The 71,122-nt window shown below is 44.4% G+C and overlaps 2 protein-coding genes across 9 annotated transcripts; one reads left to right on the plus strand and one right to left on the minus strand.

Moving 5' to 3' along the window:
• Positions 1–1,164: 1,164 nt before the first annotated feature.
• Positions 1,165–18,692, plus strand: LOC128574992 (cytochrome P450 4B1). Of its 6 annotated transcripts, none has more exons than XM_053576167.1 (13): positions 1,165–1,276; positions 10,428–10,569; positions 10,731–10,775; positions 11,416–11,506; positions 11,978–12,105; positions 12,914–13,038; positions 13,348–13,499; positions 13,641–13,747; positions 14,495–14,685; positions 16,717–16,850; positions 17,631–17,728; positions 17,796–17,878; positions 18,265–18,692. In XM_053576167.1, the coding sequence occupies exons 2-13, from the start codon at positions 10,531–10,533 to the stop codon at positions 18,443–18,445; spliced, it is 1,374 nt and encodes a 457-aa protein (XP_053432142.1). In that variant the 5' UTR covers positions 1,165–1,276; positions 10,428–10,530; the 3' UTR covers positions 18,446–18,692. The 6 variants fall into 6 exon arrangements, with proteins under 6 accessions (XP_053432142.1, XP_053432140.1, XP_053432137.1 ...); XM_053576166.1 differs by lacking the exon at positions 1,165–1,276 and adding an exon at positions 1,569–1,708; XM_053576165.1 differs by lacking the exon at positions 11,416–11,506 and having other exon boundaries at positions 1,171–1,276.
• Positions 18,693–22,502: 3,810 nt separating this feature from the next.
• Positions 22,503–50,213, minus strand: LOC128574991 (cytochrome P450 4A11). Of its 3 annotated transcripts, XM_053576160.1 has the most exons (13): positions 49,986–50,114; positions 32,098–32,206; positions 30,827–30,968; positions 30,152–30,196; positions 29,547–29,674; positions 28,497–28,621; positions 27,980–28,134; positions 27,413–27,519; positions 27,137–27,327; positions 26,905–27,038; positions 25,929–25,993; positions 25,754–25,830; positions 22,503–23,460 (listed from the first exon to the last, which is right to left on the minus strand). In XM_053576160.1, the coding sequence occupies exons 2-13, from the start codon at positions 32,179–32,181 to the stop codon at positions 23,271–23,273; spliced, it is 1,443 nt and encodes a 480-aa protein (XP_053432135.1). In that variant the 5' UTR covers positions 32,182–32,206; positions 49,986–50,114; the 3' UTR covers positions 22,503–23,270. The 3 variants fall into 3 exon arrangements, with proteins under 3 accessions (XP_053432135.1, XP_053432134.1, XP_053432136.1); XM_053576159.1 differs by lacking the exon at positions 32,098–32,206 and having other exon boundaries at positions 49,986–50,213; XM_053576161.1 differs by lacking the exons at positions 32,098–32,206; positions 49,986–50,114 and adding an exon at positions 49,702–49,726.
• Positions 50,214–71,122: the final 20,909 nt, after the last annotated feature.

Consider the following 71,122-nt stretch of genomic DNA (forward strand, 5'->3'; position numbering starts at 1 on the left):
GTCACTGCACACACACAAAGGGAGTGATGTTCTTGGAAGCCATCCCTGATCACTCTTGTTTCTGAAGACTCCTTCAGTGGCTCCCTGCAGCCTAGAAGACAACATTCAGTCTCCTTACCTTTCTGTTTAAAGCTCCATGTTAACCCTGCTCTTGACACTTCATTTTCTTGACATGTTCCTCTCCTTTGTATTTCCTGCTTCATGATATCTCAGATATCTGCTTCTCCTCCAAACTATGCTGCTCACTTTCACCATACCAAAATCATGCTTGCTCCCATCTTATGGGAGCTTTGCCCAGGCTAATCCCACTTAGAGCTCCTTTATGAACTCTTCACTACTTCCCAGGATATGCCTACTGCTCCAAATATACCAGGTTAATCACACTTGTTCCTTTCCAAGTTAATTCCATTCCGTTTGTCCCAGGCTTACCCCCTAAGTATGTTTCAGCCCAATTTAGCCAAGCCTTTCCCATTTTTTCCTGGGCATTCCCTAGTATATCATATGGAATATATCATGGTTTCAAACAAGAGAAAATCCAACCCAAATTAAATTTAAATAATAAAGATTTAATTACATGTTGGCTTATGTAATTAAAAGAAACCAAAGCTAATTCAAGCTTCAGGTGAAGCTTGATCCAGGAATTCAAATTATGTGACTGGCATTCAGTTTCTGTCTTTATATTTTTCAGTTCCATTCCTTTCATATTGAGTACATTCTTATTCGCTTCTACCCACACTATTGGCGCTTGAGATTACATGCTTCCAGGGACAAATCCAATATTGAAAAGAGTCTGTCTCCAGATAGCTTGAGTTACTGGAAATTGAGTTTCATTAGCCTTGATTGGCTGACTGTGGTCACATGCCTATCCTTGAACCAATTAGTTGCTGTGAGCAATACGAATCTAGACTACCTTCAGTAAATACGGACCCATACTGCAGTTGGGGGTGCGATCAATGCTAATGCACTCCAAAATGAGAAAATTCACGATACTGGGTGGAAGTGGGAAGCAAGGAATGGACACTGGAGAGTCATTCACCCAACGTCCACTCTCCCCACTCAACAAATTCTAAGATATCCCTATTTACTTCCTAGGCAAATCTTACATGGTCTTTGCCAGCAGCCCCTGCTTCTCCATCAGATGGGGGTTTGTTCAGGCTCTTTTTTTCCAGACACTCCCTTTATCACATGGCCAGGCTGCTTGTATAAGAAGACAGCTGTCACTACGCTAATGATTACACCAAGAATTGCCATCTGTTTGCTCCTCAGAGGAACCAAGGTGGGATGCCCATTGTCTGCTTTCTTTGAAGCCTCACACTAGGTTTCCTTTCAGCTGAGTTTTGGGAGAAGGCAGGTGGTCTTTCTTTTCTGCTGTCTGTGACTTTGGGGATTGCGGTCTCATGCCACTCAGTTCAGCCTGGGCTGTTCCTGGCTTTGGGGTGTGGCTTGGGACTGGAGCTGGCAGGGTGCCTGGATCCATAGTTTAAAGGCACCCAGGAGCAGCTGGAGGCAGGTCAGAGCCTGAGTGATTGCAACTCTAGCCATGGTGTCTAGCTTCCTCACCCGCCTGGGTCTGTGGGCTTCTGGACTGATCTTGGTCTTAAGCTTCCTCAAGCTCATCAGCCTGCTGCTGCGGAGACAGAGGTTGGCCAGGGCTATGGACAACTTCCCAGGGCCCCCCACCCACTGGCTGTTCGGGCATGCCCTCGAGGTATGTGGGGGAGTGGGGAGAAGAAAGAAATAGCCTCCCTTTCTTCAGAGAATCAGGCCTAGTCCCCCAGGGGCCATGGGGGGCTGTGGGAGGACACCTCAACTTGAGCGGGGGATAACATGCTGGGAGCCATGGTTCCAACTCAATTTTGTCCCTGGGATTCTTCTTCAGTCCTGTCTTTCAAGCTGGCTTCAGAAAGTGGGGGGAGAGGGGGCACTTCAAAGTTGGGGCCTAAGAAGGCCACAGACTCCATCTCATAATTCTGAGGCCCAAAATTCAGACGAGGCTCTGCTAAAGACTCAGCAACAGCACAGGGGAAAAATTAAAGCCTCTGGATATTCCAATAGAATGAGGCAATCATGTTTAGAGCTTAATCAGGGTCCTCTTTGTGCAGTGTAAAGATTTTCTTTTTTTTTTTTTTTTTATTGTTGGGGATTCATTGAGGGTACAATAAGCCACAGTGTAAAGATTTTCATTTCCAAGGGTAGAGATGAGTTCTGTCTCATAGGAGGTCTTGTAGACTCCAAGTCCTGGAGCCTTGCATATCTGTAGGTGGCTCTCAGTTCACCTTCCTGTTATCTTACAGTGGTAGGGACCACCTCGACATCCACTGTCAGGAGCACCGTTTGTTTCCCTGGGCAGGGAATTGTAATCAACTGGGAAAAGCAGATTCCTGGGCTTCCAGCCCCTGGAGATTCTAATTTGTTGGATTGGAACTTTGAGTGTAACTTTAAAAACCTCTGCAAGGGATGGGTAGTACCTGTAGCTCAAGTGGCTAAGGCACTAGCCACATACACCACAGCTGGTGGGTTCGAATCTGGCCCAGGCCTGCCAAACAATGACAACTACAACTAAAAAAAAAAAATAGCCAGGCATTGTGGTAGGCGCCTGTAGTCCCAGCTACTTGGGAGGCTGAGGCAAGAGAATCACTTAAGCCCAGGAGCTTGAGGTTGCTGTGAGCTGTGATGCCACAGTACTCTACCCAGGGTGATAGCTTGAGGCTCTGTCTCAAAAAAAGAAAGAAAGAAAAACAAATGAAAACCACTTGGGCAGTGCTTGTGGCTCAGTGAGTAGGGCGCCAGCCCCATATACTGAGTGTGGCGGGTTGAAACTTGGCCCTGGCCAAACTGCAACAAAAAAATAGCCAGGCGTTCTAGTGGATGCCTGTAGTCCCAGCTACTCAGGAGGCTGAGGCAAGAGAATCACCTAAGCCCAGGAGTTGGAGGTTGCTGTGAGCTGTGATGCCACAGCACTGTACCGAGGGCAATAAGTGAGACTGTCACTAAAAAAATAAAATAAAATAAAATAAAATAAAATAAAATAAAAACCTCTCCAAGTGTTTTGATTTGCAGTCAGGTTGGGGATCCCAGGTTTGGGGTGCCAGAGATTAAGGCTCAAAGAGAGGCTTAGTTCCTTCTCCTACCTGCAGAATCTACCTTCTTGGTTCTCAGCCTGGGGTGTTGCCTGTCTTCCTTGATTGACACTAGAAATGAGCTTGACCACTAAGTTTATTCTTGTCCCTACAGAGGAACCTCTGGGTAACTCTCATATATCCTGAATATATCCAGGAAAAAAAGGGTGGGTTAGGGAGATGAATCCGACCCAGTCACAGGATCTCAAGAAATTTACTGTCTGGAGGGAAAACAGACACCACAGACACTGCTCTAATCGGCATCTGCCTCAGCGCCATTCTTGAACTTTCAGCACTTGAGTCCCATTGGGTTATTACCATCTGTCTACTTGTGCATCTTCCTTGTGGCTCCTGGAGATCTGGTCTGCTTCATCCTTGTCTCCTCAGAGTCCACCACAAAGCCTGGCACAGGGTAGGCAAAACCAAATGAACCAGAACTAAATGTTGGAGAGTAGAGAGTGATGGAGAAAAGTGGCAGGGACCAAGAGGGTCTGGAAGGGGCTTTGCTCAGTACGGAAGGAGGGTCATGGGAAGGTTGAGGTCTAATGGGGTAGATGAGGGATTTAGGGAGAACTTCATCCCATTCCTCTCATGCCCTCTCCACTTCTATCCGCCTAGGTAAAAGTTGGGTTTTCCCTGGGCCATGGACTTTTTTAGGGTGGGAACCTTGTGCCTTCACCTCCATGTCAGAGCTGGCTGCCTTTTCCCCTGGCTGCCTCCACTCCCACTTTGACAGTGTGCAAAAGGCCTAGAACACATCTGAGCTCTGGCTTCTTTGCTCCTAAACAACTATCTGAAGGGTCTACTTTGTCTTGCTTACCACTGAAAGCACCATTGAAAGCCTAGCATACAGTGGGCACTCAATGCCCATGTGTCGAATGTGTGAATGAATCACTGGGGGACCCAATTCTGGGCAAGACACCACCCAAACAGGCTGAGGACTAATAACTGCATCTCCTGGACTCTTGTGTATCTCTTGGGCCCCTGCCCTTCCTATCTTCTTAGGGGTTTGGATGTTTTCCTACATTCTGACTCCCATTAGGTCATTCTGGGATGGAGTTCATCTTTTGATGCTAAAAATGGGAGAGATGTTGGGGGCAGAGCACAGGTGTTGGAATCTGAAGTGAGGGACATGATGCTAGTTAAATGACTTTGGGTCAGACCCATTATCACTTCCTACCCAATATACAGTGGCCATCCTGATCTCACCCAAAGTCCCTTGGCTCCTTCTGGTGAGCCAGAGGCTCTTTCTGTATTTGGTGTGTTCACACATGTTCACATGCACATGTGTAATCATACATTTGTCTCTGAAAGGAGGGACAGAGGATAGAGCATGGGGGGAAGTCACTTCTCTGCTCCTTGGCACATCAGACCCCTCTGTCAAGGCTCACCATGTCTCTCTGCTCAACCCTGTAGTTGAATCCTCAAGGAGTTTGTGTAAATTGAGCCCCCTTTTCCTGCTGACTTTTATGTTTGTTTAGAGACCTGTCATTCTCACTTTTAGTTGGTTCTCATTGGCAGGTGCTCCTGACTCTTGAACTTTATCTAAAAACTTGTGGCTTGAGTCATGTATACACAGAGCCCTGACAATCTTGTGTGTGTGTGTGGGGGGGGGGAGGGGTGGTGCCCACATGGGGAGATGATTGAGACAAGGGCACCCAAAGGCTGCATCCTGAAGGAGGGCCACCAGGGGGGGTCTAGCCCCCAACTCCCAAACCCTGAGGACTTCCCTGGGCAGTGGGAGCCTATGTGGCCCCAAAGAGCAGAATAGGGACCCATGGGGAAGGCTACAGGTAGTGGCTTCAGTTTGGTGACTAAGAAGTCTTTCAAAAAGCAGTAAGTTTTCTGTCATTAGAGCCATTTGAGCTCTGGGGCAGGGATTATCACAAAGTGAAGCGCTGGGCCAGGCAGCCTGGATCCGGGATTCTGAGATTGACAGGACCTGCCTCAAAGGAACCCCAGCATACCAGGGAAGAGGAAATCCTGTTCTTTCCCTCTCTAGATATTTTTTTTTCTAAACTCCCATCCCCATTTTGTGAGCAGATGTTTTGTTCTTAAATAGCCCCTGGGAGCTGCAGCTACTGCAAACTGGCCAAGTGGGTAGCTTGTTTCTTGGGCACTGGTCAGCTGAGCTTCAGGTCAACCAGCTGGTGGCTTGAGCAGGCTGAGTAACAGGAAGGACAACAGACAGAGCAGCTGCCAGGATCCCCAGCCTGCCCTAACTTACATGAGACCCTTCCCTTTGGTCTTTGGGATGCACTGTTCCCACCTATAAAGAGAGGTTATGGTGCAACTATTTGATGTTGAAGTCCCTTTCTCATCTGCTCTTTGGAGCAAAGCTTACTCAGATTCTTGGGGAACAGAGATGAGAGTAGTGACTGGGGCCTGCTCTCCCCATTTCCTCCTATGGTTTATTTCTGGTGAGGTCAACAAAGAGTGAAAATGTGAGGATAGTGGGAAGAGCTGCCAACCTGGAGCCAGGGAATTATCTCCATGCCCTTCTATTTCCCTGCTTTCTTCCTTCTTCTGGAGAAAAACAAGCTAGCCCAGACCTCCCAGCCCTGTAGATGTCCCAACTTGGGGCATCTGAGGATTAGTCTGAGGCATCGAGTTGTGTAACCCAGAGGAGCTGGCCAAATTACACAACTCCAGAGCGGGGATGCCCCAGCTTTCTTGAGTGACTGCAGCTGCAGTGGTGGGACCAGGGGCCATCCTAGAGCTCACTAGGTTCCTGGGACAATCAAGCTAGGTACAGGGAGGCAGTGGCAAGCTGGCTGGGTCAAGGTCAACATGAGGTCAGGGTCCCCTCATGTTGGGGGTAATAAGGAGAGGCTAATAAGGACAGGAGTGGGGCTCAGATGAACAAGGGCTCCTTCCAAACCTGAGATCCTGTTGAGTCTGAATTTCTGGTGGCTTAAGCCTTTCCCTGCCCTGTCCACCTGTCCTCCTTCCTGACCTGGGAGGGATGGAGAAAAGAGGAATGACCTGGTAATCAGAAAACCAGCAAGGAAAACCCAGGAAGGCAAATGGGAAAATAAGAGAGACAGAGGGAGAAAGGAACACTACCAGCATATCACCCAGGAAGGAAGCAGGGACACCAGAAGATTCCCTCTAACCCGGAGTGGGTAGAGGAAATTTTTATAACTTTGTGCCTTTTGTGACATTGTGCGCTTAAGGGTTGTGAAAACTGTGCCTTGAGTTGAACTCAGGATTCAGAGGCAGGGAAGGAAGGGATCTATGGGAGGATCATACCCAACTCCACAGAGGGCCTCGGAGGAAGGAACCCCAGACTAGGCACAGATGGGTCCCTGGAAACCAAAGTAGGCCTGATCCCATGGGTCCTTGGGAATAGTGGCTTCAGTCAGGCCAGGCTTCTGGGGGGTACTTCAGGGGGATGTTTGTGCCCTTCTTTAGGGCTGCTCCCTGGATGACAACACGGGTTACTTGAATAGGTAGGGATCATGGGGGGTGGGGGGAGGGTAAGCAGGGCCAGCACATGCACAGACCTCAACATGAATGGTCTTCTCTAGGCTGCAGCACACAATTTATGCAACTGAACACAGCAGGCCTGACAGTTCAATGTGCAGAAGAGAGTGTGAGTTAGAGCACTACAAGCACTGTGCACATCAGTTCACATAAACTAGCCTCAGTTTTCTCATCTGTAGAACAGGAATAATTATCCGTTCTACCCTAGGAACATGGAACAGCCTCTGAATTCACTCAGGTATACCTGCACATAGTAGACCCTCATTACATCCCTTCTGTTTTCTATGTTGAAAAGTAGAATGTGGAGCCGAGTAGTGAATTTGAATATTAGCCGAAGCAGGCATGCCTGGGCCAGCTGGGAAGAACAAATAGAAATCTGCAATGCTATTTACCAGGCAGAAGGTGCTGGCAGCGGCTCTTCTACATCTTCCCAAAATTGAGTAACACTTTTGGCTGGTTTCTCATGACTGACCATCTGTGGCCACTTTTTAGATTAGTCAGATACTGTATATGTTTTCTCTCCTACTTTCTGGTCTTCCTTTCTTCAGCTCATTTTTATTTTTTATTTTATTTATTTAATTAATTTATTTATTTGTTGAGACAGAGTCTCACTTTGTTGCTCTCGGTAGAGTGTTGTGGTGTCACAGCTCACAGCAACCTCAAACTCTTGAGAACAAGTGATTCTCTTGGCTCAGCCTCCCAAGTAGCTGGGACTACAGGCACCCGCCACAATGCCTGGCTATTTTTAGAGATGGAGTCTCGCTTTTGCTGGTCTTGAACCTGTGAGCTCAGGGCAATCCACCTGCCTTGGCCTCCCAGAGTGCTAGGGTTATAGGCGTGAGCCCTTCAGCTCATTTTTAAACGTCATTCATTCAATTCATACTTCATTGAATACGCAGTGTGTTCCCAAGGGCCCATGCTGAGCTCTGCAGGATGTGGTCTGGGCACCCAGGAAACTTGCAGCCTAGAGGTGGGGTCAGGGTCCTAGTTGTGAGTCCAATCCCAGTGCTGTGGGCTTCAATTTCTTCATCTGTGAAGAATTATGACCGCTTATTTTTTTTTTTTTTTTTTTTGGCCGGGGCTGGGCTTGAACCCGCCACCTCCGGCATATGGGACGGGCGCCCTACCCGTTGAGCCACAGGTGCCGCCCAATGACCGCTTATTTTATAGAATTTTTGGAGGGTTAAATGGCAAGTGTGGGGATAGCATGTTTATCTCGGTGTCTGATACATGTTAAATTCTCAATGAATGTCATCAATACCAATATAATTAATTTTAAAAAATCCCAGGTATGTTTTAATACAGAGTGAAATGTGGAGAAGGCACTAACAGTGCTAGAGAAGCCCTGAGGAGGCAAAGATTTCAGTCACTGAGGGATTAGAGATGTTTCTGGAGAAGGGCTTTCAAACTGGATGTGGAGGAGCAGACAGGATCCCTACAGGTGTTCTTGAGCAGAATATGTGCGAGGAGGAAGGCATGGTGTAAGCAAAGGCGTGGACGTGCTGCAGACCGCAGGAGGCTGTCTTAGTTCTAAACATTTGGACTCACAAGACAGCACAGGCACAGTGAGCGTCCATCTGCTCTGAGGGTGTGGGCAGGAACCACAGCTTGTCAGCCAGGCAGTGCCAGGCATTCCCTGTGACATCCACACAGCCATCAGTGACCTGTCTTCTCCTCAGTGGAGGGCCAGGTGCAGGAAGATGAGATCCACATGGCAGGGTGTGACTCTACCCCATCTTGGAATCTTCGTGGCCCACAGAATCTCCGCGTCCACTAATGGACTCCTGCAAGGGCCATGCACATTACAAGAGTAACCACACTCAAGAAACGCAAAGCATAGTGTTCCCGTCAGGTGTTTATTGTTCATTTGTAGCTCTTCCCAGTCTTTTTGTCAGTTACCAACCAGGGGTCATGTTTGTGGCAGCCATGTTGCCTAGCAACACAGTTGACATCCTATAGTTATCAGGTTTCCAGGAGAACAGGGTTGGAGAATATAACCCAAGGTCAGGTTCCCATATGATGGGGAAAATGTTTGGCCACCCCTTACTCATGGGTGGGAGTATCCTGGGGTATGATCGGAGCATGTTCTCTAGTGACACTGGGAGACATTTGGGAGTGGAATGTAGCAGGAGGTGCAGTGAGGAGACACGGAAGAAGGTGAATTAGGCAAAGGTGGGCTTGAAGGGGAGGGAACTGCTTGCCTGAGAGCTTACCTTGGCCAGGATCCAGTGCTAGGTCCTTCACACATTATCTCAGTTAAGGGCACAGCTAATGGGTGCGCACCCCCCCACACACACATACACACACATATGACCTGAGTGATTTCATTAATGTCAAAGCAACCCTACAAGATAGGCATTATTATGCCCACTTTACAGATGAGAAGAATAAGATTTAGAGTTAAGGAACTTAAGTGCCCAAGTTCACACAGCTGGAAAATAGGGGAAGGGGCGATCAAGATTCAAACCTAGGTCTGTTAGGCTTCAAAGTTGTGGGCCATGGGGTCAGCTTTTCTTGGTTCACATCTCAGCTCCATTTCCAAGCTCCGTGGTCCCTGGCAAGCAACCCAGTCTCTCTATGCCTTAGGCAGCTCTTCCCTAAAGTGGGACTTACAGAACTGTCCTGAGGATTCTATCAGGCCCAGATGTAAGGCGCTTAGAACAAGGCTGGCACACAGCATGTACTTAATAAAGATTAGCTGTTAGTAGTATATTTCCTCACAAACTCCAGAGCTCAGACACTATTCTGAGGCCTATGGCAGGTGTTAACAGATGTTAAGTGTATTTTCGAGACACTCCCTCCAAGTGGGGAGAAATGGATTAATACTACACAGCAGTTAAAAACATTGAATGACAGCTAAATGCACTAGCTTGGAAAGGAGGACCAGATACGATAAATGAAAAGGGCTGGTTTTGCAAAAGTATTTATAGTAAGCATAATTTCACTTACGTAAAACACCTCTGGGTAAGAAGATGTGGCTAGATAAGCCCCCCGAAGAGCACGCACCGCCCTTCATATAATCTCTCCAAGCTCATCTCAGGTGACTGTCCCACCTCGGGGCAGCCGGCTCCGGAAGACACCATGATTTCTCCCGTTCCAGAGCCTTTGCTTTTACTGTTCCCTCCACCTGGAATGCTCCTCCTTTACTGCTTCATGTGGCCAGATCTTAAATGTCATTTCCCACAGGAAGCCTTCCCAGATCACCCTATCTAAGCAGTTCTCCCTGTCAGTGTCTCTCATAGCACTGTATTTATTTCCCTCTCAGCTCTCACTACCATCTGTGATTGTTGCATTTAATTGTCTGCTTGTCTAGTATCTGTCTTCCCCATAGAATGAAAGGGCAGGACACATACGTCCCTTCCCCTGAGATGTCTAGAACAGAGCCCTGCACGTGTAAGTCCTCAATAAAAATGTGTGGAATGACACAGCCCGTGTGGAATTGAGGTGATTTCTCTATTGCACAACAAACAGGCATTATCTTTATAATGATAATGCTTTAATGTTGAGAGGAAAGTGCTTTCTGCTTGCAGTGAAGACAGAGAGTGGGTGGCAGGTGCCAGACGCAAGCAGGTTGGAGAGTTTGGGATTGTTGAGCTAACCTAAGTGTGAGAAGAGCATGTCTGGGACTTAGAGCAGCCTTGACATGGCTGTGGGGCTAGAGGGGGCTCTGAGCCCAGAGACGCTTAGGAGAGGGGGTACAGAGGGGAAAGGGGTGCTCCCAGGACCTGCCTGGGCAGCCTTCTGCCTTCCCCTCCAACGTACTTGGGGTCTGGCAGGTGCCCTGGGTTCCTGAGTGGCCCTGGCCTTCTGTCATCATTTCAGATCCAGCAGACAGGGAGCCTGGACAAAGTGGTGTCCTGGGCCCACCAGTTCCCCTATGCCCACCCACTCTGGTTGGGACAGTTCATTGGCTTCCTGAACATCTATGAGCCAGAATATGCCAAAGCTGTGTACAGCCGTGGAGGTGAGGTGCTCTTGGGGAAGCAGAGGGTTCAGGGTGTGATATGGGGAGGAGGCCTGGGCCTGAGTCCTAAGTCTGTGCAGCTGCGATCTTCTCCCTACGGATCATTAAGCCCCCTCTGGGAACCCCCTGTCTCTGACCTGATCCGTCTCCTTCTCCTGCAGACCCTAAGGCCTCGGATGTGTATGACTTCTTCCTCCAGTGGATTGGTGAGTGAGCACCTGTCTGCAGACCTGGGTGCTGGGTGATCAGGGTCCTGCCCGGCCCCACTCAGCCAGTAATCCCAGGTTTCCTAGCCCCCAGGTGCTCATTTTAAACCTGGATGCTCAGTAGGCAGACAGAGGAGGAACGGGCAACCCCATGGCTGTTCAGGATAGGGGCCTGTCTTCTTCCCTAGACAGGCAGGGCAAGGGCTCTGGGGGATATGTGAGTGTAAGAACGATGTCCTAGAGGAAGATGGCACTAGAGTTCATCCTACAAGAGATTTTTATAGGGGGTGCTGTCCAGGGAAAGGGCCAGAGGAAAGGTGCATGGCAGAACCACAGCTGGTCACTAGTAGCTGTGAAGCTGTCTGGGTGGCTGCAAAGCAGAGCCTGGTTGGGAGATGAAGCTAGATAGAAAGGACCACTGTCTTTGGTTTCCAGGATGAGGAGACAGTTTGATGATGAGGCTAGGTGGGAGCCAATGAGTATTCTGGAGCCAAGGCCCTATGAATCTCCATAGCCTTCCTTTACTTATGATCCTGGGATCTGAGAAGGGGTAGGGCTAAGAGGAAGCAAACATTCCCAAGCCTGTTTACCTACCCAGTACCATAGGGAAGTCCTCTTGTGATTCTAACTCTCTCTTCAGTCATCAAAAGAAGAGTACAATGAAAAGACAGATGGAAAAGGCATAGGAAACAAGAGCAGTTTTGAAGATAGAAATGCTTTCCCATCACTGGGTATGTGTTGCGGGGCAGGAAGGTAGGGTCCCTCTAGAGGCCATGAAGTGAAAACGTGGCAGATTGTTTCCCAGGTCCTGAAGCTGCCGGCCACAGTCTCAGCAGCTGAGAGTGGAGGCCCAGCAGCCTTCTCTCCTGCACAGCTGTCCCCAGAGAGATGTATCGCCTTTGACTGCTATTTGACTCAATGTCATCTGACATGAACTCCTGGAGTCCAGACTTTGTGGGGGTAGCTGAGAGGCAGAAACTGAGTCATCCTGTCCTAAGGAAGGTGCTAATTCAGCCAAGAGCTGCTGCCATCTCTGTGTCCTGAGGGGTGGGGGCAATACTGTGTTTATTAGCAGCCCACCCATGGAGGGTTCCAGGCTCTGGGGCAGGAGTTGGGGGTGGAACATGCTCAGTTCCAGGCTGCCAGGGGAAGGGAAGTATTTCCTGGACTGGTCAGCCCTCCCTCTCTTGTCCCTTCCCCAGGGAAAGGCCTGCTGCTTCTTGAGGGGCCCAAGTGGTTCCAGCACCGCAAGCTACTCACACCTGGCTTCCATTATGATGTGCTGAAGCCCTACGTGGCTGTGTTTGCTGAGTCGGCCAGCGCCATGCTGGTGAGCCCCCTCTGCCAGGCTCTTGGAAGCTGTGAGCCGCCTGGCCAGCCCCTTTCCACCCTTATTTTGCCCTGCAGGGAGGCGGGTGGTATTCCCAGCAGGGAGAATTGCTGAGGCCCTGAGGCCCGGTTCTGCCTGCAATAGCAGCCCAAAGCTCTGCTCTCCTGACACCTGCCTTGTGCCACGGCTGACTAGGTGCTGCTACTGTGAGTGTCTGGGCAGCCCTGGTCCTTGTCTCCACCAGGACACCAAGCCCTCTGTCTTAGTAGACCAAAGGGCTCTGTGAGGCCTAAAAAGGCTCCTACTGCTGCACTTTTTAAGACTGCCTATATCTGAAAGTATCACAAAAGTCCCTTTCCCATCTAAAAAGTCTCTCTGGCTGATTCTCTTCCTTCTACCACTACCTAAAATAATGTTGTTACAGCCCATCTGTAAGAAAGATGGCAGAGGTCAGGCCTAGATTCTCAGGGCTGGTCTTTCCCCTTGCAGCAAACTCTTCCTCAGAACTACCCTGATTCACACAAAGCTGTGCTGGGGAGCAACCCTCCTCTTGGCCCTCCTGTCCCCCGTAGGCTGCCCTGGCTGGGAGAAAGCATCTGTGTGCTGTGGAGGACTCTTGCCTCTGCCCTCTGAGCCCAAAACTCAGAGGCTGCCAAGCTCCTACTCACGTGATCTGTACATTCTAGCAGGATGGAGAGCAGGGAGGGTTGGGGAGGGTGGAAGTGTGCAGAGGCGGGATTGGTCGTGAAGGATAGGTGGAATATCTAGCTCAGCTGCCCCCACATTGTCTTCTATCTCTGGACCCCAGGACAAGTGGGAAGAAAAGGCTCGTAAAGAGAAGAGTTTTGACATCTTCTGTGATGTGGGCCACATGGCGCTGGACACGCTCATGAAGTGCACCTTTGGCAAAGGGGACAAAGGCCTGGGCCAAAGGTCAGGGGTCCCCTAGGGGCTCTGTGCACTCTTTCCCCAAAGTCAGTTTCAGCTTAGAGGGGAGAGTGATCAGGGGTCCTGGGCCCAAGTCTGAGAGGAGATAGGATCCTGCCCTAGGGCACCCCAGCTCTGGGGGAGGCGGGTTTTGCCTGTGGCGGGGAGACTCATTGGGCTTTAGTGAGGAGACTTCTGAGCAAGGAGAGGCAGGGCAGAAGCTCTGTGGTTGGCACTGGATTCCTGGAGCTTCCCTGGACTCAGCTCCTGGGCCAGCGTCAGAACTGTCCCTCCCTCTGACCCTCTACTGCACAGGGACAGCAGCTACTACCTGGCAGTCAGTGACCTCACTCTGCTGATGCAGCAGCGCCTTGAATCCTTCCAGTACCATAATGACTTCATCTACTGGCTCACCCCGCACGGCCGCCGCTTCCTGCGGGCCTGCCAGGTGGCCCACGAGCACACAGGTGGGCCTTCCCCACGGGGCCCACCCAAGGAAGCCTGGGTTTCTCCTCCTGACCCCCCATGCTCCCTCCTATTGTGGTACCTTAGTTGCCCTTTGGGCAGAGGATGGTTCCATGCGGTGACACCTTATGCTCCTGGCCCAGACCAGGTTATCAGGGAGCGGAAGGCAGCTCTGCAGAATGAGAAAGAGCAGAGGAAGATCCAGAACCGGAAGCACCTGGACTTCCTGGACATCCTCCTGGGTGCTCAGGTAAGTCACCGTTGCCTATTCCACGCCCAAGGACAGGGCTCACTGGACAGCAGAGGGGTTTGTTAAGCATTTCCCCCTCTTTCCCCAGACAATCCAATCTGTTCCCTGTCTCATATCAGCCAAAGTCCAGGCAGGCAGGTGACAGGTGTATGTGGCTGGGCTGTGGCATTGGAAGAAGTGTGGTTGAGAGCCTGGGCCATATGGTAGTAGCCTGAAGATATTTCTAGACTTCTAAGATCACTGAGGTTCTTGGCACCACAGAATCTTGGAATCTTAGATTTCATTCATTCATTCATTTGCTCATTTGGTCCTTTACTTATTCACCCCAGAAACCCACTGGGCTCCTACACCGGCTCACTTCCTGTGCCAGGCATCAGAGGTGGGAAAGGTCTGGCCTCCAAGAGCTTACAGTTTGGCTAAGGAGACAGGAAGCGGATGTGGACAAAGATGTCTTCCTCTGCCAGGTGGCATTCTGTGTGCAAGTGAGCACAGCTAACAGTTGGGGCTGGATAAAGTTACAAGTCACTTGTCCGGAGGGATCAGGGAGTGCTTTGTGGAGTGGAGGCATCCAGACCAAGCTTATGAGAACCACTGGAATCCGGGGAAAAGTCCTAACCCCCAGTCTGAAAAAGAGTGCTCACTTCCTCCCTCAGAGCTTCATTTGAGTGAACTTCACTGAACTATTATTGCAATTTTCTTGGTACCCCAAATACCTTGAGCGCTCCTGTTATGCCTTCCCTAACCCAGGATGGAGATGGGATCAAGCTGTCAGACACAGACCTCCGGGCAGAAGTGGACACATTCATGTTTGCAGGCCATGACACCACCACCAGTGGCATCTCCTGGTTTCTCTACTGCATGGCACAATATCCAGAGCACCAGCATCTTTGCCGGGAGGAGATCCGCGAGATCCTAGGAGACCGGGACTCCTTCCAGTGGTGAGTGAGGCTCAGTGTGAGTCCAGTCTTTACTGCTGAGCCCTCAGGAAGGCTATGCCTATCTTGTCCTGGGCCATCCTAGAAACCAGGTGAGAGTGACAGCAGCTGTCTTGCTCCTTCCCCTGCTGTAGCTTCTTTTTGGTGGGGGGAGAGAGGGTGGTTGAGCACAGACATAACCCTGAGCCCATTTCACAATGGAACCTGTTCAGATGTGTCCCATAGAAAACGTTGTCAACACAAGGCTGATTTTCAATGTGTTGATTTTCTCCAATGGCAGAATCTGACTACTTTTCTGGGTTCCTGCCTAGAGCAAGGAAGGCTGGGAAAGAGAGGTAGAAATGGGGCACGAACAGAGCTGGGACAGCCAGAGGAGCCGGTCCCTTGCCACCTGTCTTTGGATGGCAGTACTCAGCTTCCAGATTCCTCCCGCTGGTAAAGGAGAAGAGACTGCTCCTAAACTCTATCACTTTAACACTGTTAATTGTTCTTCCCTGTTTCTTGGCTCAAGAACACAAAAACTTTTGACTCTGCTCTCTGTTTTCAGCATGGTCTCTGGAAATCTCTCTAAGGCTCCTCTCCACCTCTGCCTGAACACCCCTCTCCCTGATGCCTCCTGCCTGCTCAGGGCTTTGCTGAGTCAGACACCTAGTCTTTCTCTTTGACTCTTGAGCAACCCTGCACAAGGCTAGGTGCATGGTATGGTGCAGAAAATGTTCAGTTGGTGGAAGAACATTAGAGTCAGTTGAGGGAGACTACCTATAATTCTAGGGCTGAGACATGGAGGATGAAATCCTCATTAGCCATTTTTAGTTGGAACCTTCCCTGCAACGCCCGCACCCTGGGTATCCAGCCACATGCCAGATGCTATCAGGAGTGCAGGTGTGAAGAGGAAGAGGAACACAGTTGCTGCCAATGGGGAGTTTTTAGAGACAAACTCACATGCCCCAAAAGCCAGAGAAAATAAGGGAGCGGGAGGGATGGGGCTTGAATTGACTTTCTAAGGAAGGTTAAAATTCAGGCAGAGAGAGAAAGAGGGGGCTGGGCATTCTAGGTTGGGTAATAGTGGGAACACCATGTGAGGCAAGGAGTTAAAAGTTTTATTTTAGGGCCGGGTGCAGTGGCTCATGCCTGTAATCCTAGTACTCTGGAAGGCCGAGGTGAGTGAATTGCCTGAGCTCACAGGTTTGAGACCAACCTGAGCAACAGGGAGGCCCCATCTCTAAACATAGCTGGGCATTATGGTGACACCTACCAGTCCCAGCTACTTGGGAGGCTGAGGCAAGAGAATTGCTTGAGTGCAAGAGTTTGAGGTTGCTGTGACCTATGACATCACAGCACTCTACTGAGGCTGACAAAGTAAAACTCTGTCTCAAAAAAAAAATACAAAAAATAAAAATATATTTTTATTTTTATCTTCACTTCATTCCATCTAGAACATGAATCAACCTAGAGGACATTTATTTAATCAAACAGTAAAACACAAATGAAAAATCAGGGCCAAGGGGGAAAAGGAGCTGCAGCTTGGGGCTCTATAATAAAATATTACATAGCAGTGATAGTTGGACCTCACTTTTGGGTCTGAGCTTCCTGGTGGCCAAGAGGAAAAGACACCCCTGCACACACTCATTTTACCTAAGCTTGTCATTGTTTGTACATTAAACAATGCATGGACATTGGTTGGTTCATTCAACTAACGTGTTTCAGCTCCTGTCCACTTTCATTCCAGCTCCCTGGAGGACACCAAGGAAAGCCTAAAAAACCATCCCTTGTAGGCTTCTATGAAGGCCTGAGAGACACAGGAGTGACCTTATCTTGTCACATACATATCTAGGGTCCCATGCCTTTCTTCCTAACAGTAAATATGAGAAGGGGAAGAGGGAAGTGGAACCAGATCTCTGGATACTTGGACCCTTGTGCCCTCTGATTCCTGGGTGTATGGTGGTGAGAGGGGGAAGCTGGGGCTGGAGCCTGCCTTCTTCCAGGATCCCGTTGCTCCCCTTTCCAAGAATGTTCTGGTTGTGTTGCTGGCAGGGATGATCTGAGCAAGATGACTTATCTGACTATGTGCATCAAGGAGAGCTTCCGCCTCTACCCACCAGTGCCCCAGGTGTATCGCCAGCTCAGCAAGCCTGTCACCTTTGTGGATGGCCGATCTCTACCTGCAGGTGGGATGGGGTAGATTTGGGGGTAGAATTGGAGTCCTCTGGATACTCCTCTGTAATAGATTTGGGGATGGAACTGGATGCTCCTCTGATGCCCTCTGTGCCTTTAGCCCCATCTTTGCCCTGTTGAGGAAGAGCTCAGGCTTATGTTCAGAGTGTACAGGGTCCAAATCCTGACTGCATAAGGTATTGATAAATTCCTCTGCCTCTAAGTCTCCATTTCCTCTTCTGTAAAATGGTGGTAAGAAGGTTGTCATCAGGATTAAAAAGACAATATTTTGTCATGGCTGTCATGTACCACCATGCAGACTGTGCCCTGAACAACATCAGAGAATATCATGATTCTGTGCAGTGTGCAACCTGCACAACTGTATGTGGCAGCTTCAGAAAGTGCATTAACCCTATACTTGGCATATAGTAAGCACCTGATGAATGGTAGATAGCTATTACTATTGATAGTAGCATGTTATGAATAACTTCCTGAGAGTCAGTTGACTGAGAGCAGAATACTCTCTTTCTATCCTATCTCACGAGGGAATGAGTTCACTCCTCCCTTTTCCCATTCCACAAATATCTGTGTCAGGTGCTGTGCCTGGGGCTGGGATTATAGGAACTGGCATGATGATGATCAAAAGTACTTTTGATGAGTTCAGTAACTCCCCATCACTGAAGGCAGGGGCTAGTGCTCCATTCAGAGGGACCCAAGGGGATTCTGGCCTCATGTGGTGGTGGTGGGCCCGGCTGCCAGGACCACCTACTCACAGGCCTCTGCTCTGCCCACAGGCAGCCTGATCTCTCTGCACATCTATGCTCTTCATAGGAACAGCGCAGTGTGGCCCGACCCTGAGGTACCCCTTCCTTGGGTCCAGAGCTCAGACAGGGTAAGAGGCCATGAAGGTCACCCTCTATGAGACCTGGTGGGTATTTAAGAAAAGGCTGTCCCCTTAGGTCTTTGACCCCCTGCGCTTTTCTCCTGAGAATGCATCTGGACGCCACCCTTTTGCCTTCATGCCCTTCTCTGCCGGGCCCAGGTAGGGAGAGGGCCAGCATCCCCAGGACTAGGGAGCAGAGGGTGGAGGGCATCTTGGAAGGCATGATTGTGGGCTATTGGGTGTAAGTGGGACCCATACTGGACTTGTGGTAGTCCTAATGCAGGGTAGGCTCCAGGGACCCTCTTGCTGTCATATATTCCCATCCCTTGAAAGTAGGTAAACCCCTTTACCAGAATCTCCAGTGTGAATCTACTTGTTCTGGCTCTCACCATGCTCCCAAAGTCTGTTTCGTAAGCTTGGCCAATCAATTTATCAGCCAGTTATTCATCCAACATCAGTAACTGATTTTTGCTGGTCGATGAGAGCCTGGGTTTCATCACTCTGGGTACCCCATGTCTGATGCCTCTTTGTGCTGATCACTACAGGAACTGCATCGGCCAGCAGTTTGCCATGAATGAGATGAAGGTGGTCTCGGCTCTCTGCTTGCTCCGCTTTGAGTACTCTCTGGACCCCTCACGGCTGCCCATCAAGATGCCCCAGCTGATCCTGCGCTCCAAGAATGGTATCCACCTCCACCTGAAGTCACTGGGCACTGGCTCTAAGTAGCTCTGGTGAGAGTCAGGCCACAGATGGTCCAGGCTGTGACCTCTCCCTGGGCACCACCTTCCCTGGGCCAGATCTGGAGGAGTTGTGGCATTCTGCCTTCCAGAGACTTGTAGTTAAGAAGGGGAATAGGCACTTCCACGACTATCACCTGTGGGATGATGCCATGTAAACATATGGGTCTGTAAATGTTTGTTATTCATGTATTCTGGAGCTCATTCATTCACTCAATGAACATTTCATGAGTACCTACGTGCTTCAAGAAACTTCATTTAACTTTTATAATTGGCAGGCTCTCTAAAATGTAGCAGAAACTTAGATTCTAGCCTAGTGACTCATAGTGAATGCAATGGAAACTTTGCACTGGGTTGCGTGGTTATGACTTGGTACTACATGATAGAAAATGGCTTAGGGATTTGCCTCTTCACTGTGTGTGTGTGTGGATGTGTATGTATAATATAATAGAAAAGTTGCCTAAACCAACACTTCACAAAATAATGAGTAATCCTAAAACAAACTCCCTTATAACCACCAGTGAAGTCAAGGAGTATGTCACTGGTGTCCCTATCCCTCCTGAGATGGGTCTCTGTGGCACTCCTGCCATTGTTAGCATCTGTGTCTTCCAGTCACACAGTGCTCTGGATCTTTGGGGTTTGGCTGGGGAAGGCAGCAGTGGCATTAGAGGCAGGCTTTCTGGAAGAAAGAAAGTGCCCCTGAGTCAGTTTGAATCAGTCCTTGAGGCACAGGTGGGGAATGAGGCACAAAAGACTTCTGGGGAGGGCTTCAGGCACATGAGGACTTAGAGGTCTTTCCCTGGCAGTCCCTACCACAGCTGCTGAGGGCTGGGGCACATGTCTCTGGGTTTAGGGTCTAAGGGCATTAGTGGTCCCCAACCCAGGAACTAGACAGGTGAGAAAGGGCAGTGGAGACTGGACAGAAAGGGGAGAGGGGATAAGAAAGAGGAATTCCAGCCTTGGAATGTTGTGATATCTCACTGGTGCCCTGGGGATGTGCCATCTGGAGTTACATGCCTCCTGCCATTGATACTTCCCCTCTTGGAGGAAGGCGAGAGGCCACCTGCTCAGTCCTGCAAAACTGTGCCAAGACCCTGACCTCACTGTGAACCTGGGGCTGGGAGGCAGAGGTCCCAGCCTGGGTGCGCCTCTCAGCTGATAGTCCTGACCCTTATGCCACCAACTTCTGTCCTGGCACATGGACAGACTATTCTCTGCACCAATAAAGATAAGTTTCCAACAGCCATCACCTAGAAGCTGACCACAGAGGTCATATCCACCTCATGTCCCTGGGTGGCACCTGAGTCTAAAAAGCACACACTTCTCTTAACTCTTGAGACCTTAAGGAGACGTGGGAGGCCTAATGTGAGGAGGCTGCTATCCCACTTCAATATGAAGGGAAGAAAACTACAAGACTCTCATCTGGAAGGAATTTGAGCTGAGGCCTCTGACTCTGGGCTCTCTCTGTGTATTGTTAAGAAATGGAGCCGAGAGCTCTGGTGAGAGAAAGGGTAGGCTGGTGTCTGTTGGGGAGGGTGCTGGGGACTGGTGGGCACCAAAGATGGATTCCATGTCATCCTTCTGGCTCGCCACTCTCTGATGCCTTCTAGGATCCCAGGCATGTGTGCATGTGTGTGTGGGTAGAATGTGGAGTGTGCCATGGGTATATTCATTTTTTTAATTTTATTTTATTATTAAATCATAGCTGTGTACATTAATGCGATCATAGGGCACCATACACTGGTTTTATAGACCATTTGACGTATTTTCATCACACTGGTTAACATAGCCTTCCTGGCATTTTCTTAGTCATTGTGTTAAGACATTTATATTCTACATTTACTAAGTTTCACATGTACCCTTGTAAGATGCACTGAAGGTGTAATCCTACCAATCATGCTCCCTACGCCCATTCTCCCCCCTCCCCCTTCCCCATATGCCATGGGTATATTCAGATGTGGCTGTACATGAATGTCTCTGAGTAGGCATCACGGGGTGTGCACATGAATGGGCACTCAGCCTGTGAATGGGCAATCTTACCCATTGCCTAGAACAAAAGGGTCACTGTTCAGCCACCCATCCATACCCCATGGAATCTCATAGTTGCAGCGCTATGCGCTGCTGGCTTCCTAGGATTGTGAGCTCCCAAGTCCTGTGTAGATGAGCCAGCCCTTCTGCACTACCCAATGGTGGGAGAATTGCCCAATAGCATAGTAAGAACTACTCAGCTCATTCTCCTGGTACAAACCTCTGCCTCGGTAAAACACCAAGTGTCCAGCCTACTCCTTTCCTGCCCCTTCTCAGACCAGTTTGAGGTAGCCCAGTGACCTGGAAGGGATATCCTGGTCACAAACACCACCCAAGAAAGAGCCCTTCAGGGAAGCAGAATGAGCCATCACATCTGTCCATGGCACCTAGGGGCATAGGCTAAGAAAGGGAGAAAGGCTGGGAGGACGCCTGCATTCAGGTCTAGCAAAAGAAGAAAGATCTGGGATGAGAGAGGCTGGTGGAAGCAGGGACACCAGTCCAGGAAAGCTAGGGGAGTCAATAGGAACTGGGTGCTGGGACAGGGCCCAGAGGCAGAAGCAACAGTGCCTAGGCAGTCTCCAAGTATGGACAGGATTCATGATGCCCTTGCTCCCTCAGGGTAGCCAACCAGCGAGGCAAGAGTCCACTAGGACACTGTCTAGGGGAGGAGCTGCTTAGAGTCTGACACCCTCTGCCACTGGCTACATGCGTTTGTCCACCTGGGCTTCTCTAACCCATCTGTCCACTTTGTGATCCTCCTGAGAAAACTGCAGGTATCATGTGTGAGGCAGGCTGAGGGGTACCTGGTGATGTGGCTCTTTACTCATGTGTCATTGGTCCTATGAAGAGCTGGGGCCCCAAAGCCCTCACATGAAGCCAGGCATGTGACACTTTATGGCTCAGCTCAAGACTGCCCTACTATCATTGGGGTGTGGTTTGTCCCTGCCCAAACTCATTTCGAAATTTGACTCCCAAATTGGCAATGTTGGGAGGTAGGGCCTGGTGGGAAGTGTTTGGATCATAGGACCGAATCTCTCATGAATAGATTAATTCCCCCACCAGGAGTCAATGAGTTGTTACTTTAGCTACAATGCATTGGGTTCCCAAAAGAGTGGGAAAAGTTTTAGAAAAGTTTGGCACCTGTGGTCTCTTTCTCATTTATTTATTTATTTATTTATTTTTGAGACAGAGGCTCACTATGTCACCCTCTATAGAGTGCTGTAGTGTCACAGCTCACAGCAACCTCCAACTGTTGGGCTTAAGTGATTCTCTTGCCTCAACCTCCCAAGTAGCTGGGACTACAGGCGCCTGCCACAGTGCCCGGCTATCTTATTTTTGTTGTTGTAGTTGTCATTGTTGTTTAGCAGGCCTGGGCTGTATTCAAACCTGCCAACCCAAGTGTATGTGGCTGGACCCCTCACCACTGAGCTACGGGCACCGAGCCTGGTCTCTCTCTTGTTTTCCCTCTACCTGTGTAATCTCTGCACATGCCCAATCCTCTTCCACTTTCTATTATGAGTGGAAGCTGCAAGAGGTTCTGACCAGATGCAGCTGCCAAAACTTGGGGTTTATAGCTGACAGAATTATGAGATAAATAAACCCCTGTTTTATTACCATCTTCAGCCAAATTACCCATCTTCAGTTACAAAGTGAACTAAGACAAGTCTTCAGCTCAGTCCTGCTCTGACAATCTAGTGTGAGAAGAACTAACTTCTGAATAAAATGGAGGTCTGTTCTCTTCCCCAGCAGGTGTGAACATCTCCCTTAGCTCCTAGTTGGAATAGTCTTTGTCTAAACTCAGCGACCATGGGAAAGGGAAAGGTATGCAGCATTTAGGGCCACAGCGCAGAGGCTGTCTGGAGGGGGGGGTGGGCTGCGTCAGGCCCTGTTGGGGTCCTGCCACCCAAGGCCAGACAGCACCTCCCTTCTCCCTCCTCAGGAGAGACTTGTCTCCTCTGTCTCGCCACCCCTCTGTCTTCTCCCTGCATCTCTTTCCAAGGGAAGCCAGACACAACACGCAACCTTGTGAACTTTATTTCAGGAAGGAGGAAAGACAGAGGGGCTGTGTAAATGACAATCAAGTAGACAAGTACCATACAGGAGAGATTTAGATGGGCAGATTGGGTAACAATCAGTGTAAGGCTGAATAATGGCTCTCCAGATGCATGTGCTGTGATCCCTGGAAACTATGAAGTATCTCAATATCCTTGATGTAATCACTGGTCCTTATAAGAGAAAGCGTGTGATGACAGAAGGAGAGAAATTTGGGGATGCTACTAGATTTGAATATGGAGGAAGGATCCCAAAGCCAAAATTGCAATGCCTGATAAGGGAACAAGTAGAGAAGGGAAATCTCCCCTAGCGCTCTAGAGTGACCCTGCCAATAGCTTGGTGTTGCACCAGTCAAACCCTTTTCATATTTATGACCTCCAGAAGCATAAGTAATAAATTTCTATTATTTGAAGTCTGGAAGATTGTGCTAGTTGATTACAGCAGCAGTAGGAAGGGGAGATCAGCAGGCAGAAAGGAATAGGACAGGTACAGGGGCTCACAGGCAGGAGGGCAGAGTTAGGTGGACAGGCAGGCAGTGATGCAGGTGGGTAGGAGACAGGTGGACAGAGAAGTAGGGAGTCTGGAGAAGGTGACGGAGGTAAGGGCAGACAGACACAGGGACACGAGCAGGATAGAAGGAAGAAAGGGTAGGCGGCAGATAGAAAGCAGGATGTGGATAGACAGGCAGGGGCTAGAATCAGGGGACAGGAGAGCACGATGGCAGACGCGGGCCATCAGAGCCCATTCCCATAAGGGTTAGGGAGTTTCCTGAGATACAGGTTGATCCCATTCTTGGACTTCAACACAATTTGTGATATGGGGATGGGGACCTTGGTGGGATCAGGCAGCAGCTCAAAACGCAGCAAGGTCAGGGCCACAGCCACCTTCAGCTCATTCATGGCAAATTGTTTCCCAATGCAGTTCCTGGTTGGGGCAAGGACAGTGAAATGAGAAGTGGCCTCAGGCCCCCTTCTGTGCTGGGCGGGCACTGGCCCCAAGCTCCAGCTCTGAGCCAGGCACTCAGGGCCCTCCTGCAAGTAGCTCAACACCCCCCACCCCCACCCCTGCCCTTACAGGTCACTTACACCTCTACCCCAGCCTCAAGGCATACTCTCATATGGCCTTTACCAAGCCTACCAGTCTTCAGGACCAGATCCCTCGCCTACCTCTGCTCTGAGCAGGCAGGAGACCCTGTGCTAGGAGAGGGCCAGCACTGCAAGGCAGAGTATAATCACCTTAACCACTTAAAGAGTTAATCATTGGTTTGTTCACTTCCTCCACAGAGAGTTTCTGGTTCCCCAGTATGAGGCCATTTCAGGTTACTGTAGGGTGAGGGTGGGCCACAGTCTCAGGTGCTTACCACCTGGGAGGACACACAGGGACCCAGATCCTCAGAGAGGTCCTGGTTGTCCTCAGCTGCTGCTCCATCAGCCTCCCACTCTGTGGTCCAGGCTCCTGCCTCACCCTCATCCACTCAGTGTGCCACCACCTGTAGCCTTCTGATTCTACTTCAGAAATGTCCCCCTTTTCAACCCTGAGTCCTCCTTCCTGGCAGATTCTGGTCTCCCTGCTTCCCCTCCCTCCACACTGAAGGCAAAGCTCTACTCAGACCCTCCCCTGATCTTCTTCCCCAGAGTGGGGGGCAGTGTCCCAACGCCCCCACTGGCATCAAAGCCCTCTGTGACCTCGTCCCTCACCCACCTCCTACCTGTCCAGCCCCACTCCTAGCTCAGGTCATGTGGATGTCATTGAGAATGTCCTCCCTCCACCTCTGCTGCCTCATCCCCCAGGCTAACGCCAGTGACCAGCTGGTCTCACCCCTCTTCTGTCTATCCTCTCCCTTCCTTTGTCTAAAGCAGCTTTAGTGCTTTATTCAAGGGCAATCACAGGCCAGTGCCAAGGCAGTGCCAGGGGAATGGACTACTCAGCGAACCTCTTCATGACTGAATGAGAGAGTGAAGGAATGAATGAAGGCATGCGTCTGCCTGTAGTGTAGATACACAGTTCTGTATACCTCATTTTGGTCCTTGACTCTGAAATTTCCTATGCAGGGACAGTATGTTCTATCTGTGTTTTCCCAACATACTGCAGAGAATTTGACCCACGGTCATAGGCTTAATAGATACTTTCATATTTAAATGAAGTTAATTAACTTTAAAAATAATTGTGGAATGGCATACACTCTTCATGGAGAGTAAAATAATAGTTGGAGCTAGAAACTGCGCTCCCGTGTACTCGCCTGTCCTCTAGCGGCAGTGGCCTGATTTGCAGACTACTTTTAATAAAGGACTCATCCTGGGATCAACCAACGGTAGGAGCTTATTTCCCGGAGGAACTATTTTCTCAAAGTCTTTTGAGTGAACGTTGATTTGTCATTTGAAGAACTCACAGAATTATATATTCAGAAAAACCTTATTTCTACTAACTACATCATTTTTGGCTATTTGTGTTTCACAGGACGGTTCCTGCAAACTTTGCGGATTTTTGCGGCAGTTATTTGGGGTTTATCTGTCCAGTTCAACCACCATTTCAAGTATCTTTCAAATGTTACATATGAGGTATGCGTTAAATACTAAATAGTGGGGTTTCTCTCAATGACAGTGTAGTGTCTTCATCTTTTATGGTTTTTCCCCCACATTGTACAATGCACACTATGGGTCTGTGGTACAGACATTTCATTGCACACACAGAATTTGCCGAATGGGGTTGAGACGTAGATGTATAAACATTGTAATGCTGTCAGAAGTGTATTGGCCCAGACAGCCCCATGTGCCTTACACATTGCCATAAAAGTTTCTACAAAGGGCTGCATTAATTTCACTTATGTGGCTTGAATGGACTAGCAAGATGTAGCAATTCGGAACACATGGAGAGATCTCAATGATAAAACTCTACAGCAGACTGGTAAGTAATTAGAAAGGTATTGTGGTGATAGGAGAATGTGTGCAATTTCAGAGAGAAATTGCCCAATATTCCTGATAACCAAGAAAAACAAACACCTGGAGTTTACTGGGAAAAACCTAATCCTAGAAATTCAAATTTCTAAAATGAGGAAACCAGCAGAGTCCATTGATGTTTGGAACACCCACTGGCACAAGGGCAGCCATGGGCAAAAACAGAGGAGCAAAGTCCCTCCCAGGTACTGCCACCTTCCTTTTGTACACACCCCTCTGGTATGAGCCCTGAGACTGCCCCATGACCTCACAGGACGCCTCACCTTGATCCCCCTGAGAAAGGCAGGAAAGCATGGCTGTGTTGAGCAGAACCTGGTGCAAACCGGGAGGGGTCAAACACCTGCAGAGAGAGCACCAAGACCAGAGCAGGTAGGGGTCAAGGCCTGCTTCCCACCCACAAGGAGACAGGACACCATCCTTTTCCCAGGACCCTCATACCTCAGGGTTGGGCCACACATTTGGGTTGTGGTGAAGGCCATAAATGGAAAGTGAGACTATGATACCTGTGGGGCAAGTGTGAGACAGACAGAAGAGTGGTCATGATGATACCCATTGGTGGGCACCTGGTCCCTCAGCCAGCAGGGCCATGTGCATGCACAAAATGTCATGGTGCCTCAAGGCATCACTTTGAGCAGGATGGTCCTGTCCCTATGCAGGTGGGGTGGGCTTCCCTAAGCACATGAGCTGAGGTGGGGAGCAGAAAAACATGAATCCAGGAAGGAGGAGCAAGAAAGAATCAGAGGCTTACTGTTTGTACTGAGTCCTGGGACACCTCACATTTCTCATATGCACCCCTTGAGCTGTTGGGGAATATTCTTTAACTCACTCACAACCATCCTCCAACACTCACAACCACCCTCTAAGGAACACAATCTGTTATCCTTATTTCTCAGATGAGGGACCCGAGTCTGAGGCTGCATGTCTTGCCTAAGATCACACAGCTGGCATGTGGCAGAACTGGAGTGACCCATGGGGTCGAACCTTGATGGCCTCTGGGCACTGCAGGGCCCTCAACTGCTTTCTGCCCTCAACCTGAGGGCTTTTGAGCCACTGGACCTTTCTGACCCATGACACTGGATTCCTGATCTCCCTCATTTGCCTTGAATTAACAGGGAATGAAACACATCCCCCCACCTGGAACCTGCCTGGTTCTCTCCAGACCTCCAAATCTCAGGGAATAAAGTTGTCATCCCAATGACACACCTAGAGACTAACATGTATTTATCGAGCTTTTGTTGGGTTCAAGATCTGTGCCACATTAAGATCATAAAATCCGAATCCTAAATATAGCATGAGTATTAATTTAACTGATAAGGAAAGGGAGATGCAGAGAGGTTCAGAAGGGCCCATGGATTTGTGAGTCTCCATGTGTCCCTGTGGAGTCTTGGCTCAGTGAACACTGGGAAGTTCACACCTTTGGGCAAGGAGCGTCCATCATGGAAGGTGACAGGTTTGCTGAGCTCCCGGGCAATGCCGGGCACCGGTGGATAGAGTCTCAGTGCCTCCTTGATGCACATGGTGGTGTAGGGCATCTGGTCTAGGTGGGCCCTGAGGAGAAGCCCATCTTGAAGCCCAGGCAGCTGGGCAGACAGGGGCCTCCCCTCCCAGGAGGGCAGGGCTTCCCCATGAGGTAGGTGCTCACTCACCAAGTGATGGAAGCTCCATCCCCTAGGAGGCTCTGGATCTCCTCCCGGCACCTCTGCTGATGCTCAGGGTGAGTGGCCAGAGCATAGAGGATCCAGGAGATGCTGCTGGCTGTGGTGTCGTGGCCCTCAAACATGAATGTGTCCACTTCAGCACGGAGGTCCTTGTCTGTCAAGCTGCTGCCATTCTCCATCTGAGGAGGCGGCAGAGAGAGGGCACTATTGGTTTTCTGCTTTCTGCTGTGAGCCAAGCCTCAGGCATCTCCTACACACACTCACTTTGGCTAAGAGGAGGATGTCCAGGAAATCCAAATGCCTCTTTCTCTGGACTTTCTCCAGCTCCCCTTCCTCCTGCAGATGAGCCTTCCTCAGCTGGATCACTTGGTCTGTCCCAGAACAGTGGTTACTGGTAGAGCACACCAACCCCAAATACCTAGCTGTTCCATTGCCCCAGTCTGGGTGCCAGGTAGAGCTCGAGATGGGCTCAAACAAGTTTTGGCTTTTGAATAAGAGTGTACCATTTTAAGGGTGTGGGAGCAGGTGCATGTGTCAGGGAGGGGGCTGTAGCCACATGTGGTGCAGGTCAGTCCTCCCCCCAGAGGCACAACCCATGGAGCCCCTGCTTGAATGCTTCTGGGATGGAATCTTATTCACCCAGAACCACTGTGACGACACAGGGCTCTGCATAGCAGCTGGACCCCAACATCTCAGCTCCCTCTCCCTGCCCCAGGGAAGTCCCCAGCATGAGGGAGTCCTAGCTTCTTCAGGGACACCAGGGGCCTGGCTCTGCCTCCCCTTTCAGGGTGTGCTCCTATAGCTGCACCTGGAAGAGACAAGAGACAGAACCTGTGTGCTGATGAGCGAGCTGGCAGGCACGCTGGGCAGAGCGTCCAGCTGGAGTCAGGCTGTAGATGGTGTCATTCTGGTAAAAGACATTCCGTGTACGATGAAAATACAGGCTAGTCAGGTCCCCAACAGCCTGGATGTATGATTGGGAGTTCCTGAAGAGAGGAGGGAGAAGATACTGGACTGGGGGGAACCTCTTACCTCGAGGCACAGTGGGGTCTGGGGGAGAGGGCCTTAGACAGTGGGGACAGGCAGTACTGAGGCATGTATCTTTCTGACCCACAGCCCTGGGACCTCAGGGCTTTATACTCTGTAAGATGGCATGAGTAACCCATGTTGGCCTGTGGGAGCCAGCAGGGGCCTGGGGCTGAGTTGTGGTTTGGTCTGGTCTGCAATTAAAGCTTGTCAGGGGCTGAGACATGGTTACTGTGCAGGTGTCTCCTTGCTGCCCCACCTGCCTCTCAGGGACATCCATTCCAGTTGGTAAGGACCCTGCAACTGGAGGGTCATCACAGACCTGTCCAGCTGGATGCTGCCCTGGTGGCTGAAGGCACACTTCATGATGGTGTCCAGGGTCATCAATGAGATGTGTTCAAAGATCTCCAGAGGGGAGTCCTGGCTGCTGAGCTCTTCCCACTTGTTCTGTGATGAAAGGGAGTTTTGACCTTTCTTGATTCCTCCAGGAATGCAGTAACAGGTAATCCCAACTTCCCCTCTTTCCAGATACCCTGTTCAGAATCCATCGCTTTATAGAGCATATACACTATAGCCAAGTAAAAGTATAAATAAAAATGTTAGCATCTTATCACAAATTTTATTTCAATGTTAAGCCCACTCTGTCATAAGATATGAATTACATTTTGACTTTTTGGAACCTGTTATTACTTTGCTTGATGATAGATAGATAGATAGATCAGTAGAACCTTTCAGTGTCCTGAGGGCAGAGCTAGACTTGAGGGACAGTGAGGACACCAACATTTGGGAACGAATGATTCAAGGCAACAGAAACCTATGTGGCCAGTATGGGCTTTTAGTGCAGGGACATAAGGCAATTCCTTTTCATTCATCAACTGTTTGCTGGGCACAGCTGGTAAGAAATCGGAGTGCTAATGGGCCATGATAGCGTGGTAACCATGGCTCTGAGAATGCAGACCTGGTGTTCACTACATGGTGGCTCCAAATCCCCCGGAAACTCTGAGCCCCTGGCCAGAGCCTGGCTGAGTGGCACCCAGTATGCCCACTGTGCAAGTAAAGCTGCCATTGCCCAGGCCACCGAGGGTGGGTAGTCATGCTGTCCAGCGGGATTGGCCACTGCTCCAGTCCACTGTGCTGAAGATGTGAACATGGGGAGAGAGGGGCCTTGTATCCACCATGACCCTCTTTGCCTCACACCATGAGCAAAGTGTGGCTCCAGCCCATGCCTGGCACCTCCCATCCCGCCTACTTTAGGGGAAGCTGACTCTCACAGGAATGGCCTGAGAATGCTGTTCCATGTGTCTGTGCCTGCCGCCCATCAGCTGGCACAGGCACTTCAGTGGAAGTGGAAGGCAGACAGAGACGGACTCACCAGCATCACCTGGACAGAGTCTGCCATGACACCCACGTAGGGCTTCAGGATCTCATTGTGGAAGGCTGGGGTCAGCATGCGCCGGTGCTGGAACCATGTCTGCCCGTTCAACAGGAGCAAACCATACCCTGGGCCAGAGAGGAATGTGTGTATGTATGTGGGAGATGGGATCAGAGCAATGGCTGGGACAATTTGGGTGGGACAAAAGGTAGTTCCTGGGAGCAGAAACCCAGGGTAAAGGTAGGACAGGCCCAGTGCATTTTAGGAATGTGAATTTCCCAATTTGGCTGAGACATGGATGAGATCAGGACAGCCAGTACATAAAGGTTGAAAAGTGTTGGGGGAAGATGTGAACTCTGTGTCAGGCTGAGAATGTCTGGAGAGGACTGAGTGGTGAAGTGGAAAGGGCTGAGTCTCAGGAAGACCCACTCCAGTGTTAGGAAGGGCTGTGGGTCTTGTTGGAAGAAGAACAATGAGCCTTGATTAAGGGATTGAGTCACAAAAGTGGTAGCCTGACTCCTGTTACTTTCTACGAGCCAGAGAGATAGTTCTTGGCAAAGCTATCTGACGTGTTTGGACCCCAGTCTTAGTGTAGACATGCTTACCAATCCAGGGAGCCATGAATTTGTAGAAACCATGATCCTTTGGATCTGAAAGATGAGACAGGATATTAGTAGGAAACTGAGTGACCAAACACAAAAGCAGCTGTGGTTCAGACCATGGCTGCCATTGGTTTTTGATGTGTGTCATGTGGCAGTATGCCCATTTCCCTCCCATCTTTTGTGTCCATCCTGAAAGTCAGTGTGGATCCAGGAAGACAGACTCTGGGAGCCAGCAGCAGACACCCAGTGGGATGGTGAGTTGGCCAAAGGTGCGGGAAACATCCTCCATGGCAGAGTAGGACGGAGTCTTGGGTGTTTCTACATTGTGGTGGCTTCACCTCTCCTAACCCAGGACAACAGTAGAAGGTTTCAAACTCAAGTCTGTGTTGATGTGGAATTTGTGTTTCTGATTTAGAGCAATTTACACAACAGATCACCTCAGTTAGCTTAACAGAGCAAAAGTGAAAAGATTTTTCAAAATTGACTCCACCCACTTATTTTAAATAGTCGGTGCCCAGCAAATATATTTGGCTATAAGGTAGGTTGTGTTCTGGGTGGGTGGTTGATAGAAGGTTCAGATATTGATGTCTGAACTCCTACTTCTGCAATTTTACAAACCCAGGGGTGTGTACACAAGAGGGAAGAGCTGCTTCAGCTGTAATGCATGTTTCATCTCACCTGATCGCCCCAGAATCAGCTTCAAGTAGTCAGGGTCATAGATCTGGACACGGACATGGCTCCCCCATACCCAGTAAGGGCAGGCACTTGGGAACTTCTCTACCCATTTCAGAATCTGCTCCAGCTCCTTGCCCTTTTGGATCTGTCAAAGAAGGAAAGACAAATCAATGAAAACTTTTTTTTAATGTGGGTCTTTGCCCAGGGCGTAAATGGAAGGACAACCACAGGGACATAGTTCTTAGTGTACCAGTAGATGTTAGGAATTTGAAACTGTTTCTCATGATCTGGGCTTCTGGCTGTCTCTCTAGGCCATAACCTAAGCCAAACTGTCCATCTGTGGTTCTCACCCAATACCGCATGCAGAAACATCATTTCCATATAGCACAAAACCTTTAGACATCATGAGTACAACGTTTTCTATGGGCAACATGCACAGCCTGTATCACCCAGTAAACAGATTTTTAAAATACTTGATCAGAGAAATAAAATGGATTTCATTTAAAATTTTTAATTATTCATTAATTTTATATTACCATACTGGTTATTATATTTTTGGTATTATCCCAGCATACATGTATCTATCTGTTCAGATATAATAGTGTTTGGGATGCATATGGCTGGGTTAAAAAAAGAATAAATATAAAATTGTGTGTATATTAATATTCTACATTTTGGATATATGTGGATTTATAGAATAAAGTCTGGATATACATATATCAAACTAGTGTTGGTCTTTGATTTTGAGATTTGGTTTTTTAATTTGCATTTTCACCCATCAGTGAGTAGAGACTTTTGTGAGCTCCCAGTTGCCTACAGTTGTCTTTCAAAAGTCTTCAATGTGGGGTGGGGGGAGTGGGGAGGCAGAGGCAAGATCGCTGACTGAAGCCAGCTTTCCACAGAGGCTCCCATCCAGAAGGAGAGTTAAAGGACAGAAGTTTAACAAGTAACCTGGTGGATTAGAGCTGCACCAAGAGAGAAGGTTGAAGAATGCACATCAACCCTGCTGAGGCGAGCTGCAACCCCAAGGATACAAACAAAAGGTACAAAATCCATCACCAAGCAGACGGGAGTCCCCTCCCCCATGAGAATAGCTCGCAGTACTCCATAGAAACAAGCTAGTAGAGTTCAAAAGTCCTCCCATCCCATGAGAGAGACCCTCTAAAAACTGGACCTGCTTCCCCTACTTGGGTGCCATGGCCCTCTCCTGCCAGGTGTAAAACTGTATAAAACTGTATATATTCTCTACCTGCAATTCTGAACTCCCAGCTCACCTCACTCTCATTCTGAGGTCTGGAAGCCTGTCCCCTGGGAATCCAGATTCTTGGGTATTTTTTCGAGAGGTGTGGACAAGGCATGGACTGCTTCTGGTCAGTGCTGATTCTGCCACACAGGAGTGAGGAGAGGACGGTCAGCTGAGAGGGAACCATACAGGAGTGGCGGTGCCCCAAGACACAGAGCAGCAGCTGCAGTGGCAACAATACCCCCCGGATATTCCGGAGTCACACCCCCTGTCTCTCTGCACAACCAGAGGAGGCCGGGCATCTTCTCTGGTGGCAGTCACTGGCAGAACAGATCTGGGACAGAAACGCAGGCCCCATGAGTAAAGGGTTTGCCTGAGGCAGTACTGGCCTGGGCTGAGTGCGGGGACTACATAAGCTGAAAACAAGAGCTGCAGAGACCAGCTGAAAACAAGAGCTGCAGAGCTGCAGAGCCTGCAGATTCCCAGGGTGGGGCTGACCCAGAGGACTGTTTTACTGAGCCTATGATGCACCCGGCCCTCAGGGAATCATTAACTGAGACAAAGGAGAACAGGCAGAGGCTGGAATTGACAGCTAGCCATGCCACTCCATACAAACTGCAGCCGAGACATATAGCTGGGACAGAAACAAATTCTGTGAAGTTGCTCTATTCTGTCAGTAACATCAATCAGGGGCGGGGCTGGAACTGAGTGAACAGCCCCAGCCTCCATTAGGCACCCGAGGTTGTCAGGCCTCACCTCCCGCTGACGGATAGTGGCAGAGACCAGGAGACATAGATCTGGCTGAGGAGACATAGCTCTCCCTGTGATTCAGGCAGGCACGAACCCCTGGAGTATCTGCTCATTGGAGGCAACTGAGTCACAGCCCTGCAGGGCTATCAATGACTGGATGTCAGAGTGCAAGGTGGGGAAGGAGGCATCAACCTTCCCAGACTAATCTATTTGCTGAGTGGGTTCTCCTGACCTCACAGAGCATAAGAGTGAGTCATATTTGAGTTGTCAGCAGACTGCTGTGATCTAGTTGCCAGAGACCTTTTGAACTCTCCCACCTGACACAGGTGCTGACTGAGACAGTTGATTTGGACCTCTTGAACTGGGCCAATTGCCCAAGGACTATCCAAGTGGTACTCTGGGTGTGTGGTTGTGGGAAGGTTTGATTTTTCTTTTCCAATTGTTGCCTGTGGGAGGCGGGGTGACCTAATTGCTGGTATTTCTCCATAGCTGAGACTGCAACCCAGAGTAACTGATTCACTAGGATAGGACAGAGACCAGCTGAAAACAAGACAGAGCCACTTAGCCCCATCACACCAAGGAGGTCCCCAGTTTCTCAGGCCATAGCACTGTATGGGTCCTCGGCAAAGCTCCAGGGGAAAAGGTACAGACACCAGTCCCAGCTTTTGGACAAAGGGCTGGTTAATCACTACTCCTGGAGCCTCCAACCCAACTTCTCTTTATCTGCTCATCTAGTCAAACAGTGTAAAATAATCATGGGGCGGAATCAGCAGAAAAACTCTGGTAACATGAATAACCAGAGCAGATCAACCCCCCCTCCCGCAAGGAAAGATATGGCAGACACAACTGAAGATCCCATTCATAAACAGATGGCCGTGATGTCAGAAATCGTATTCAGAATTTGGATTGCAGACAAGATTAATAGAATGGAGGAAAAGTTGGAATTAAAAATTCCATGAGCAATTAAAAAGTTGTCTCAAGAATTTAACAAATTTTAAGACAAAAATCACCAAAGATTTTGACACATTGAGACAAGAATTTGCAGCCCTCAAAGATCTGAAAAACTACAGTGGAATCCTTCAGTCACAGAGTGGAGCAAGCAGAAGAAAGAATTTCTGACATTGAAGACAAAGCTTTTGAACGCTCCCAGACTCTCAAAGAGGAAGAGAAATGGACAGCAAAACTGAATAATTCTCTTAGACAGCTCTGGAATAATTTGAAGAAAGATAATATTTGCTTCATAGGAATTCCTGAAAGCAATGAAATGGCTTTGCAAGGCACAGAGGCTCTTCTCCATGAAATTACAAAAGAGAATTTTCCAGACATGCCAAGAGATTCTGAAATTCAGATAGCAGACAGTTTCAGAAACCCAGCATGACTCAACCCAAATAAAACATCCTCCAGGCACATCATAATTAACTTCATTAAAGTTAATATGAAGGAGAAAATTCTGAAAGCAGCTAGACGTAAGAAAATCATAACCTACAAAAGGAAGAATATTAGAATGACTGCAGATCTCTCTGCTGAAACCTTTCAAGCCAGAAGAGGGTGGTCATCTACTTTTAATCTCCTAAAACAAAATAACTTTCAACCCAGGATCCTGTATCCAGCTAAACAGTTTCATTTATGATGGAGAAATTAAATACTTTAATGACATTCACATGTTGAAGAAATTTGCCATAAATAAACCAGCTCTTTAGGATATTCTCAGACATATCCTCCATAGTGACCAGCACAATCCTCTACCACAAAAGTAAACTCACTCAGAAACTTTTTATCAAACTCCAACTTCCACAGTGACAAAAGGATTAAAAATGTCCACCGGACTTTCGAAAAACTTGATACCCAAAATTTTACCAGACTTATCAATATTCTCCATTAATGTGAATGGCTTAAATTGTCCTCCAAAGAGGCACAGGCTGGCTGTCTGGATACAAAAACTCAGGTCAGATATCTGCTGCATACAAGAATCTCATCTTACCTTAAAAGATAAATATAGACTCAGGGTGAAAGGATGGTCATCCATATTTCAGGCAAATAGAAATCAGAAAAAAGCAGGTGTTGCAATTCTATTTGCAGATACAATAGGCTTTAAACCAACAAAAGTAAGGAAGGATAAGATTTGTTAAGGGTAATACTCAATATGATGAGATTTCAATTATTAATATTTATGCACCTAACCAGAATGTGCCTCAATTTATAAAAGAAACTCTAACAGACATGAGCAACTTGATTTCCTCCAGCTCCATAATAGTCAGAGATTTTAACACTCTTTTGGCAGTGTTGGATGGATCCCCCAATAAGAAGCTAAGCAAATAAATTTTAGATTTAAACCTAACCATCTAACATTTGGATTTAACAGACATCTACAGAACATTTCATCCCAAGAAAACTGAATACACATACTTATCATCTGCCCACAGAACATACTCCAAAATCGATCACATCTTAGGTCACAAATCTAACCTCAGTAAATTTAAAGGAATAGAAATTATTCCTTGCATCTTCTTGGACCACCATGGGATAAAAGTTGAACTCAATAACAACAGGAATCTGCATACTCACAGAAAAACATTGAAGTTAAATAACCTTATGCTGAACGATAGCTAGGTCAGAGACGAGATTAAGAAGGAAATTACCCAACCTACCCAATGGGAAAAGATAGTTGCATATTTTGAATCAGACAAACACTTAATAACCAGGATCTATACAGAACTTCAATTAATTCACAAGAAAAAAAAAAAAAACAACAATCCCATACATCAATGGGAAGAGAGATGAATAGAATCTTCTCCAAAGATGACAGACGAATAGCCAGCAATCATATGAAAAAATGCTCATCATCCCTAATTATTGGAGAAATGCAGATTAAAACCACCTTGAGCTATCACCTAACCCCAGCGAGAATGGCCTATATCACAAAATCTCAAACTGCAGATGCTGGTGTGGTTGTGGAGAGAAAGGAACACTTTTACACTGCTGGTGGGACTGCAAACTAATACAAGCTTTTGGGAAGGAAGTATGGAGAAACCTCAAAGAACTCAACCTAGACCTCCCATTTGATCCTGCAATCCCTTTACTGGGCATCTATCCAAAAGGAAAAAACCCATTTTATTATAAAGACACCTGTACTAGGCTATTTATCGCAGCCCAATTTACAATTGCCAAAATGTGGAAACAACTAAATGTCCTTCAATCCAGGAATGGATCGGTAAGCTGTGGTACATGTATACGATGGAATATTATTGACCCATAAAAAATGGAGATTTTTCAGCATTTGTACTAACCTGGTTGGAGGTGGAACATATTATTCTTAGTGAAGCATCACAGGAGTGAAGTATGAATCCTATGTACTCAATCTTGATTTGAAGACAATTAATGACAATTAATGACATGGTGGGGCATGGGGAAAGGGGAGAGCAGATAGAGAAGGAGGGAAAGGCTGAGGGAGAGGAAAAGAAGAAAAAAAAAGAACAATAAAAGGAAAGAAAACAGTGACTAATTTTCATATAAATTGGTTTTAATTTTGACCAAAGTATATTACTTAAATATTAATTTTTAACTCAACATGTTAATATGTTGTTTAGGATATTGTATCCTCATTTATAAGTGACATGTATTTGTAATTTCTCCTTTATAATAATATATTTTCGGGTTCTGGTGATGGAGACAACTTGAGGTAAGGTTCAAATGATTTAGCTTCACAGGGATTCTCTTAAAGGAGGCTGCTGTGGTTGGAATCTGTCCCCACCAAGATTCATGTTGAAAGTGGTCCCCAGCAATAGCTTTGTGGAAGGTTTTGTGCAAATTGCACCACCCAGATCTGGAGCAAGATGGCAGCCGAGTAACAGCTTCCTTGCATCTGGGCACCGTGAGTCTGGGGATATAGGACTCCAGGCATCTCTGGCTGGTGGGATCTGCCTATCATCACCCCTGAGAGGATACAGGGAGTCAGCGAGAGACTTCTGGACCCCAAGAGGAGGACTAAAACAGTGGAAAACCAGCAAGTGGTCGCGTGTGTTCAATCCATCTAAACCCGCCCACAACTGTAAGTTCAGTAGCAGCGAGACTGCAAACCAAAAAGGCCTTACCTGTGAACTGTTTTGGTGTCTTTGGACTTGGCACTCAGCTGAACTGCCTTGGGGAGAGTCTGAGCAGGAGTGTGGAGAACTTTGGCCTTTGTCTAGGGCCCCAGTCTGAGCCCCTGAGCCAGACGGAGCTAATAGTGTTTGGCTCTGGGTCACAGGCAGACATTGTGAGCGATCTGCCCCGGCAAGCTCCGCCCTCAGGGTGGCAGAGCTGGAATTGGGTGGGAGCTGGTAACCCAGCGACCAAGTAGCCTAAGGGTGGGGTCTGAGCCGCCTTGCAGCCCTAACCCTCGGGGGCAGAGGGAGACCAGTTTTGACACACAGGGTAAGTGGATAGCCACTTCAGCAGTGATTCCAGTGACAAGCACTTCCCTGAGAAAGCTTCTGCTTAGTAAGTGAACAAGTTCAAAGTGCCTTTTAAGTGGGTTGAAGAGAGATTTAGGGTGTCTACCTGCTGGGGTTTGAGAAACTAGCAGCCTCCAGTCGTATCAGAACTGTGATTAACATCTCATACCGCAGAAGACCACGTGTTGCCCAGACAATATTCAATAACATATTCATCCTGCTTTGTTTTTCGTTGTGTTTTTTTTTTTTTTTTGGTTTGGTTGTTTTTTTTTTGTTTATTTTGATGTTGTTGATTGTTGTTTTGTTTTTTAAGTTCAACCTTTTCCATACAGATCCTTTTTCTTTCTCAATTTTTCTAGTTTAATTATAATTTCCCATTGCTGCCTATTTCAATAATTAGAACTTCATTTTTGTTAGTGTTTCTACCACTATTATTTGGTTTTTCCAGCCAATTTTATCCCGTAAAGTTTTCTGTTTGCTTGTTTTGGTTTGATTTATAGCATTTTTGTCTTTCCTCTCTACTTGGTGGAGGTGGGGTACTGTGTCTGATCAGGTTAGCAAAGAGCTGCAGACCTCAAGGGAACCACCCAACTGGGCACCCCCAGAAGGTGGTTTTTTTTTTTTTAAGGTTGTATCAAAGTACCCTACTGTACACCTATATTGCTCTGTCTCCCTCTTTCTGTGCCTCTCTTCTTTTTGTCAATATTCCTTTTACCCACCCCCTCTCCTTTCTTTATTTTTCTTTTTTTTTTCTTATCACTCGGTCCTCCTTTTTTTCATCCCTTTTTTTCTCTTCAACCTTCTCACCCTTCTGGTCCTGTAACCCTTAGTCCACAGGCACGAGAACTTAAAGAGCAAGAGGAAGTGAAAGGAAAATTAGAGCAAGGAAACAGATAAAAGAAATCACTCATGAGGAAGAATCAGCAGAAAACTCCAGGCAACATGAAGAACCAGTCCAGAACAACCCTGCCAAGGGACCATGAGGTAGCTACTGCAGAGGATTCCACCTATACAGAAATGTTAGGAATGACAGAAAGGGAATTTAGAATACACATGTTGAAAACAATGAAAGAAATGATGGAAACAATGAAGGAAACTGCTAATAAAGTGGAAAATAACCAAAAGGAAATCCAAAAACAGAATCAAATCAGAGATGAACGATATGAAGAATATAAAAAGGATATAGCAGAGCTGAAGGAAATGAAACAGTCAATCAGGGAACTTAAAGATGCAATGGAAAGTATCAGCAACAGGTTAGACCATGCAGAAGAAAGAATTTCAGAGGTAGAAGACAAAGTTCTTGAGATAACTCAGATAGTAAAAGAGGCAGAAAAGAAGAGAGAGAAAGCAGAACATTCCCTGTCAGAATTATGGGACTTTATGAAGCGTTCCAACATACGAGTTATAGGAATTCCAGAAGGGGAAGAAGAATGCCCCAGAGGAATGGAAGCCATACTAGAGAATATTATAAAAGAAAATTTCCCAAATATCACCAAAGATTCTGACACACTGCTTTCAGAGGGTTATCGGACCCCAGGTCGCCTCAACTCTAACTGAGCTTCTCCAAGACACATTGTGATGAACCTGTCCAAAGTCAAGACAAAAGAAAAGATTCTGCAAGCTGCCAGGAGTAAGTGCCAGTTGACCTACAGGGGCAAATCCATCAGATTGACCGCAGACTTCTCTAATGAAACTTTCCAAGCAAGAAGACAATGGTCATCTACCTTTAATCTACTTAAACAGAACAATTTCCAGCCCAGAATTCTGTACCCTGCTAAGCTAAGCTTCAAAATTGACGGAGAAATCAAATCATTTACGGATATACAAACATTGAGGAAATTCGCCACAACAAGACCAGCTCTACAGGAAATACTTCAACCTGTTCTGCACACTGACCACCACAATGGATCAGCAGCAAAGTAAGAACTCAGAAATTAAAGGACAGAACCTAACCTCCACACTGATGCAAAAGATAAAACTAAGGAATGGAATCTCACAAAATAAGACGAATAGAATACTACCACACTTATCAATTATCTCAATAAATGTTAATGGCTTGAATTCCCCACTGAAGAGACATAGATTGGCTGACTGGATTAAAAAACACAAGCCATCCATTTGCTGTCTGCAAGAAACACACCTGGCTTCAAAAGACAAATTAAAGCTCCGAGTCAAGGGTTGGAAGACAATTTTTCAGGCAAATGGAATTCAGAAGAAAAGAGGAGTTGCAATCTTATTTTCAGATACATGTGGATTTAAAGCAATTAAAGTCAAAAAAGACAAAGATGGTCACTTTATATTGGTCAAGGGAAAAATACAACAAGAAGACATTTCAATCCTAAATATCTATGCACCCAATTTAAATGCTCCCAGATTCTTGAAACAGACCTTACCCAGTCTGAGCAATATGATATCTGATAATACCATAATAAAAGGGGACCTTAACACTCCTCTTACAGAGCTGGACAGATCCTCTAAACAGAAATTAAACAAGGATATAAGAGACTTAAATGAGACCCTAGAACAACTGTGCTTGATAGACGCATATAGAACCCTCCATCCCAAAGATAAAGAATATACATTCTTCTCATCACCCCATGGAACATTCTCCAAAATTGATCATATCCTGGGACACAAAACAAATATCAACAAAATCAAAAGAATTGAAATTTTGCCTTGTATCTTCTCAGACCATAAGGCACTAAAGGTGGAACTCAACTCTAACAAAAATGCTCGACCCCACCTGAAGGCATGGAAACTAAACAATCTTCTGTTGAATAACAGATGGGTGAAGGAGGAAATAAAACAGGAAATCATTAACTTCCTTGAGCATAACAACAATGAAGACACAAGTTACCAAAACCTGTGTGATACTGCAAAAGCAGTTTTGAGAGGAAAATTCATCGCTTTAGATGCCTACATTCGAAAAACAGAAAGAGAGCACATCAACAATCTCACAAGAAATCTTATGGAATTGGAAAAAGAAGAACAATCTAAGCCTAAACTCAGTAGAAGAAAAGAAATATCCAATATCAAATCAGAGATCAATGAAATTGAAAACAAAAGAATCATTCAGAAAATTAATGAAACAAGGAGTTGGTTTTTGAAAAAATAAATAAAATAGATAAACCATGGGCCAGACTAACAAGGAATAGAAAAGTAAAATCTCTAGTAACCTCAATCAGAAATGATAAAGGGGAAATAACAACTGATCCCACAGAGATACAAGAGATCATCTCTGAATACTACCAGAAACTCTACGCCCAGAAATTTGACAATGTGAAAGAAATGGATCAATATTTGGAATCACACCCTCTCCCTAGACTCAGCCAGGAAGAAATAGAGCTCCCGAACAGACCAATTTCAAGCACTGAGATCAAAGAAACAATAAAAAAATCTTCCAACCAAAAAATGCCCTGGTCCAGATGACTTCACTCCAGAATTCTATCAAACCTTCAAGGAAGAGCTTATTCCTGTACTGCAGAAATTATTCCAAAAAATTGAGGAAGAAGGAATCTTCCCCAACACATTCTATGAAGCAAACATCAACCTGATACCAAAACCAGGAAAAGACCCAAACAGAAAGGAGAATTTCAGACCAATCTCACTCATGAACATAGACACAAAAATTCTCAACAAAATCCTAGCCAATAGATTACAGCTTATCATCAAAAAAGTCATTCATCATGATCAAGTAGGCTTCATCCCAGGGATGCGAGGCTGGTTTAACATACGCAAGTCCATAAACGTTATCCACCATATTAACAGAGGCAAAAATAAAGATCACATGATCCTCTCAATAGATGCAGAAAAAGCATTTGATAAAATCCAGCATCCTTTTCTAATTAGAACACTGAAGAGTATAGGCATAGGTGGCACATTTCTAAAACTGATTGAAGCTATCTATGACAAACCCACAGCTAATATTTTACTGAATGGAGTAAAACTGAAAGCTTTTCCTCTTAGAACTGGAACCAGACAAGGTTGTCCTCTGTCACCATTACTATTCAACGTAGTGCTGGAAGTTCTAGCCAATACAATTAGGCAAGACAAGGAAATAAAGGGAATCCAAATGGGAGCAGAGGAGGTCAAACTCTCCCTCTTTGCTGATGACATGATCTTATACTTAGAGAACCCCAAAGACTCAACCACAAGACTCCTAGAAGTCATCAAAAAATACAGTAATGTTTCAGGATATAATATCAATGTCCACAAGTCAGTAGCCTTTGTGTACACCAATAACAGTCAAGATGAGAAGCTAATTAAGGACACAACTCCCTTCACCATAGTCTCAAAGAAAATGAAATACCTAGGAATATACCTAATGAAGGAGGTGAAGGACCTCTATAAAGAAAACTATGAAATCCTCAGAAAGGAAATAGCAGAGGATATTAACAAATGGAAGAACATACCATGCTCATGGATGGGAAGAATCAACATTGTTAAAATGTCTATACTTCCCAAAGCAATCTACCTATTCAATGCCATTCCTATCAAAATACCAACATCGTACTTTCAAGATTTGGAAAAAATGATTCTGCGTTTTGTATGGAACTGGAAAATACCCTGTATAGCTAAGGCAGTTCTCTGTAACAAAAATAAAGCTGGGGGCATCAGCATACCAGATTTTAGTCTGTACTACAAAGCCATAGTGCTCAAGACAGCATGGTACTGGCACAAAAACAGAGACATAGACACTTGGAATCGAATTGAAAACCAAGAAATGAAACTAACATTTTACAACCACCTAATCTTTGATACACCAAACAAGAACATACCTTGGGGGAAAGACTCCCTACTCAATAAATGGTGTTGGGAGAACTGGATGTCTACGTGTAAAAGACAGAAACTGGACCCACACCTCTCCCCACTCACAAAAATTGATTCAAGATGGATAAAGGACTTAAACTTAAGGCTTGAAACAATAAAAATCCTCCAAGAAAGCATAGGAAAAACACTGGAAGATATTGGCCTGGGGAAAGACTTCATGAAGAAGACTGCCATGGCAATTGCAACAACAACAAAAATAAACAAATGGGACTTCATTAAACTGAAAAGCTTCTGTACAGCTAAGGAGACAATAACCAAACCAAAGAGACAACCTACACAATGGGAAAGGATATTTGCATATTTTCAATCAGACAAAAGCTTGATAACTAGGATCTATAGAGAACTCAAATTAATCCACATGAAAAAAGCCAACAATCCCTTATATCGATGGGCAAGAGACATGAATAGAACTTTCTCTAAAGATGACAGACTAATGGCTAACAAACACATGAAAAAATGTTCATCATCTCTATATATTAGAGAAATGCAAATCAAAACAACCCTGAGATATCATCTAACCCCAGTGAGAATGGCCCACATCACAAAATCTCAAAACTGCAGATGCTGGCGTGGATGTGGAGAGAAGGGAACACTTTTACACTGCTGGTGGGACTGCAAACTAGTACAACCTTTCTGGAAGGAAGTATGGAGAAACCTCAAAGCACTCAAGCTAGACCTCCCATTTGATCCTGCAATCCCATTACTGGGCATCTACCCAGAAGGAAAGAAATCCTTTTATCATAAGGACACTTGTACTAGACTGTTTATTGCAGCTCAATTTACAATCGCCAAAATGTGGAAACAGCCTAAATGCCCACCAACCCAGGAATGGATTAACAAGCTGTGGTATATGTATACCATGGAATACTATTCAGCCATTAAAAAAAATGGAGACTTTACATCCTTCGTATTCACCTGGATGGATGTGGAAGACATTATTCTTAGTAAAGCATCACAAGAATGGAGAAGCATGAATCCTATGTACTCAATTTTGATATGAGGACAATTAATGACAATTATGGTTATGGGGGGGGAACAGAAAGAGGGAAGGAGGGAGGTGGGTGGGGCCTCGGTGTGTGTCACACTTTGTGGGGGCAAGACTTAGTTGCAAGAGGGACTTTACCTAACAATTGCAATCAGTAACCTGGCTTATTGTACCCTCAATGAATCCCCAACAATAAAAAAAAAAAAAAAAATATATATATATATATATGTATATATATATATTTTCTCCAACTTTAATATCAGGTGTACCCAGATCAAATAGAATGATTTTGATGTATTTCTTCTTTTTCTATTGCCTATAAGATGTAGCATGATCTGTTTTTTGAAATTATCTTTTACTTTTATTTATAAATATTAGTTGTCTATTTTTTGATACTAAAAAAAATAAGAAGTTAACTAATGACTCCATATTGAATCTGAGTCAAAGCATTCTATAATAGGCATACTCTTATTTGACAAGGTGAATGTTACTTTCTTTGAATTATTATTATTGTTATTGCTTAATATTTCAATGTAGCAATTGTCTGATTCCTTTTCTGAATGTGTTTATGTTTGTTCGTTCTTTACAAGGTTTTTCTTTCTTATCCTAATCTTAAACTTTGTTATTGTTATTAAATTTTAAGTCTTTTTAATTTTGTGAAGGCAAAAAAAAAAATGGAAACCTAATGAATACCTGTATATGTAAAAATAAAAATAAAAAAAAGAAGGAAATTACCAAATGTTTGGAACAAAACGACAATGAAGACACGAATTATCAGAACCTCTGGGATACCACAAAGGCAGTCCTAAGAGGGAAATTTATAGCACTGCAAGCCTTTCTCAAGAGAACAAAAAGGGAGGAAGTTAACAACTTAATGGGACATCTCAAGAAACTGGAAAAGGAAGAACATTCCAACCCCAAACCCAGTAGAAGAAAAGAAATAATCAGAATTAGAACAGAATTAAATGAAATTGAAAACAAAAGGAATATACAACAGATTGATAAATCAAAAAGTTGATTTTTTGAAAAGGTCAATAAAATAGGTAAACCTTTGGCTAACCTAACCAGGAAAAAAAGAATAAAATCTCTAATTCCATCAATCAGAAATGACAAATATGAAATAACAACAGACTCCTCAGAAATTCAAAAAAGCCTTAATGAATATTATAAGAAACTTTATTCTCAGAAATATGAAAATCTGAAGGAAATTGAGCAATACTTGGAAGCACGTCACCTTCCAAGACTTAGCCAGAATCAAGTAGAAATTTTGAACAGGCCAATATCAAGTTCTGAAATAGCAGCAACCATACAAAATCTCCCTAAAAAGAAAAGCCTGGGACCAGATGGCTTCATGTCAGAATTCTACCAAACCTTTAAAGAGGAACTAGTACCTATATTACTCAACCTTTTCCAAAATATAGAAAAAAAAGGAATATTACCCAACACATTCTATGAAGCAAACATCACCCTGATCCCCAAACCAGGAAAAGACCCAACAAGAAAAGAAAATTATAGGCCAATATCACTAGTGAATATAGATGCAAAAATATTCAACAAGATCCTAACAAACAGAATCCAGCAACACATCAAACAAATTATACATCATGACCAAGTCGGTTTTATCCCAGGGTCTCAAGGCTGGTTCAGTATATGTAAATCTATAAATATAATTCAGCACATAAACAAATTAAAAAACAAAGACCATATGATTCTCTCAATTGATGCAGAAAAAGCTTTTGATAATATCCAGCATCCCTTCATGATCAGAACACTTAAGAAAATTGGTATAGAAGGGACATTTCTTTTTTTTTTTTTAATTGGGGATTCATTGAGGGTACAATAAGCCAGGTTACACTGATTGCAATTGTTAGGTAAAGTCCCTCTTGCAATCATGTCTTGCCCCCATAAAGTGTGACACACACCAAGGCCCCACACCCCTCTATCCGTCCCATAGAAGGGACATTTCTTTTTTTTTTTTTTTTGGAGTAGAACATCCACTTTATTTATTCTACACATCCCTCTAGTTGGTTGGAATAATGTGATATTAATACTACAAGAGTCCCATTGAGGCACACATAGTCTCCGTTTTTTTGTTTTTTTTTTTTTTGCCTGCTACTCCAAAGGAATTTTTTTTTTTTTTTTATTGTTGGGGATTCATTGAGGGTACAATAAGCCAGTTACACTGATTGCAATTGTTAGGTAAAGTCCCTCTTGCAATCATGTCTTGCCCCCATAAAGTGGACATTTCTTAAACTGATAGAGGCCATCTACAGCAAACCCACAGCCAATATCGTATTGAATGGAGTTAAATTGAAATCATTTCCACTCAGATCAGGAACCAGACAAGGCTGCCCATTGTCTCCACTGCTTTTTAACATTGTAATGGAAGTTTTAGCCACCACAATTAGGGAAGAAAAGGCGATCAAGCGTATTCATATAGGGTCAGAAGAGCTCAAACTTTCACTCTTCACAGATCATATGATTGTATATCTGGAAAACACCAGGGATTCTACTACAAAACTCTTAGAAGTGATCAAGGAATACAGCAGCGTCTCAGGTTACAAAATCAACATCCATAAATCAGTAGCCTTTATATATACCAAAAATAGTCAAGCTGAAAAAAGTCAAGGACTCTATTCTGTTCACAGTAGTGCCAAAGAAGATGAAATATTTGGGAGTTTATCTAACAAAGGACGTGAAAGATCTCTATAAAGAGAACTATGAAACTCTAAGAAAAGAAATAGCTGTGAATGTTAACAACTGGAAAAACATACCATGCTCATGGCTGGGAAGAATCAACATTGTTAAAATGTCCATACTACCCAAAGCAATATATAATTTTAATGCAATCCCTATTAAAGCTCCACTGTTAGACTTTAAAGATTTTGAAAAAATAATACTTCGTTTTATATGGAATCAGAAAAAACCTCAAATAGCCAAGAAATTACTCAGAAATAGAAACAAAGCAGGAGGAATCATGCTACTAGACCTCAGATTATACTATAAATTGATAGCGATCAAAACAGCATGGTACTGGCACAAAAACAGACAGGTAGATGTATGGAACAGAATAGAGAACCAAGAGATGAATCCAGCTACTTGCCATTATTTGATCTTTGACAAGCCAAATAAAAACACTCAGTGGGGAAGATATTCCCTATTTAACAAATGGTTCTGGGTGAACTGGCTGGTGACCTGTAGAAGACTGAAACTGGACCCACACCTTTTACCATTAACTAAGATAGACTCTCACTGGATTAAAGATTTAAACTTAAGACATGAAACTATAAAAATACTAGAAGAAAGTGCAGGGAAAACTCTTGAAGAAATCGACCTGGCTGAATATTTTATGAGGAGAACCCCTCAGGCATTTGAAGCAGCATCAAAAATACACTACTGGGACCTGATCAAACTAAAAAGTTTTTGCACAGCCAAGAACACAGTAAGTAAAGCAAGCAGACAGCCCTCAGAATGGGAGAAGATATTTGCAGGTTATGTCTCCGACAAAGGTTTAATAACCAGAATCCACAGAGAAGTCAAACGTATTAGCAAGAAAAGACCAAGTGGGGGTGGGGGGAGGAAAGGCAGAGAGAGGGAGGGAAGGAGAGGGGTGGGGCCTTGGTGTGTGCCACACCTTCTGGGGGCAAGACATGATTGCAAGAGGGACTTTACCTAACAAATGCAATCAGTGTAACCTGGCTTATTGTACCCTCAATGACTCCCCAACAATAAAATAAATAAATAAATAAAAAAGAAAAGAAAAGACCAAGTGATCCCATCTCAGGCTGTGCAAGAAACTTGAAGAGAAAATTCTCTGAAGAAGACAGGCACATAGCCTACAGACATACGAAAAAATGCTCATCATCCTTAATCCTTAGAGAAATGCAAATCAAAACTACTTTGAGATATCATCTAACTCCAGTAAGATTAGCCCATATCACAAAATCCCAAGACCAGAAATGTTGGCGTGGATGTGGAGAAAAGGGAACACTTCTACACTCCTGGTGAGAATGCAAACTAATATGTTCCTTTTGGAAAAATGTTTGCAGAACACTTAGAGATCTAAAAATAGACCTGCCATTCCATCCTACAATTCCTGTACTAGGTATATACCCAGAAGGCCAAAAATCACATTATAACAAAGATATTTGTAGCACAATGTTTACTGCAGCCCAATTCATAATTTCTAAGTCATGGAAAAAGCCCAAGTGCTCATCGATCCACGAATGGATTAATAAATTGTGGTATATGTACACCATGGAATATTATGCAGCCTTAAAGAAAGATGGAGACTTCACCTCTTTTATGTTTACATGGAGGGAGCTGGAACATATTCTTCTTAGCAAAGTATCTCAAGAATGGAAGAGAAAGTATCCAATGTACTCAGCCCTGCTAATGAAACCAATTTATAGCTTTCACATAGCTATAACCCAATTATAACCTAAGAATATGGGGAAAGGAGAAAGGGAGGTGAGGGAGGGAGGAGGATGGGCGGAGGTAGGGTAATTGGTGGGACCACACCTATGGTGCATCTTACAAGGGTACATGTGAAACTTAGTAAATGTAGAATATAAATGTCTTAACACAATAACTAAGAAAATGCCAGGAAGGCGATGTTAACCAGTGTGATGAAAATATGTCAAATAGTATATAAAACCAGTGTATGGTGCCCCATGATTGCATTAATGTACACATTATTATGATTTAATAATAAATAAATTTAAAAAAATAAAATGCAAAGTTCTAAAAAACAAAAAACAAAAGTCTTCAATGTGGATCACAAAGCCCTCTGCCTCCTGGCTTCTCTATTCTTGCCTCCTGCCATGGTGGCAATTCCACCATGACCCATTTATTCCATGCCCAGTGCTGCTGCTGCCCCCTCACACTCACACACTCTTTCAGGTCTTAGAACTTGATTTTTCTCTGCCTGGATGTCCTTCCACTTTGCCATAGGGCAACAGCCTCTCTTCAACTTCCAGGACTCAGCTTTGCCTTATCTCATCTGGAAACTTCATAGACATTTGACCCTAGAGATGTTCCATTTAGTCAACTCTTCTTTACTTCACCTGCTTCTATGTAATTCAGAGCAATTGTCTGCTACATAGGTATCCAATCTTTGCCCATATCTTTCTGACAACCATGTCCCCCAGCTCCAAGACAACCTTCCCTGCTGTAGGACAGATTCTTTCATTTAGCACATGCTGCTTAACACATACTATGTGCGAAGCACTGGTTCAGCCATGGGATTAGGATACAGTTATGGGAGTATCCAGTCTAGTTGGGGAGGCAGAAAAATTAGAGGCTGTACAGTGGAGCATAATTAGTGTTGGAATGGAAGGAAGCCCAAGCACCTAGGGAAGCTTTGGAGAGGGTGCCTAACTCAGAACTGAACGTTAGAAAGCTCTGGTCATTCACTTGTTCTTTATTGATTGAGTCATCATTTACTATGGGGGCTATTGGGTTACAAAGATGAATCAGAGATGGTCTCTCCCAGAAGGAGCCCACAGTTACAATGTTGAAGAAAAATCACTCAATCAGGTTAACACTGTTCTGCCCTATTATTGAGGGTAGTCTGTAGGGAAAAAACCTGCTCCTTCCAGTTCTGGGAGGCCCAGGAGGATTTCTTGGAAGAGGTGTCTGGGGGATGGTCGTGGCCAATGGATGTATGTGGGACAAGGTTATTCCAGGCAGACAGCATGGTGTGAGCAGAGATCAAGAGGCTGAAAAGCACAGGCAAGTAGTGAGGATAATGAGTGACTTAGAGTAAAGGAGGAGACTGGGAAAGGGTAAGAGCGGACTGGGACGAATCAGTTCAAGTATGGCGTGGATGTTTCCAATTCCCTACTTTGGCTCCACTCTGCTAATAATCATGTTGCTTTCTTTGTTGAGAAACAACAGACTTCAGCTCTGTGCAACCCACATCTCTTGAGTGTGATCAATCCACAAGCCCTTGCCAAGCCATGCAGTCCTTACCAAGTTCTGCCCACTCCTCCAGTACAGGAAAGGCAGGGGGCTGGGCTCTGAGCCTTCCCAGCCATCCAGCTTCTCCTTGTCCTCCTTCCTCTGTCTCTCCACATACCTGGGATGACTAGGCCACTGTGCCAGGCTCTTGCTGGATGCTAGGGCACAGGGAGGGGGTGATATGTTTGGCTCTAAGTAGTTCACAGGCCAGGTATGTGGGAGAAGAGCTGGGAGGTCAACAGACACTGTCCAATGGTGCAACTCAGACATCAATACTCCTTACCTGTAGGGCATCATGCAGGCCGACCTTCTCATGTGTGCCCATGACTGTCAGGATTTCAGCCCCGAAATCACCTGTGCTGGAACTTCCCTCAGTCTTGGGCAAACAGAGCCAGTTGGTCCCCTGAACCTGACATCACCCTCCTGCCCCAGTAAAGTGAGCCGTCTCCCTTCAGCCTGACACCTCCTGGGATTTGTACCTATGGTCTCTACAGAAGATGAATGCACAGGGCAGGGATTGCACCAGACTGATGTTCCCAGACAGGCTTGGGGCCAGGTAGAGGGGATAGTATTGAGTGATTGGGGCAGAGAAGCATCTAGAAGCCTTGTTCTTCGCAAATGCTGAGGCTGTTGGGGGTGCTCAGTCTGGAGAGGGAGAGACCCGGGAAACACCAACCATTTCCCTTGTGAGGGAGTGAGCTCCCCGTGGCTGGGATGAGCCAAGACTGGAGGTTAGGCAGGTTGTTTCTCGGAGTTCACATGTTCATTCCACAGCAAGGCTCTGCCTGAGCTGACTCTGGGTTTCAGGTGATCCTCCCTCCTCCGTCTCCCAAAGTGCTAAGATTACAGGTGAGAGTCACTGCCCCTGGCCTAAGGCTTTTGCCCTCTGCACTTGCTGACCAGGCTGTCCGTGACCAAGTCCTCCTGACCCTCCCATTCCCCTGTCCAGCTCCTTCCTACCTGCCAGCTGTGGCCAAAGAACCAGTGGGAGGGAGAGCCCGGGAACTGCTGGAGGGCTCTGAGCAGCCACTGCCTGTGCAGGAAGAGCTGGGCTGACTTGAGCAGCAGCAGAAGCAGGACCAGCAGGAAGGCCACTTGGAGGAGCCCGGAGATGCTGCCCAGGAGTCTGCTGGGGCTCAGCACAGACACACTCATGATGCAGCGCCTGTGGGACTGCTGACTGCCCCTGCATGCCCTGCTAAATCCTGGGAGGACTGCTCCACCCACCTGTGGGAGGGTGAAGGGTGAGGACGGAGCTTGGACTGATTAACTGGAGGATCCAGCTGAATAAGCAGAGAGAGAGAAGCTTCATCCCGTGACAGTGGTAATGTCCAGGCAGCACCCATGTTCCCCCTCTACATTTCTCATATGTGTTTAAGGGGCACCAACTCTGTGCAAGCCAGTATGCTGTGGGGGGCACGGCTGGAAGGAAAACATGTATGAGCCCTGACTTCAAAGAATTTGCATTCTTCTTTACTACATTGTAATAATATTTATTCAGTAGCACATTTTTTACTTCCTCAAATAAAATTCTCAAAATATTTACAAAATATTCTCTACATGTTTGCCACCTCTTTGTAAAACTTTGTAGTGAATGTTTTATAAGTAAAGATACATTTAGGCATTTCACTGGGGTGGGACGATATCTCATTGTGTTTCTGAATTGCATTTCTCTGATGATTAGTGACGTTGAACTTTTTTTTCATGTGTTTATGGGCCATTACTCTCTCTTCTTTTGAAAAGCTTCTGTTCATGTCTTTTGCCCACTTTTTAATGAGATCATCTGATTTTTTTCTTGCTAATTTGCTTGAGTGCTTTGTAGATTCTCATTATTAGCCCTTTATTGGATGTAGAGTATGTGAATATTTTTTTCCACTCTATAGGTGTCTATTTGCTATTTAATAAAGTCCCATTTATTTATTTTTGTTATGATTATACTTGGGGTCTTCTTCATAAATTCTTTGCCTATGACAATATCTATTAAGAGGTTTTCCAACATTTTCTTTTAGATTCTTATGGTTTCGTGTCTTACATCTGCTTTAACAATCTTGAATTAGTTTTAGTTAGTGATGAGAAATATGGATCCTGTTTCAATCTTCTCCATGTGGCTATCTGATTTTTTCAGCATCATTATTGAATGTTCCCCCAGGTACATTGCAGCCTACTTTGTCAAAGATCAAATGGCAATATGGACACGGTTTTATATCTGGGTTCTGTATCTATTCTGTTTCATTAAGTTTGCAAACTAATCCTAGAAAAAGTGCTACATACCTCATTGCTGAATATCACTACTGTCACCTTCAAAAGTCCTGCCTTTAGGAAGCTATACACTAATGCCAGCACCTAGTCCACCCAGAGAAATTTTGAAACTCTTTTTTTGGAATGGCCATCAAAACTATCATTGTATAACCGTCGATGTCCTGAATCTCATCAAAATGTCTTGTTTCAATGATTGCTTTATTTTCAGGTAAAAGAAGAAGTCATTGGGGGCCAGCCAGGTAAGTAGGAGCTGTGTTCCAACACAGTTATTTATTTGCTGGCCAAAAAATTCCCCACAGAGGCTCAGCGCCCATTGCACAGTGGTTACAGTGCCAGCCACATACACTGAGGGTGGTGGGTTCAAACCCAGCTTGGGCCAGCTGAACAACAGCTAAACAATTGCCACAAAAAAATACCCAGGCAATGTGGCAGGCACCTGTAGTCCCAGCTACTTGGGAGGCTGAAGCAAGAGTTTGAGTTAGCTGTGAGCTATGATGCCACAACACTCTACCGAGGGTGACATAGTGAAACTCTGACTCAAAAAAGAAAAAGAAAATCCCCACAGACAGTGCCATGTGAGCTGGTGCATTGTCCCAATGTAAGAGCCATAGTTGTTGACCAAGATTTTCAGTTAACATTTTCCTGTCTCTCAGCTCGGCACCTGTAGCTCAACGACTAGGGCGCCAGCCACATACACTGGAGCTGGCGGGTTCAAACCCAGCCCCAGCCTGCCAAACAACAATGACAACTACAACCAAAAATAGCCAGGCATTGTGGGGGGCACCTGTAGAACCAGCTATTTGGGAGGCTGAGGCAAGAGAATCAAGAGGTTGCTGTGAGCTATGATGCCATGGCACTCTATCCAGGGCCACATGGGAGACTCTGTTTCAAAAAAAAAAAAAAAAGATTTTCCTGCCTCTCCATTGATGTTTACATGGTCGACTATGCCTCTCATAGTCAGCTGACAATTTTGACACACAATTAGATGAATTTTTGCAACGTTTTCATTAGTTCTGCACGTTACTGGTGCCCTGACCTCTCTTTATCAGAGGTACTTTCTTTACACTCAGAAAAACGTTTAATCCATTTGTACACTGCCAGTTTCTTCATGGAATTATCCCCATGAGCTTGGACTAACGTGTCCCTGATTTCACTTCCACTCTTGCCAAGTTTAACAAGAAATTTATAAGTGTTTGTTTCTTGAAGCTATTGCCTGATTTCTTCTGCTATTTATAATAAGATGTGAGAATAAAAAATTAAATTCAAGAAAGAATTATTGGACAAAAATCAACCAGTTGCTGGTGATCTGGGAAATTGTCGGTCTATCCAGATTGAACAAAATGATAAAGTTAAGAGAATCACTGATAGGAAAATGTGCTATGGCAAGAAAACCAGTGTGAGGTTGGATAACCTTTGCCAAGTGTGACTAATACATGCTCTCAAGGTCTTTACCTAACAAATGCGATCAGTGGAACCTGGTTCTTTGTACCCTCAATAAATCCCCAACAAAAAAATAAAAAATAAAAAAAAAATACTCTCAAGGAACTCAGAAGTAGGAATAGTGATGGGAATTATATAGGAAAAATTTTTGGAAGACCTTCTTGTTTAGTAATGTGAACCCCTGTGACATCCATTGAAGATTCATACAGTTTTTGAGAATGTTTTATCAGCAGAGTTAACTTGTATTATAAGCAGGAGAGAAGGGGCCAAATGGAAAAAGGCTCCTGAACACTCAAAATTCTACAGGAAAGAAATAAGCTGAAAAAAACTACTAAGCTGAAAATAAGTACCATCCTTCAAGAGAAAGGAAGAATGACTCTGATGGCAAAACTTTAGTCCCAGAGGGTCCAGAGGTGGAGCATCAAGCTACAAAGGATAATTTCCAGGCTTTGAAACCTAACACAGTTTGCCTGCAGGATTTTGAAATTTCTGAAGACCAGAGAGTCCTTTTTTGTCTTCCACTTTTTTCATTTTGGAATAAATATTATAGGGAATGGATAACTTCTCTCTCACACACCCACACACATTCTCTCTCTCTTTCTTTCTTTCTCTCTCATAGCTCCAGAGATTTTAAGAAATATTTCACCCAAGGATGGTTTATACCCAAAGTCTCATCCGTACCTTAGATGGCTTGAGTGATAAGATTGAGATTTTTGAGCTGATGATATTTAGATGAGATTTTGGACTAGACTTGACAGTATGAAGAATTGAGACTTTTGGGATGTTAAGAAGGGGTGAATATATTTGCATGTAAAATAGACATGAATTTCTGGGACACAGAGGACAAACTGTGGTAGGGTAATATCCCTCAAAGATACCAGGTTCTACTTCTAAGAACCTGTCTATGCTGCCTTTTAGAAAAAAAAAATGGCCTTAAAGATGTGATTTCATTAAGGATTTTGAGATTGTGAGATTATCCTGGATTATCAAAGTGAGCCTTAAATGAAACCATTTGTACCCTCGTAAGAGGGAGGCAAAGATTTGACACACTCATAGGAGAAGGCCATAGGGAGACAGAGCAGGGAGATATTTGAGACTCTGGCCTCCACAACTATGAAAGAATAAATTTCTTTTTTTTAAATCATCACATTTCTGGTAATTTGTTAAAATAGACTGAGGAAACTAAAATAAGTGGGATAATCACTTCTGTGGACACCTCATAGAAATATTCATTTATGCACTCATTTATTTACAAAAACAAAACAAAACAAAACAAAAAAACCCCAAATATTTTTGAGCTCACAGTTTAGTAGCTCATGGCAGAAAAATAATTCAGTACACTGAAACATGATAGAGGATGCAGTGAAGGAATAAACAGGGCCTTGGGCCCAAGGAAAGAGAAAATAAGCAAAGTAAGAGAGCTTTAAGGAATTTATCAGTTGCCAAATCCCAGGGGGAAAAAAAAAGAATTAGCACCGGCAAATCCATTATATATGAAAGAGCAGGAAATGGGACAAGTTCATATTCAATTTACCACTCCCGCACTTTTTTCATGACTATCTCTGGTAAGATTATACCAAAAACCACCAATTCAGAAAATGAAACAAAATATATTTAGGAAAGATTCCTTGGAACTCAGCTCTCCAAGTGGCTCTATTTTCTCCTGTTTGTTACCCATCTACATTCTCACTTCCAATACCCTCCCCCTTACCTCGTGACAAGAATTCATTACAAACTTGTTCTGTCTACAGTACTTTTCTTTCTGCCCTGGCTTCTATCCAAACCAAAGAATAAATCCTGTTCCACCAAACTTTCCCCTAGTTCTGTGGTTACTTTCTATCCCTCTATCTGCCTCCCTCCCACCAGGGACTTTTGGACTTGAACACTTTCTCTACTTGGCTCAGCACCTGGTTTTCACCAACATTGTGTGTGGGCAGGGGAGCAGTAAAAGAACTTTGGTGTCATAGAGCTTGACCCTAAATGCAATACACGCAAATGCAGGGTGGCCATAAGTTCTTGTGCAACTCAAAATGTACGTGAACTTTATGGTCACTGTGTATAAAACTATTTGAATAAAAAATAGGGAAAATGCCCTAGGACATTGGTCTGGGAAAATATTCTATGAATAAGATCTCAAAAGCACAGGCAACAAAAGGAAAAATAAATGGGACTATAGCAAACTAAAAAGTCTTCTGCAGAACAAAGAAAACAATCAACAAAGTGAAAAGACAACAGGGAGAAAAAAAAATTGCCATTTATTCATCCAGCAGGGGGTTAATATTCAGGATATACAAGGATTTTTAATATCCTTGTAAAAAAAAACTCACAATCTGATTAAGAAATGAGAAAATGATCTGAACAAACATTTCACCAAGGAGAACATATTAATGGCCAGCAGACATATGAAAAAATGCTCAGCATCCTGGATTGGGGAAATGCAAGTCAATACCAGAATGAAATAAGATCACCCAGGTTAGGATAGCTATTATCAAAAGGACAAAAAATAACACATGGTAATTGAGAATGCAGAGAAAAGGAAACTCTTATACACCATTGGTGAGAATATAAATTAGCACAGTCATTATGGGAACATTATAGAGGTTCCTCATAAAACTACAAATAAAACTACCATATAATCCAGCAATACCACTACTGGGCCTTTTTCTATAGGAAAAGAAAACAAATCAGTATATCAAAAAGACGTCTGCAACTTTATGTTTATTGTAGTACTAATTATAATAGGCAAGATATGGAATTGACCCAAGTATATAACAACAGATTAATAGACAGAGAAAATGTGGTATGTGCACACAATGAAATACTATTCAGCAATGACAATACATACTTTCAAATAGAAGAGAGGATTTATTTTTGTTTTTTTATTGTTAAATCATAGCTGTGTACATTTGTGCAATCAAGGGGTACAATGTGCTGGTTTCATATACAATCTGAAATATTCTCATCAAACTGTTCAATGTAGCCTTCATGGCATTTTCTTAGTTATTGTATGTAGACATTTGTATTCTGCATTTAGTAGGTTTCGCCTGTACCCATTCTAAGATGCACCGTAGGTGTGGCCCCACCCATCACCCTTCCTCCACCCTGACTTCCCCCCTCCCTTCCCCTCCCTTGGCCCTTTCCCCATACTCTTGTGCTATAGTTGGATTATAGCCTTCATGTGAAAGCTATAAATTAGCTTCATAGTAGGGCTGAGTACATTGGATACTTTTTCTTCTATTCCTGAGATACTTTGCTAAGAAGAATATGTTCCAGCTCCATACACGTAAACATGAAAGAGGTAAAGTCTCCATTTTCTTTAAGGCTGCATAATATTCCATGGTATACATGTACCACAATTTGCTAGTCCATTCATTGGTCGATGGGCACTTGGGCTTCTTCCATGACTTAGCAATTATGAATTGGGCTGCAATAAACATTCTGGTACAGACGTCTGAGTAGGCAATTCTGCTTCTTTGTATGTTTTGTGATTATTTGTTTGAGAACTGGACATTCTGAGTATTATGTTTTCACAACTTAAAAATCAAATTCCCTCTCTGCTTAGTGATTGCATGCTTTTTGTTTGTTGAGAACTGGAGCCATCCTTTTGTGACTCTTCCGAACTATTTTTGCAAAGTGTGTATTCCTTATTGTATGTGACAAGCCAGTTGTTCTGTTGTCTCTGTGTATCACCACTTACTATCTGGAATGAGAGGCAGAGGCAAGTTCTGAGGAAGTAAGATTTTCTTTTCTCAGTAGCGAGTAATGCTAACATAATAATAAAGTTTACTCTACATTTCCATAGTGCTTAATCTTTCCAAAGCTCAATCACAGGCTAAGTGCTGTGAGAAGCTGAGGCAGGTGAATCACCCGAGCTTAGCAGTTTGAGACCAGCCTGAACAAGAGTGAGATGCTATCTCTACTAAAAATAGAAAAAACTAGTTGGGTATTGTGGCAGGTGGCTGTAGAATGAGAAGACGAGGCAAAAAGATCACTTGAGCCCAAGAGTTTGAGGTTGCTGTGAGCTATGACACCACAGCACTCTCCCCAGGGTGACAGAGTAAGACTTTGTCTCTGTCAAAAAAACAAGAAGAATGACAAAGTACAATCATAGCTACTTTTCAATTTGTCAGGTGTTATTAACTTGATTTTACAGACAAGAAAAGTAAAGCCCAGAGATCTTAATTTGCTTTCTCTTGGTCACAAAGCAAATAAATTGCGCAGAGTTAAGACTAAGGCCTCAGATTTCTAACTCCAGTTTTGCTACTACCTGCCTATCGCTTATTTAGCATAGTACTACCTTCTGGGCATTGTTCTAAGCTCTTTGTACATACTCTCTTCCGTAATCTTTATAACACCTTGTTAGGGGGTGTTTAGTATGTTTCTTGTTGCTACAAAAAGATACTTATGACTGGGTAATTTGTAAAGAAAAAGACTTACGTGGCTCAACTACAGGCTAGAAAAATCTGCATCTAGTGAGGGCCTCAGGCTGGTGGAAGGCTGGAGTTGGTGTGTACAGAGATCACATGGTAAGAGAAGCAAAGAGGGGTAGTTGCCAAGCTCCATTTTTTTCTTTTTCTTTTTTTCTTTTTTTTTGAGACAGAGTCTCGGTATGTCACCCTTGGTAGAGCGCCATGGCATCACAGGTCACAGAAACCTCAAATTTGTGGGCTTAAGCAATTCTCTTGTCTGAGCCTCCCAAGTAGCTGGGACTACAGGCACCCGCCACAGCGCCTAGCTATTTTTTGGTTATAGTTGCCATTCTTGTTTGGCAGGTCCAGGCTGGGTTCAAACCCACCAGCCCCAATGTATGTGGCTGATGCGCTAGCCTTTGAGCTACAGGCACCGAGCCTGTCAAGCTCCTTTTAACAACCAGCTTTCATGGGAACTAACAGAGTTAGGACTCACTCACTTTCCCCAACCCTAGGGTGGGCATTAACCAGTTCATAAGCTATCTGCCCCCCACAACCCAACACCTCCCATCACGCCTCATTTCCAACATTGGAGATCAAATTTCCACGTGAGCTTTAGCGGGGATAAACATCCAAACTCAGAAGATGGCTATTAGGTAGTACAATACCTATGAGCCAGTTGGGGGGAGAAAGGGAAGCAAGGATCTGGCAGGGGAAGATGAACTGCGATGCACTCAGAACAAATGCCCCAGATAATGTCATGTTAAAGACTGAAGCTGGGATAGTCTTTAGAATTGCCTTAAATGGAGGAGAGGGGAATAGGCTATTGTACCCCCAAATGCCCAGTTATTGGCTGCAGACTGCCTCTGAGGAAGAGTGCATCCTTGGGCAAAGTGGGCTCATGTGATGTAGCGAAATGCTCAGAGAGGAACACAGATGTCATCCACGAGCAGCTAATACTCCTGACAGTAAGTGCCTCAGTCCCAAAGGGGGATCTCAATGGTGCATGATAATATTCTTCACAGTCCACACCCTGTTCACTGCTTGGATCCACTTGCTTCATACAGTAATTTCCTTGGGAAACTTAGGTGATGAGGACTAAAGGGATGAGCATGTGCAGTCTCAAGGACACAAACAATAATACTTATCATGTCCCGCCTCTACTCCTTCTCCTAGATTTCCTCATCCATAGCTATCATTTTTGCTGGTCTAGGTGTGCCGAGCCTTTGGTCATCATAATCATCTCATAACGTATTTGCCTATATGTTGTTGTAAGTGGGTAAGGGACTATCCAAAGACGTCCTAGCAGATCATTTGGGTGCCAAGGTAGTCTACACTGCTTCCACTGTGAATGGCAGCCATACCTCCTCATAATGATCAAAGTCAATTACTTTTACCAGAATGAGGACTTCTTTCCTTGCTTGTTAATCTCTTAGTAAAAGAAATCTGAAGTGACTAGATGGAAGCCACAGCTTAATATTTAATGGGACTTTTGCTAAGCCTGTTGGTGGAAATGTAAGCTGAGCTTTACACTTACAGAACTTACTGTTGTCAGTATGGGAAGCACAAATTCCTCCAACTGGATCACTGAATTTAATTTTTCCTCCTTTCCTTGGTTTCTATATGCATTAAGTCTATCTATTGCTAACATAGCACCATAAGGTTATTGAGTAGGGTGTATCCTAGGGGATGGGGCTCTATCCTCATAAGGTATTGTCTCCAAATTGAATACCCAGCAGTGCCTTTAAAAGACCATTCCATTACATTTTCAAACAGCAACTTATTGGAGGGAAGTATAAGATGGGTCAATGGACCTCACGATTATGTGTGTGTTCATTGCTGCATTTTCTTTTCTGTGTAGCAGGTCCTATGGTCCAAGGTGATGTTAAGCAGGTCCTATGGTCCAAGGCCCCAGTCAAATTAGCCAAGCCTTTTAACCCTGCTTGTAAGTTCATATACACCGTACATTCTTATTCTTAATCACTTTGTTTCCCATTCAGTGGATGACCAGGTGCACTTTCCACACCTCTGGCCATTGTGAGGATTTCCTTTTCACAGCTGCCCTTCAGAACCACCCTTGAGTGGGGCTATAGAGTGGCAGCAGTTCATTATCAACTTGCACTCACATACTGAATCAACCCTCCAATTGATGATGGGCACTAAACCAAGCTTTTTCCCTCTTGCTTCAAGTGGGTCATAAAGAACTCTGTATGCAGCTATTGGTATGCATGGAGGAAGAGCAGGCAACAGTGGTGGATGACATGAAAGTTTGGACCACCACTCATACAGCGTATTTGTGTCCATGGATCTTACTTGCGCCCAATCTTAATTACACCACCTGCATCTTATGACGTATTGCTGTTGGGCCTACCCAACTTTGTGATTTAGTAGGTCTTATGCAACCTTCTCAGAATGGACAGTTGTGGACCTACAGCATGTTAAGAGCTGTTTTTTGAATGGTATATAGTGATGTACAATATATTTTCATGTGGTTATTTACCGACTGTATTCTTTAGGATGAACTCTTCACCAAGCTGTAGGTTCCAAAGGTTTTCTCCTGTTCTCTTTTGGTTGTTCAGATGAAGCAATAGTCTTACTAGAAGCCATCTATCTTTCCCCTAGAGACATCATGTTTTTTTTCATTTTTTTTATTATTAAATCATAGCTGTGTACATTAATGCGATCATGGGGCACCATACACTGGTTTTATAAACAGTTTGACACATTTTCATCACACTGGTTAACATAGCCTTCATGGCATTTTCTTAGTTATTGCGTTAAGACATGTATATTCTGGGAGGGTAATGGAGTGGGGCCACATCTACGGTGCATCTTAGAATGGGTACAGGTGAAACTTACTAAATGCAGAATACAAATGCCTACATACAGTAACTAAGAAAATGCCATGAAGGCTACGTTGAACAGTTTGATGAGAATATTTCAGATTGTATATGAAACCCGCACATTGTACCTCTTGATTGCACTAATGTACACAGCTATGATTTAACAATAAAAATAAATTAATTAAAAAAAAGACATGTATATTCTACATTTACTAAGTTTCACATGTACCCTTGTAAGATACACCACAGGTGTAATTCCACCAATCACCCACCCTCTGCCCATCCTCCCCCCTCCCTCACCTCCCTCTCCCCCTTCCCCATATTCTTGGGTTGTACCTGGGTTATAGCTTTCATATGAAAGCCATAAATTAGTTTCATAGTAGGGCTGAGTACATTGGATACTTTTTCTTCCATTCTTGAGATACTTTACTGAGAAGAATATGTTCCAGCTCCATCCATGTAAACATGAAAGAGGTAAAGTCTCCATCTTTCTTTAAGGCTGCATAATATTCCATAGTGTACATATACCACAATTTATTAATCCATTTGTGGATCGATGGGCACTTGGGCTTTTTCCATGACTTAGCAATTATTGGGCTACAATAAACATTGTGCTACAAGTGTCTTTGTTATAATGTGATTTTTGGTCTTCTGGGTATATACCTAGTAGAGGAATTATAGGATTGAATGGCAGATCTGTGTTTAGATCTCTAAGTGTTCGCCAAGCATCTTTCCAAAAGGAATGTATTATTTTGCATTCCCACCAGCAGTGTAGAAGTGATCCCTTTTCTCCACATCTATGTCAACATCTCTGGTCTTGGGACTTCGTGATTTGGGCTAGTCTTACTGGAGTTAGATGGTATCTCAAGGTAGTTTTGATTTGCATTTCTCTGATGATTAAAGATGTTGAGCACTTTTTCATATGGCTGTAGGCCATGCGCCTGTCTTCTTCAGAGAAGTTTCTCTTCAAGTCCCTTGCCTAGCCTGCAATGGGATCACTTGTTCTTTTCTTGCTTATACGTCTGAGTTCTGTGTGGATTCTGGCTATTAAACCTTTGTCAGAGATATAACCTGCAAATATCTTCGCTCATTCTGAGGGCTGTCTGCTTGCTTTATTTACTGTGTTTTTGGCTGTGCAGAAGCTTTTTAGTTTGATCAGGTCACAGTAGTATATTTTTGAAGCTGCTTCAATTGCTGGGGTGGGGGGCGTGGGAGGGAGTCCTCCTCATGAAATATTCACCCAGACCGATTTCTTCAAGGGTTTTCCCTGCACTCTCTTCTAGTATTTTTATAGTTTCATGTCTTAAGTTTAAATCTTTTATCCAGTGAGAGTCTATCTTAGTTAATGGTGAAAGGTGTGGGTCCAGTTTTTAATCTTCTACAGGTTGCCAGCCAGTTCACCCAGCACCATTTGTTAAATAGGGACTCTTTCCCCACTGAATGTTTTTAATTGACTTGTCAAAGATCAAATAACAGTAAGTAGCTGGATTCATCTCTTGGTTCTCTATTCTGTTCCAGACATCTACTTCTCTGTTTTTGTGCCAATACCATGCTGTTTTGATCACTATCAATTTATAGTATAGTCTGAGGTCAGGTAGCATGATTCCTCCTGCTTTGTTTTTATTTCTGAGTAATGTCTTGGCTATTCGAGGTTTTTTCTGATTCCATATAAAATGAAGTATTATTTTTTCAAGATCTTTAAAGTATGACAGTGGAGCTTTAATAGAGATTGCATTAAAATTGTATATTGCTTTGGGCAGTATGGACATTTTAACAATTTGATTCTTCCCAGCCATGAGCATGGTATGTTTTTCCATTTGTTAACATTTTCAGCTATTACTTTTCTTAGAGTTTCATAGTTCTCTTTGTAGAGATCTTTTACGTCCTTTGTTAGATAAACACCCAAATAATTCATCTTCTTTGGCACTACTGTGAATGGAATAGTGTCCTTAACTGTTTTTTCAGCTTGACTATTGTTGGTATATATAAAGGCTACCGATTTATGAATGTTGATTTTGTAACCTGAAATGCTGCTGTATTCCTTGATCACTTCTAAGAGTTTTGTAGTAGAATCCCTGGTGTTTTCCAGGTATACAATCATATCATCTGTGAAGAGTGAAAGTTTGATCTCTTCTGACCCTATATGGATAACCTTTGATTGCCTTTTCTTCCCTAATTGCAATAGCTAAAACTTCCATTATGATGTTAAAGAGCAAAGGAGACAATGGGCAACCTTGCCTGGTTCCTGATCTGAGTGGAAATGATTTCAATTTAACTCCATTCAATACAATATTGGCTGTGGGTTTGCTGTAGATGGCCTCTATCAGTTTAAGAAATGTCCTTTCTATACCAATTTTCTTAAGTGTTCTGATCATGAAGGGATGCTGGATATTATCAAAAGCTTATTCTGCATCAATTGAGAGAATCGTATGGTCTTTGTTTTTTTAATTTGTTTATGTGCTGAATTGTATTTATAGATTTATGTGTACAGAACCAGCCTGGAGACCCTGAGATAAAACCAACTTGGTCATGATGTATAATTTGTTTGATGTGTTGCTGGATTCTGTTTGTTAGGATCTTGTTGAATATTTTTGCATCTATATTCATTAGTGATATTGGCCTATAATTTTCTTTTCTTGTTGGGTCTTTTCCTGGTTTGGGGACCAGGGTGATGTTTGCTTCATAGAATGTGTTGGGTGATCTTCCTTCTTTTTCTATATTTTGGAAAAGATTGAGTAATATAGGTACTAGTTCCTCTTTAAAGGTTTGGTAGAATTCTGACGTGAAACCATCTGGTCCTGGGCTGTTCTTTTTAGGGAGATTTCCTATGGTTGATGCTATTTCAGAACTTGATATTGGCCTGTTCAACATTTCCACTTGATTCTAGCTAAGTCTTGGACGGTGACATGCTTCCAAGTATTGGTCAATTTCCTTCAAATTTTAATATTTCTGAGAATAAAGTTGCTTATAATATTCATTAAGGATTTTTTGAGTTTCTGAGGAGTCTGTTGTTATTTCGTCTTTGTCGTTTCTGATTGATGAAATTAGAGATTTTACTCTTTTTTTCTGATTAGGTTAGCCAGAGGTTTATCTATTTTATTGACCTTTTCAAAAAACCAACTTGTTGATTTATTGATCTGTTGTATAATTCTTTTGTTTTCAATTTCATTTAATTTTGTTCTAATTAATTTTGTTACTGAGTTCAACTTTTATTCCATGGTGTCTGAGAAGATGCAAAGAATAATTTCTGTTCCTTTAAATTTACTGAGGTTAGGCTTGTGACCTAAGATGTGATCGATTCTGGAGTATGTTCCATGAGCTGATGAGAAGTATGTCTATTCAGTTTTGTGGGGATGAAATGTTCTGTAGATGTCTGCTAAATCCAAATGTTGGATGGTTAGGTTTAAATCTAAAATTTCTTTGCTCAGCTTCTTCTTGGAGCATCTATCCAACACTACCAAAGGATTGTTGAAATCTCCGACTATTATGGAGCTGGAGGAAATCAAGTTGCTCATGTCTGTTAGAGTTTCTCTTATAAATTGAGGTGCATTCTGATTGGGTGCGTAAATATTCATAATTGAAATCTCATCATATTGAGTATTGCCCTTAACAAATATGAAGTGACCATTCTTATCCTTCCTTACTTTTGTTGGTTTAAAGCCTATTGTGTCTGCAAATAGAATTGCAACACCTGCTTTTTTCTGATTACCATTTGCCTGAAATATGAATGACCATCCTTTCACCCGAGTCTATATTTATCTTTTAAGGTAAGATGTGACTCTTGTATGCAGCAAATATCTGGCCTGAGTTTTTGTATCCAGATGGCTAACCTGTGCTTCTTTAGAGGACAGTTTAAGCCGCTCACATTAATGGAGAATATTGGTAAGTCTGGTAAAATTTTGGGTATTTAGTTTTTCGAAAGTCCAGTGGACATTTTTCATCCTTTTGTCACTGTGGAAGTTGGAGTTTGATCAAAAGTTTCTGAGTGAGTTTACTTTTGTGGTAGAGGATTGGGGTGGTCATTATGGAGGATAGGTCTGAGAATATCCTGAAGAGCTGGTTTGGTTATGACAGATTTCTTCAACATATGAATGTCATTAAAGTATTTAATTTCTCCATCATAAATGAAACTCAGTTTAGCTGGATACAGGATCCAGGGTTGAAAGTTATTTTGTTTTAGGAGATTAAAAGTCAATGACCACCCTCTCTGGCTTGAAAAGTTTCAGCAGAGAGATCTGCAGTCATTCTAATATTCTTCCCTTTGTAGGGAATGGATTTCTTACATCTGGCTGCTTTCAGAATTTTCTCCTTCATATTAACTTAGGTGAAGTTAATTATGATATGCCTGGGGGATGTCTTATTCGGATTGAGTCATGCTGGGGTTCTGAAACTGTCTGCTATCTGAATTTCAGAATCTTTTGACATGTCTGGAAAATTCTCTTTCATAATTTCATAGAGAAGGGCCTCTGTGCCTTGCAAGGCCACTTCATCACTTTCAGGGATTCCAATGAGGCGGATATTAGCCTTCTTCAAATTATCCCAGAGCTCTCTGAGAGAGTGATCCATTTTTGTTCTCTATTTCTTTTCCTCTTTGAGAGTTTGGGAGTATTCAAATGCTTTGTCTTCAATGTCAGAGATCCTTTCTTCTGCTTGCTCCACTCTGTTACTGAGGGATTCTACTGTATTTTTCAGATCTTTGAGGGCTGCAAATTCTTACTTCAGTGCATCAAAATCTTTGGTGGTTTTGTCTTTAAATTCATTAAATTCTTGAGACAACTTTTGAATTTCTTCTCCAATTTCTAATTCTGACTTTGAATTGCTCTTTGAATTTCTAATTCCAAATTTTCCTCCATTCTATTAATCTTGTTTGCAATTCAAATTCTGAATTCAATTTCTGACATCTTGACCAGCTGTTTATGAATGGGATCTTCAGTTATATCTGCCATATCTTTCCTTGGGAGTGAGGGCAGGGGGTTGATCTATTGTGGTTATTCACGTTACCAGAGTTTTTCCACTGATTCTAACCCATGATCGTTTTACACCATTTGACTTTTCCCCTGGAGCTTTGTCGAGGACCCATACAGTGCTATGTCCTGAGAAACTGGGGACCTGTTTTGTGTGGTGGGGCTAAGTGGTTCTGTCTTGTTTTCAGCTGGTCTCTGTCTGACCCTAGTGAAATAGTTACGCTGGGCTGAAGTCTCAGCTGTGGAGAAATATCAGCAATTAAGTCATCCCCCCACCCAGGCAACTATTGGAAAAGGAAAATCAAACCTTCCTATAACCACACACCCAGGGCACCACTTGAATCATCCTCGGGCGATTGGCTCAGTTCAAAAGGTCCAAATCAATTGTCTCAGTCAGCACCTATCTCAGGTGGGGTAGCTTAAAAGTTCTCTGGCAACTGGATCCAGGAGTGTGTTGACAACTCAAATATGACTTGCTCTGGTGCTCTGTGAAGACAGCAGGACCCACCCAGCAAATAGATTAGTCTGGGAAGTTGATGTCTCCTTCCCCACCTTGCACCTCTGTCACACCCAGTCACTGATAGCCCCGCAGGGCTGTGACCCAGTTGCCTCCAATGAGCAGATACTCCAGGGGTTTGCACCTGCCTGAATCAGAAGGAAATCTATATCTGCTCAGCCAGGCCACTGCTCTCTGCCTCTATCCAGCAGGGGGATGTGAGGCCTGACAACCTCAAGAGATTGATGGAGGTTGGGGGGGGGGTGTTCACTCAGTTCCAGCCCCGCCCCTAATTGATGTTACTGACAGAACAGAACAACTTTGTGGGAGTTTGTTTCCCTGCAGAAGAGAAGCTATTTTGAATTCCCAGAACCTGTTTCCCTGCAGAAGAGAAGCTGTTTTTGAGTTCCCAGAACCTGTGCCTCAGGCCCTGTCTTTATTCCTGCAGGTTTGGAGTCACAGCACGATTAGCTGTCAGCTCTAGCCTCCTGCTTGTTCTTGTCGAATGTGAGAATTGGAGTTAGGGAAAATAGCCAACCCAAGGATTTAGCAAAACACCAAACTCATTGAGGCTAAATGAGCAAATAGACAGGTAAAAAGGCTACCAGACACACAAGCCCACAGATGCACAAACAATCAGAAACACATAGACATGCAACAACAACAAAAAAAACCAACTACAATAAAAATAATGATAATTGTAAGATAATTGAAAAAAGGTCAAAAACAAACAAACAAAATGAACAAACAAAAAAAAAATCTCTAAAAATCTGATGTAAGCACTCTCAAAAACCATAAGAGGGGAAGAAGAGGAAGAGAGAGAGGAAAAAGGAGAAAAAAAAGTTAAAAAAGAGGAAAGAAAAAATTAAAAATAGAAAAAATAAAAATTAAAAAAAATATATAAAAATAATAATCATAATTAAAAAAATTAACAATAGCTCCTCCAAGAAAGTGATGAAGAAAAGAAAAGATAAAAAGGCACCAACCACAAAAATATTATTCTTTTGAATCTGGACTTTTGAGTCCAGCCACTTGCCAGTTCACCACACAGCCTGAACTGCCAGCCCACACCAATATTCCCCACCAGGAATGGTCCAGTCTATTTAATCACTCCTATTGTTCTGGGGGAAGGTGTCCCCCATTTTAGACAATTCAAAATGTCTGTTTCCCAGGTGGGATCCCTTCCCTTCAATTTTCCATCAGGTTGCCTAGCCCCTTGTGGCTCTGAGCTGGACCCCTTTTGGGTTGGTAAACTCAGCTCAGGAATAAATGTTCATCAATTGGGTTTTGCCAGGAATTGCAAGCTGCTGTCCTCCATGAGGCTGGCCAGCATGGCCCAGCAGGGAAAATCTCTACAACAAAGTCCATGGGTTTTTTTTTTTTTGTAGAGACAGAGTCTCACTGTACCACCCTCGGGTAGAGTGTCCGTGGTTTTAAATTACACCTCATATACAGCAATCCGCCAATTCGCTGCACATCTCCAGCTGTCTGTCCACACCAACAATCCACACGGGGAAAAGGTCCAGACCCCTCTTCCTCTCACCTGATGACCTGGGAGAGGTGGACTACACGTTCATCACATCCGCCATCAGAAATCATGTTTTATTAACCATTTCCATAGCTCTCTCCAGGTCAGGCTTCCTGGTGGTTGCTCCTGCCTTGCTGATAATTTTACCCACTTTGTTTCTAATGATAAGGTGCCATCACTTGGATTCTTTTATTTTGTCATTCTTCCATGTCCTCTGCTACCTGAAATCTCAGGTCTGTCCTGGCATCCCTACCATCATTTCTGTCTGGAGGGACAGCCACCGCTGAACTTCTTAACAATCCCAGCCTCCCTTCCCCTTTATCATTTTGGTAAGTCAAGTGTCCTTTGAGTCCTTTTATGTAGCTGGTCATTGGATTTTTTGGCCTTATGTAGTATCTTCATCCTAGCAAACCTCCTTGAACCATCTGAATTTTTCTTTTATTGTGACAGAAGTTCTGGTATTTTTCACTATAGACCTTTGTTTTTCTCATGCTTCCAGATCCTTCCGAGCAACACATTAGCCTTTTCTCCTAGAATCTCTTGACAGACTATTAAATCCTACATCACAGAGAAGACTTTTTTTTTTTATTGTTAAATCATAGCTGTGTACATTAGTGCAATCAAGGGGTACAATGTGCTGGTTTCATAGACAATCTGAAATATTCTCATCAAACTGTTCAACGTAGCCTTCATGTCTGCATTTAGTAGGTTTCGCCTGTACCTATTCTAAGATGCACCGTAAGTGTGGCCCCACCCATTGCCCTCCGTCCACCCTAACCTCCCCCCTCCCTTCCCCTTCCTTGGCCCTTTCCCCATAGTCTTGTGCTATAGTTAGGTTATAGCCTTCATGTGAAAGCTATAAATTAGCTTCATAGTAGGGCTGAGTACATAGGATACTTTTTCTTCCACTCCTGAGATACTTTGCTAAGAAGAATATGTTCCAGCTCCATCCATGTAAACATGAAAGAGGTAAAGTCTCCATCTTTCTGTAAGACTGCATAATATTCCATGGTATACATGTACCACAATTTTCTAGTCCATTTGTGGGTCGATGGGCACTTGGGCTTCTTCCATGACTTAGCAATTATGAATTGGGCTGCAATAAACATTCTGGTACAGATGTCTTTGTTATGTTGTGATTTTTGGTCTTCTGGGTATAAACCTAGTAAAGGAATTATAGGATCAACAGAGAAGACTTTTGCACTGAAAATATTCCCCATATATAAACTCTATGTTCTGTCACCCTTAACCTAGAATGCTCAGGCTCTGGCCAGTCATTTTGAGTATATCTTGTAGCTTCTTCAAGGAACAGTCTCTTTTTTCTCTGAACAGGCCCAGCACTTTCATGGCTAGGTTATGTTGTGATTTAACTCTAGTTATTGTTGGCCTGGGGGAGAGAGAGGATAGATCCTGAGAGAGGAATATTTTTGACATGCAAGGTAGAAGGCTTCTGCAGGTCTGGCTGGCTCAGCACCACTCCCAAGCAGCCTCACACTGAGCTGAACCAGTTTCCAAAGGTGCCACTGTGTGGCAGCAGTGACCAAGTTAGAGTCTGCTCTCTGCTTGGCCTGGGAAGCTGAAGCTGATCACCTCCCTCTGGACCTAGAAAGCCTCTGCAGATGAAGGAAAGTGGGAAGAAAGGCCTCAAAAGGGAGCTGAGAAACTGTGCCCACTGGCATTCATGGTGTGAAATGAACTGTTTGTCTTTTTTCCATAATCCTCTGTGGCTGTGAATTTTCTGAAGAAGTGGACATTGTGAAAAGGAACTGGAAGGAATCAGAAGGGCAGAAGCATGGTGGTTTTAGGGAATGGTAAGAAGTTCAGTATGGGTGAGGGGGAGAGGGAAAAGAGGAGCGGGCAGCGGGAGGAGAGGCTGGTAAAGGGCAGGGGTATGGGCCTCACACACCACAATGAAGAAGAGTACTTTTTACAGCTAGTACCTACTCAAAATTGATGATGGGCTTTTTTGTTTGCATTTTCTGTGTGTGTGTTTCTTTCTTCTTTATTTATTTATTCTTTTATGAGACAGAGTCTCACTGTGTTGCCCTTGTAGAATGCCATGGCATCACAGCTTACAGCAGCAACCTCAAACTCTTGGGCTTAAGTGATTCTTTTGCCTCAGCCTCCCAAGTAGCTGGGACTATAGGCCCCTACCACAATGTAGTTATCATTGTTGTTTGACAGGCCCAGGCTGGATCTGAACCCGCCAGCTCCAGTGTACGTGGTTAGTGCCCTAGCTGCTAAGCTACAGGTGCTGAGCCTTTTTATTTTATTTTATTTTTGAGACAAGAATCTCACTCTGTCACCCTGGGTAGAGTGCCCTGGCAACATGACTCACAGTAACCTCAAACTGTTGGGCTTGAGCCATCCTCTTGCCTCAGCCTCATGAGTAGCTAGGACTACACGTACCTGCCACCATACCCATCTAGTTTTTCTGTTTTTAGTGAAGTTGGGGTCTCTCTCTTGTTCAGGCTAGTCTTGAACTCCTGAGCTCAAGCAGTCCACCCACCTCAGACTTCCAGAATGCTAGGATTGTAGGTGTGAGCCACCACCCCTGACTCTAAAGTTCCTGAGGGTTTTGAAACAAGGCATTGACCTGTTCCTGCAGGCCATTGGATGGGAGATAGTCTGGGGGTAGAGAGACTAGCTAGACCAGGGGTCCTCAAACTGTGGCCGGCGGGCCACATGAAGTGTTGTGATTGTATTTGTTCCCATTTTGTTTTTTTACTTCAAAATAAGATATGTGCAGTGTGCATAGGAATTTGTTCATAGTTTTTTTTTTTTTAACTATAGTCTGGCCCTCCAATGGTCTGAGGGACAGTGAATTGGCCCCCTGTTTAAAAAGTTTGAGGATGCCTGAACTAGACGGTCTGGCCCATAAACATGGTGGCAGTGACTTGAGAGGAGAAATCAGATTTGAAATATGTTTCAAAATAGAGTCAGCAGTTTATTAGGCAAGACAGGAGGAGCAAGAACCTGTCAACATTTCAGAGAGATCAACATTAACTCCTAAGGAGCCAAAGTGTCACTAAGATGAGGGCGAGTAGAGCCTAAGTCTCTGAGAATGCTCAGCTTCTGTTGGAGGCATTCATACTTGGGGAAGGGAACAGTCAAAGGCTTCCTGAGCCCCTGGAATAAAGGGCATTTACTTGAGAGCTTCCACCCTAACTCCAAAAATATGGCCATAAGGCTAAGCAAGGAACCTTGGAACATGGCAATGGAGAGTCCATTCCTCCTTGAAATCTGGGGGATTTGGATCTATCCTCGTTATTAAGCCCCAACTTTTTCCATTGGGTCTTGATCCACACTATCCACACCATAACTTTCTCATCTGTGCACAGAGACGAGTATTCCTTGCAGATCTTCAGGTGTGTCTCTCTGTATTAAATAACATCGCAGTGTGTCTGATTCCTCAGCTGAAACCATTCAAAATTGGCTGTCAGGAACCTCCCAGCTCACCTTCCCTGCAGCCCTTCCTACGCACCTTGTGCCTGCTCTCCTGCCAGGTCTGAGAAGACCCTGGCCAAAAAGGGTGGAGAGAGATGGGAAACAACACATACCAATCCCTTTGCCACAGCTGCCAGAGCCCAGGCTGGGACCGGGCACCAGGATCTCGTCTCACTTTTATGTTTACCTTATCTGTCTTTGTGTGTGAAATGAGGCTTATGTTGCCCTACATTTCACAAAGTGATTGGGAAGACTGAGAGAGAAAATATTTTTGAAAGTGACAAATTTAAGTAAGCTCTTGGAGTCTTGGCTTTCTTATACTAAGGCATGGGGTGGGGGGTGTTACATTACAAGAATCTGTGTCAATTTCTCCAAAGTGAGTTCCATTGTCTCTAACAAAAAATAATTGAAGTCCTTTATTTTGCTACTTATCTCTACGCATTCAAACATCTGTTTTTTAAATTTTGCTATTTGAGGTTTTTTTGTTGTTTTGAGGGGTTTGGGTTTTTTTTCCGTTTTCTTTTTTTTTTTGCTATGTTTTAGCTGTTTTTTTAGTTCTTCAGTAGCACATAAGGAAGTAATTACCGGCTTTCAGCTTCATTTTAAGGGCAAGGCCATGCTATCATTTTCTCAATGATGAGCAGTTGTAGCTAGTTCACTCGGAACTTTTCAAAATGTATAAAGTGTTTAAGAGGAGGTTTGAAAAGAGGT

Source organism: Nycticebus coucang, chromosome 22, assembly GCF_027406575.1.
Source record: "Nycticebus coucang isolate mNycCou1 chromosome 22, mNycCou1.pri, whole genome shotgun sequence".
Lineage (NCBI taxonomy): Eukaryota > Metazoa > Chordata > Mammalia > Primates > Lorisidae > Nycticebus > Nycticebus coucang.

What these genes read in the sequence shown, in the direction of transcription:
- LOC128574991 (XM_053576159.1), bottom strand. Translation starts at nt 50,180, where the DNA reads ATGAGTGTGTCTGTGCTGAGCCCCAGCAGACTCCTGGGCAGCATCTCC. An exon ending in GGCAGCATCCAGCTGGACAG is followed by an intron (nt 28,135 to 28,496) that starts GTCTGTGATGAC and finishes TCCTCTCTTCAG; the next exon opens with GAACTCCCAATCATACATCC. An exon ending in CCTTTCTCAGGGGGATCAAG is followed by an intron (nt 23,461 to 25,753) that starts GTGAGGCGTCCT and finishes TGCCCCAACCAG; the next exon opens with GAACTGCATTGGGAAACAAT.
- LOC128574992 (XM_053576162.1), top strand. Translation starts at nt 1,541, where the DNA reads ATGGTGTCTAGCTTCCTCACCCGCCTGGGTCTGTGGGCTTCTGGACTG. An exon ending in TGTTCGGGCATGCCCTCGAG is followed by an intron (nt 1,709 to 10,427) that starts GTATGTGGGGGA and finishes TCATCATTTCAG; the next exon opens with ATCCAGCAGACAGGGAGCCT. An exon ending in CTTCTTCCTCCAGTGGATTG is followed by an intron (nt 10,776 to 11,977) that starts GTGAGTGAGCAC and finishes TCCCTTCCCCAG; the next exon opens with GGAAAGGCCTGCTGCTTCTT.